Here is a 72,089-nt window from a genome sequence, read left to right as displayed (position 1 = left end):
CTATATCTAGATTGAGCCTTTGCATTTCCCTGTTCAGATTTTCTAGTTTCCCTACCACGTTCAATCTTCTGGCATTCCACGCCCCGACTCGTAGAACGTTATTCTTTCGTTGATTATTCAATCTTTTTCTCATGGTAACCTCCTCCTTGGCAGTCCCCTCCCGGAGATCCGAATGGGGGACTATTCCGGAATCTTTTGCCAATGGAGAGATCATCATGACACTTCTTCAAATACGGGCCACATGTCCTGTGGATACACGTTACGTGTCTTTAATGCAGTGGTTTCCATTGCCTTCTGCATCCCCATGTCGTTGACCATTGCTGATTCTTCCGCCTGTAGGGGCGATTTCCCACCCCTAGGACAAGAGAGTGCCCTGAACCTCTATCCGCTCCTCCGCCCTCTTTGACAAGGCCGTTGGCAGAATGAGGTTGACTTCTTATGCCGGAAGTCTTCGGCCGCCAATGCTGATTATTTATCAAAATCAAGGCAGTGGCGGGGATCGAACCCGGGACCGAAGACGTTTTGATTATGAATCAAAGACGCTACCCCTAGACCACGGGTACGAATTTTAGCCTCTCTAAAATAGGGTGACCAAATTATTTTCGGTGAAAACCGGGTCACATTCACCTGGGTGCCAATGGACACCTCATTCCACATGTACCAAGGTTTCTTAATTTTAAATATTGATGTTTTGTTGATACATTTTGTTAACCTGATTATTATAACTAATAAGAGGATACAAAAGATTGATATAATCTAGATTATCTGTATAATTAATGACATTTAATAACCGTATACAGTAATAAAGTAATGTATTACGATTTTACAAAATTTTACAGCCATTCAACTTTTAATCAATTAATATTAACATGAGCTTTAATCTTACTGAGCACTTGTAGATGGAATTGACTGTCCTTGGAGAAAAGGGTATTTTTCACTGCCTCCAGCCTTCTTGATCATGCCTTTGTTCTTTGAGACACAATGATAAAACTGCACAATCCATTTTGTAGTTGTACAGGATCTGCAGGATTGCTCCAAGAGAGTCCACCTCCATTCTGTTTCTTTCACCGGTCCACTGGATATTATGAACGAAAATATTCTTTCCACATTTGCATTATGAGCTGGGATTGCAAATAAATACCTTGCAGTTATTACCAACTCAGAGTAATGCTGAAGACAGTCACAGCTTTTAAGAAAACTCACCCACTTCTCATGACATTCCAATGGTGTTTTTTTTTTCCTTCATCATTTCACTTGTGAAGACTTTCTTCAACAAAATTTGTCTGTATGCAGAACTGATCAAAGAGAATGGAACCATCGATTTCAATCTCTTTACTCTTCAAATAAGAAACTGTCTCTTCAACACTTTCCCATTTTGGCACTCTCTTCAGTAGCATCCAATCAAACACCGGCGATGAGGGTAAATATGAGGCGCTCCACTTGCTGAGATATTCTACACAAGTGTCATAAAACTTGTTAACTTATTCTCTAAAACTCCTTTCCGCTGCTTCTGATACTTGTGCTCTTTTAAGGACAGATTTAACAGTAAAAGAAATGAACTGCTGTTCTCTCTTCTTAGTAACAGTTTCCAGAGTATTTTTCAAAACATCATTTACCGCTATTACACTTTTCGTGCTTCCCTCAATTTCCTTTATCCAACGCTGCAAAGTGCTAAGCTGACTGTGTACGAACCGTAAGTAGGCTTCACTTAAAGGGTTACTGAAAAACTGAACCAATATTTTGGGGGCTTTGTCTTCATTTAGGAAAAAATCTTTTAACGGTTCAAACAGGCGGATTACTCTTTCATCTGCTGGAAACAGTGATAACCAGCAAGTTTTCGAGTGACACATTACATTCATATATTCAGTTCTCACATAATCACACAACTCCTTAAGCCTCTCTGTTCTAACAGTATATATGTAAAAGTGTGAGAATACCTTCATGACGATAGTTTCAACATCACAGTTTAAACTGTCAGCAGATGTCTGCACGCTATTGTTTAAAACATGTGCAGGGCACCCTATGCCTTCAATGTTTTCATGCAGTGTTGCCTTTAATTTGGTAAATACGTTGCATTTGCCTTGTCTTTTTAAACCACCAAAGTTTGTGTTGGTGTTGTCTCCACAAAATGCCACACATTTATTTTTCTCAAGATCAAACATTTCGATAGTATTCATACGAAATCTTGAAATTTCGTCAGATGTTTCATTAGGTAGGGAACTCACCTTCAAAAGTTTGGTCTGAATTCCCTGATTAATATCGAAAAACTGAACAACAAACGGAAATATTTTAGTGGCCTTATGATTGCTGGCATCAGTGCATATCCCGTAGAAAGAAGACTTTTTTATGTATTCAAGGCTTTCCTTTACACACTGGGGAGCAATAACTCGTTTCACTAAGGCTGACACTTTAGTTCTTGCTGAACTAAACTTTTTTGCAATGGAAGAATCATCAAACATAATACTGTTAAGCTTATGAGTACAATCACTAGATCTATAAGTTTGGAGATGTTTTACCGTATGGTAGCTATTGTAAGCTCGGCTGCTCGAACTTTCGTCTCTTCACTTGACTGATGTTTCACAAAATAATTTTGCAGAGTTTTACTGCAGCTCGGTGAACTGTATCTGTTAATGTGTTTCTTTGACCTGATGTGATCAACTATGTCGGAACGTCCACCATGACTTATTCTAATAAAACATTTACATACGGAACACTCTGCTTCGTAATCAAAACGACCTTTCTTAATGAAATTCCATTCCTTGGAATAACAGTCACTGAACTTGCAGGCACGTTTCGGCATTGCGTTTCACAGTGCTGCAGCAATAATACCACTGATATGAGAAAAACTATTGCAGTTTGTCTGACAAAACATCAACTACTACACTGTTCTGACAATGAGTGTGTGAGTAAGTGGCGTGACAATCGGACGATTTCATAGCTCTGTTACAATAATACAACTTACTACTTGTTGGCCAAAGTACCGCTCAAAGTAAATTATTGCCTGAGTGTATCAATACTGATACTGTGATTACTAGTATGGGACAGTGGAGGTTTTAGACAAATAAGCTAAAATATATTAATTTCTTGTGTTGTATTTCCTTTAATATAGCGAAATCCCAAAAATTTGGGAAAGTTTCACGAAATGTGTTTAAAAACTGAATCCAGGGACTTTTGAGCGTCCTGAAACAAATTATCGGGACACCGGAACACAGTGATGAAAACCGGGACAATCCCGGTTTTCGGGACGCTTAGTCACGCTACTCTAAAAGAACGCAAAATCCATAAGATTGGCGAAGTTTTACAGAGGCTAGAAATTTAGCGCTACCTTCAATGCGAAATGCTTTTAATGGTTGTTACAATGAAACTCTGTCTCGAAGTCTGGCAGAAAACCCAAAGAGATGCTAGTCAAACGTAAAGTACACCAGCGGCAAGACGCAATCAATACTTTTCACTGTAGGCTACTAAAGCCGCTACTAAAGCACAGTTCCTAAACATGGTTTTCCGAAATTCCTTGACAAAAGAAGAAGGAAATAGTCCAGAATTAGAATCAAGAACAACTGTCAGCATTAGTAACTTAAAAGTGAATATCCTTAATGTAGCGAAATAGCTTAAAACACTTAAGAAAGACAAGGCTTCAGGTCCAGATTGTATACCAGTCAGGTTCCTTTCAGAGTATGCTGATACAATAGCTCCATTCTTAGCACACGCTCTAGAGAGATCCGTACCCAGAGACTAGAAACTTGCACAAATGACATCAATACCCAAGCGAGGAAATAGAAGCAATCCGCTGAATTACAGACCCATATCGCTAATGTCGATTTGCAGTAGGATTCTGGAATGTGTACTGTGCTCGAACATTATGAATCACCTCGAAGATAACGACGTATTGAAAAATAGCCAAGATGGATTCACAAAATACCGTTCTTGTGAAACACAACTGGCTGTTTGTTTTCGCGAAGTAATGAGTGCTATCGGTAGGGTACGTCAAATTGATTCAGTATTTTTAGATGTCCAGAAGACTTTTGAGACAGTTTCTCACAAGCGACTTGTAATTGAATTGCGTGCCTATCGAGTATTGTCTCAGCTGTGTGACTGGATCCGTGATTTCCTGTCCGAAGGATCACAGTTCATAATAATTCACGGAAAGTCGTCGAGTAAAACAGAGGTAAGGTCCAGCGTTCCCCAAGGAAGGGTTATAGGCTCGCTGTTATTCCTCTTAGATTGTTTGCAAGTGATACTGTCTTATACCACCATGTAATGTCATCAAATGATCAAAACAAATTGCAAAATGATTTAGACAAGATGTCGATATGGTACAAAAAGTGGCAATAGACTTTAAGTCATGAAGTGTGAAGTCACTCATATCATCACAAAAAAAGGATTGACGGAACACATCGAAAAAGTTCAGAGAAGGGGAGTTATTTCTGTTTTATCGTGAAATAGAACAGATAGCCACGGATGTGGTGCACTAACTGGTGTGGTAGGGATTAAAACAAAGGCATTTTTCGCTGCGGCAGGACCTTGTCACGAAAGTTCAATCAACAACTTTCTCCGCAGAGCTTGAAAATATTTTGTAGGCGCCCACCTACATAGGGAGAAATGATTATCATAATAAAGTGGGAGAAATCAGAGCTTGCACAGAAAGATTTAAATGTTCGTTCTTTCGGAACGCTGTTCGAGAGTGGAACTGCAGAGAGTTAGCTTAAATGTTGTTCGATGAACACTCTGCCAGGCTTTTAATTGTGAATTGCAGAGTAATCATGTAGAAGTAGTTCCATCTGAATAGAACTCATTTTAAGACACAAGGGAATTAAAGACATTAACTGCCAGTGGGTATTGGCTTATATCAATTTTGCAAATTGGAAACTTGCGCTGGGTCGGGATTCGAACCCAGGCCTCCCGCTTACTATGCCATCCAGTCACAGTGGTCTCCACAACCGCACGGACTGCCCTAGTACTCGTCCCATCACACCCATGTTCACAGCTTATACCACACACTACTGATGGCATGTCCAAAAGAACACACACCAATTAAGGCGATACTGGCGGATTATTCCTCCATAACAGATGCACACCAAGCTTGAACTCCTCCGAGAATGAGCGAGATGCTGAGAGTAATGAGGCTAATTAGCAGTGGCATTACACCAGTATTGCGTGGGGTAAGTTCAGGAGTGGGGAAGGCGTGCTAGGGTAGACAATGCGATTGTAGAGATCACTGTGACCGAATGACATAATTGTCAGTAAATCTGCCTAGTAAGCCGGAGACCTGGATTCGAGACCTGGTCTGCCACAAATTTTCAACTTTCCCCAGTGATATAAATCAACGCCACTGGCAGCTAATGTCTTCACAATGGCTACGGCATGATATGAACTCATATTATTGCACTGAAGGATTCATGAAGTTAAAGATACTTTTTTGTTATTGAGACTATTTCAAGCAATCTGTCCACTTCGGTAATTTCTACTTTTTGTCCAGAGAAAGAGATACATTTTCACATGTTTGTATGGATGTATGGACGTGGTTTCAGACTATTTGAAGTCCAGAGATTGTCTTCCGCGTTGCTTCTTTCAGCATTTGCTAATTAAACGGCAATATCAGGCAGCTTGGAGTCGTAGGAAGCAGCACTGTTACACCAATTGCAGTCGTTAATTAGTTGAGAATAGTAAACAATTGTTTGGTTAGCTATTCCCTTCTATTGCGTGACGTTTCGCATTTTCGCAGGAAACACGTTATGAAGGCAAGACCGCCGCCCTTAGAGAAAGTGAAAAGGTATGTGGAGTAAGGGACCGAAGACGATCCACAACATTCCGCTTGGAGGGCAGCTGCGTCAGTGAGCTACCGACGGGCCAAAACATCGACGGCCTTGTGACAGCCGCAGATGTGATCGTAGACACGCGAACAGGGTCGAATAGAAACGCTAATGCCATTAAACTTTTGATCCCACATCATTTACAGAAACGATGGTCTTCATTTACGAGAGACGTTAAATAAGTAATACAACACTTTTTTTCTCGGCCAATTTCCTTTGAAAACGTAAGGAATTTGTTGTTGGACATCGTACAATATTTACCCTTCAGCCACTATAGTTTCACCAAGTTCAGTTGGTAGCGGCACAATACATACTTTGCAAAATGGTGTCTGTAACAGAGACGCGTTCGAAGCAAGAGCATCGCAGATCTTCGTAGGCACTTGAAGAATGACTTACAGAGATGTGGCAGTGAACAAAAGCACGGTGAGTCGTTGAGCGAGGCATCTGTCATCACCACCACCACCACCAGGTCGCGTGAACCTGTCCGATCTCCCCCGTGCCGACCGGCCGCACACACTGTGACTCCTGCGCTGTTGGAACGTGCGGACACTCTCATTCACGGTGATGGATGGGTCACAATCAAACACCTCGTTGCTCAACTGGACGTCTCCGTTGGTAGTGCTGACACACTCGTCCACCAATTGGTGTACTCAAATCTGTGTACCCACTGGGTTCGTCGTCGCCTAACAGTAGACCATGAAGTGCAACGCAGGACAATCTGTGCGGAATTTGTTGATAATTGCGTGGCTGATTGTGACAATTTTTTGTCGATCACCATCACACGAGATAAAACATTGGTTCATCTCTTGAAACCGGAAACAAAATAGGAATCCATGGATTGGTACCACACCACCTCTCCTCTGAAGAGAAAGTTCAAAGGCGCGACCACAGCCCTTATAGTCATGGCGACGGTCTTCTGGGACTCTCAGGGGGTTACTGTCCTCCCTCACGGTGCAACGATCAGCTCTGAAGTGTATTGCGATGCCCTCAGAAAACTGATGAAACGACTTGAGCATGTCTGTCGCCACAAACATGCAAACAAAACTTCTCCTCCATGACAACGTAAGATCTCGCTCAAGAGAACCTCACAAACCTTCTCTGCACTGTTCTTCCTCATCCACCTTACAGTCGGGGTCTCGCACCCACGGACTTCCATCGATTGGACCCAATGAAGGATGCATTCTGCGGAAAGCAGTACGTGGCAGATGGAGAGGTTATTGGTGCAGCAAGGCGTTGACGTCGATCAGCAGAGTGCCATTATGCGGCCATACAGACCCTTCCAGTAAGGTGGCGTAAGGCCACCACAATCAGCTGAGACTATGTTGAAAAATAGGGTTTTGTAGACCAAAGAGTGGGGACTACTATGATCTACTGGAATCCTGAATAAAACCTACATGCTTTCTGAGATAAATGTGTTGTATTACTTGTTGAACGTCGCTCGTAGATCACAGCACAGCTCATAACTATGCACGATATATAAGTGGAATGAGTGACGGAATTTCGGCTCAGTAATAGAAAGTTAATCAGATTCGAAGCGCCATTAGCCATGAAAGAGCAGTCGGGACAAAATGTTACAACATGAAAGATGCACACTTATTTACACTCCTGGAAATGGAAAAAAGAACACATTGACACCGGTGTGTCAGACCCACCATACTTGCTCCGGACACGGCGAGAGGGCTGTACAAGCAATGATCACACGCACGGCACAGGGGACACACCAGGAACCGCGGTGTTGGCCGTCGAATGGCGCTAGCTGCGCAGCATTTGTGCACCGCCGCCGTCAGTGTCAGCCAGTTTGCCGTGGCATACGGAGCTCCATCGCAGTCTTTAACACTGGTAGCATGCCGCGACAGCGTGGACGTGAACCGTATGTGCAGTTGACGGACTTTGAGCGAGGGCGTATAGTGGGCATGCGGGAGGTCGGGTGGACGTACCGCCGAATTGCTCAACACGTGGGGCGTGAGGTCTCCACAGTACATCGATGTTGTCGCCAGTGGTCGGCGGAAGGTGCACGTGCCCGTCGACCTGGGACCGGACCGCAGCGACGCACGGATGCACGCCAAGACCGTAGGATCCTACGCAGTGCCGTAGGGGACCGCACCGCCACTTCCCAGCAAATTAGGGACACTGTTGCTCCTGAGGTATCGGCGAGGGCCATTCGCAACCGTCTCCATGAAGCTGGGCTACGGTCCCGCACACCGTTAGGCCGTCTTCCGCTCACGCCCCAACATCGTGCAGCCCGCCTCCAGTGGTGTCGCGACAGGCGTGAATGGAGGGACGAATGGAGACGTGTCGTCTTCAGCGATGAGAGTCGCTTCTGCCTTGGTGCCAATGATGGTCGTATGCGTGTTTGGCGCCGTGCAGGTGAGCGCCACAATCAGGACTGCATACGACCGAGGCACACAGGGCCAACACCCGGCATCATGGTGTGGGGAGCGATCTCCTACACTGGCCGTACACCACTGGTGATCGTCGAGGGGACACTGAATAGTGCACGGTACATCCAAACCGTCATCGAACCCATCGTTCTACCATTCCTAGACCGGCAAGGGAACTTGCTGTTCCAACACGACAATGCACGTCCGCATGTATCCCGTGCCACCCAACGTGCTCTAGAAGGTGTAAGTCAACTACCCTGGCCAGCAAGATCTCCGGATCTGTCCCCCATTGAGCATGTTTGGGACTGGATGAAGCGTCGTCTCACGCGGTCTGCACGTCCAGCACGAACGCTGGTCCAACTGAGGCGCCAGGTGGAAATGGCATGGCAAGCCGTTCCACAGGACTACATCCAGCATCTCTACGATCGTCTCCATGGGAGAATAGCAGCCTGCATTGCTGCGAAAGGTGGATATACACTGTACTAGTGCCGACATTGTGCATGCTCTGTTGCCTGTGTCTATGTGCCTGTGGTTCTGTCAGTGTGATCATGTGATGTATCTGACCCCAGGAATGTGTCAATAAAGTTTCCCCTTCCTGGGACAATGAATTCACGGTGTTCTTATTTCAATTTCCAGGAGTGTATTTGGCATTACTGCGATCTTTGACGTATAAGATGTAGAAAGTGCATGTCTAACAAAATTTGAAACTTTCGTTTGTTTGCATCAAGTGGTAGGTGGAGTGTAGCTCTACGTTATGTCCAGAAAAGTCATACATATACCCTCTGGAACATGATTCGCTGGCTGTTGATTATCATGAAAGACGGAAAATGGGCATATTAAGAACTACTGTTCCCTTTCTGCGGAGTAGAGACTGTAAGTATTACTTGTTCATAAAGGGCGGACACGAAAATATTACTCTAAGCCACTGTAATTGAAAATGAGTGTTCAGAAAAACCCAGAATCTGCCAATCATACCTTAGTACTGTGTTTCGACTTTATGCACGACCTTCCTCTGCCGAACATTAAATGCAAGATGTATTTTATGTAAGACAGATGACAGTGCCCCCTTCTTTATACGCAACATACAGACTGGCCATGTTACACTGTATGTTTACCATGAACAAGTTGTCACTAGAACTCCTGACAAAGACTGTAGCTTTTTGTTGGACTACATTCAACAAAATAATAAAGACCAAGATGTACAGCATCTAAAATTGTTCAGTGGCGCATGCCCTCGAGAAAATAAAAAATCACGCGCTGGTTCGGTTTCTGCTTAATATAGTTGATAACCATATATTGAAAATTGTAGCATGCTATTTCCCTATACGAGGACATCCCATACTGCCTACTGGCAGGGCCTCTGGTGTTATTAAACTGCTAATCGGGAGTAGTGACAAAACACACACGTGGAAGAATATTTGAGCTTTTGAAAAAGAGCAGTGAGTCTGGACGTTACTCCGTGGAAGTGGTGAATTCAGTTGATATTCTTTCAAGAAATGGTAGCCCAGGCACTATAAATAGATGTGTCTGTCAGATGAGACAGCAGAAGGAGGCTGTCCCAAGGAAAATCAAGCTACTTTTCAGTTGCCCAAGTTGAAATATAAATAAGATATGAGAGAGAATGTTGCTTTGAGTTTATTGATGGACTAGCCAAACACACATTTTCTCTTAAATGCTGCAATATCCCTCCGAGTCTATCTTACGAGAAAGCATGCTTCACTTGCAGTGTTCCAATATTGAGAAAAATGAAAGGATCTACAAAAACGTGCACAACATAATACTACAGAATACAACGAGTTTTACGAGACACAACAAACACCTGAAGAAGAGGGCAAGATGAATGAGAAGAAGAACTCCTCATAATTACCCTATTAATGCGTTTTCTGGAGATTTTTAATAGTTTTGCTTTCTAACCAATTCTATAAGACGAAATAATATTATACAAGTTTTTTTCGGGTCGGAGGTCTGCAGGGCAACCATTTCAATACATTTTGACTTCAAGTTATAAGAAGCATCGGGTTGAAGTTTTATGACTTTATTTTGAAAACTTGTACCCGAAAAATTATTGAAATGGCTCTGAGCACTATGGGACTTAACTTCTGAGGTCATCAGTCCCCTAGAACTACTTAAACCTAACTAACCTAAGGACATCATACACATCCATGCCCGAGGCAGGATTCGAACCTGCGACCGTAGTGGTCGCGGGGTTCCAGACTGTAGCGCCTAGAACCGCTCAGGCTTGTACCCGACACAGTTGCAGATATTCCAGACGGGACACTACGGATTTTCCACCTCTTACCGGGATGTGAACGCATTGTTTTTGGCTGTGCGAATGCCTGTTTGACAGGTGTGCACATTTCGGTGTCTGGTTCACCCAGCTTCTGTTTGCCACAAACGGGGACACTCCTGTGTTTTTTACTGTGTGGAACGGGCAGGAAAGGGGATGTTTGCGTCGCGTACCATCTTTGGTTTGGTGCATATAGTTTCCGGCAAAGGGGTCTGGAATGAGTCGGTCGGTTGTTGCCGACGAGGGAAGTTATCTCCGCGCGGTGCAGTCGGCTGGGGCTGCTGGCAGTCCCTGCGCAGTGTCAGAGCATGTGTGGAGCTGTCCAATTGCTACGAGCTTCGTGGTTCGCCAACCCAGGACGTCAAAGTTGAATAGTGGTTTCAACTACCCAAGCCACATCTATTCGTGTTGTGGTGGTTCGCTCCAGTGGTTTGCTGTTGGGGAGGTTTTCCGGTGAGCAACACCGAGTGGCTCTACTGCTGAGATTTAGCCGCCATGCGGTGCAATTAACTATATTGGTCGATACGATTTGAGTGCACCAGTGGAATTTTCTGTCTTGTGGCCGTTAGTGTTCTAGATACCTGCCTGGGCACTGACGTAAATTCACGCAGTGTTCTTTTGGGTGAAGTTAACTATTACTGTGTTTCAAATCCAAGTGTACCAGGGGAATTTTCTGCCTAGTGGCCGTTAGTGTTTCGGTTACCTGCCCTGGCCACTAACGTGATTTCAGGCAGCGTCCTTTCCTCAGTTGTCGCTGTCCAACATGGTGTGTAATTTTGACAGCTAATGCGTACTCCATTGTGGGTTATCACGTTTGTAACATTGCTGGTTGGGGTTCTCATGTACTGATTGACTTGAAGCAAGTTGTTGGGAGGAAAGGGCAAATAAGCACTGTGCTTACGCGGATGCGGATAGAAATGCTCACGTTGCCAGGATTGTCAGACGTTCCAGTTTTCAGGGGCAGTTCCGGTTTTGGATTAAAAAAAATGAGCGCCCCGAAAACTGCTTCCGGGACGCCAGTTTAGCCGCGGTTTTGTAATGCCAAAGAAGTACTCTCATATCGTCTACTTATTCCCAAATGCTGGCGTGGATTTGTGTTTTAACTGTCACTGTTACGCAAAATAATGACTTTTGTTTCATTGTTGTACCTGCCAGCGTCTATGAAGGACCTTTATTGCGCTTAACGCTTCTGTCTATTATTAACTCTTGTCTTTGAATTCATTTCAGCTAAGACGTTGCAGCTACGTGCTTCTCTGTCCGATGCTTATTGTGCTTGGTTCACATTTGCGTGTCTGTGAAGTGAGTTCCAAATGCCAAAGCGGAAGAGTTCCTTTCAACAGAAATATACAGAAGGATGCTTTTTCATCAAACGGGAAAGATATGACTGTGAAGCGGAATGTGGAATATATAAATGTTATGTTTCCACTTCACATGAAGGAAGGGCAGATTTACATACCATTTAAGCAGCCAAAAGCACAAATCAAATAAGTGCTCTGCTAGCACTTAAAAAAAAAGGACAGCTTTTTTATTTCAAACTCATCAAAACACCTGATCTGCCAAACAAATATGCGACCTTTCACTGGCCCGCTGTTATTCAATAGCTACAGATGCGAGTAATCACAAGGCTGAAAAAATATTTCTACTCGTATTACTTGTTCAATATTTTACACCTCAGATTCGTATTCAAGTGAAATTGCTTAAATTAGTTTCGCTGCCACATGAAACCGCCTCTACAATAAGTTCTTACGGCATTACTACATTACAGGAAAATAAAATTTATAAGAGTAAGTGAATTGCATTTTGCGGTGACAGTGCTAACACTAATTTTGGAGGGGTCCAACGAGCAGGTACAAACGATATATTTTCTAGACTGAAAAGTGAAGGAAACGAAAATCTTTTAGGTATTGGCTGCCCTACTCACATACTACACAATGCTGCCAAGAAAGGCGCTGACGTAATGAGTGTTGACATAGAAACCTTTATAAATCAAACTTTTCAATTACTTCTCCATATACACAGTGCGAACGGAGCGTTTAAAGGAGTTTTGTGAATTTGTGGACATAGATTGTGATGCATTGTTGTCACACTCAAAAACAAGGTGGTTATCTTTGTTTGCTGCTGTAGAGAGAGTACTGAAGTTATATGATGCTCTTAATCATTCTTACTTTTAGAAGAAAAGGCACCTAAATTTCTGATAAGCCTATTCCAGAATCCGTTAACTGAAACATATCTGTGGTTCCAGCATAGTCAGTTCGGCATGTTTCAGAGACAAATACTTAAACTTGAAAAAACAGACAGCAGTGTTATAGAAGGAGCTGCGATTTTGGAAAATACTAGTAGAATCATAGAACGTCGTAAAGAATGAAGTTTTATTCAACTCAAAGTGACATCTATCTTGCAAAATAACGATAGGTTGCATTAACTAGTGAAATTCAAAAATTTCATGTTTAGGTAGAACAGTCTTATGAAGTGTGTGCACCTTATTTAGAAAAATGTTCAACAAATCTCAACGATTTTTCCATTTTCAAATAGAGGTTGCTGGATGCAGAACCTGAGTGGAGCAATGTCACAAGGACAATAACATTTGTCCAAGGTAGAGGATTGTCAGTAGATCATAGTTTATTGTTTGACCAGTTTTCTTTACTCAAGCTGTTCACTGAATCAGAAATCAAGAAGAATAGCGATAACTGGGATAGTAAATCATGTCCGGAGAAATGGACATATTTCTTTCGACAGATTGTATGCAAAGAACTGTATTCTCAGTTGCTGATTCTGTGGGAATTTGTCTTCAGTATTCCAGGGCATAATGCAAACGTGGAACGAGTTATTTTCTCTCATGAATGTGCAATGGTCAGAGGAACGTAACAGATTACAAGTACCAACAGCCAAAGCAATAAGTAAATGTGTTTTTAATTATCAAATGAGTTGCTCTAAGTTTTATGAATACATCACACAGCGCCAAAATCTTCTGTCCATAGCTCAAAATTCAGATAAATGTGAGGCGTAGGATAACAAATTATGTGAACTTTGCACTGCAACATACAGTGTTTCAGTAGACAATTTTGTATCTCGTATTAATGTTTCAAAATAAAAAATTGTTGTGGTACCAGTACTTATATTGTAAAATAATGTTGTCATTTGATTGCTCCCGCGCCCCTTGGGTTTTATTAAATTAATTACAGTATAAAGTGTTCATTTGTTTATTTATTTTACTAAATCAATTGACTACAACAGTAATTTGCACAAATATTTCACTTTTTTAACGTTAACCCTTTCAGACCCTCTGGCTACAATTGTGTACATTAACTTTCACTGTGTCTTAGCTGTAGCAGTAGTATTTTTTCCCAATGGAAACTTGAGATACACGTTTGTGCATGTTCAGCCTTTCCATCATGCTCAAGAGCTGCCAACTGTTGGGCATCACTATGAAAATACCAGCAAGTGAATGTAGCTCATGCAGCAGCTCATGACCACCAGAATACATGGAGGTGGTTGGTTCGCTGTATTCCACTGTGTAACTGAATATTGTTGTTGTTATTTTGTAATTAGCTATTTTAGTAAATAAAACGAAGCAAATTGTATAAAGTATGTTTTGGAAGCAGGCACCTACTTTTTTATAAATCTTTCACCTAAAATCATTACAAAATTTTTGGTTAATTTTAGAGAAACGTCCCGGTTTGCTAGCAACAAATTCTGGCAACCCTACACGCTGCTAATTGTTTGTACGTTCACCGGTTTCAGAATCGTCGAATGCCAGAACCATGCATATTTACTGCCATCCACAGGTCCCTAAGAGAGGCAGCTTCACCTGAGGTTACGTTTTCCACTGACACGTACTCATAACGCCAGATGTGCGTTTAAGGCCTACTTCGAAAGCCAATGTATTTATTTTGTGTCGCAGGTGTGAAGGGATGAAGGACGTGGTCGCCAACGCACATTGGATACACCAGAGCTTGAAGAGGAGGGGTTAGCACCGTTGTAATACACACCCTCAAGAAATTCTCAGCGTGTTGCACGTGAAATGGATGTAAGCCATTCCACTATTTAGTTTGTCTGGCATTAAGATTATTTGGATTCTCACCGCCTTCAGAAGCTTCACCCCCTTAACAGAGACTTTTTCCAAATAGAATTCTCCCAGTGGTTTTCGTAAAGGTATGACATTCGACCTGACTATGGGGACAGTGAACTTTTTATGGATAAGGCATTCTTTACTTAAGAGGGTGTGTACAACAACTACAATCAACACGTGTGGGCACCCCGCACGCCGCCTTCGTTCGTTGTCACCAAAATCGCTTCTCTGTAAGTATTTGGGCCGTCTTGGTAGGCGATAGCTTGATTAGTCCAAACATTTTTCCTCAGCAATTGAATACCAACAGATATTTAATGTATTTGCGTGAAATCCTTCCAGAGTTGTTGGAACATGTTCCACTCAATGTGCTACAGCAAATGCGGTACCACACGATGGTGTACCTGCACACTCGCACATGCAGTGCGAATGTCCACACACAAAAAACAGTTTTGCATCGCCTCAGTTCCGAGGGTTCCAGAACCTGTACAGAAAACTGGACTAGAGATAAACATAAAAATCATTTCCGACTTTTTTATTGCTTATGAAAACCACACATTGTATGTTGTACCACCACACAGCGAGACCTTCAGAAGTTGAGGTTCAGATTGCTGTACAAACCGGTACTTCTAGTATCCAATAGTGCGTCCTCTTGCATTGATGCATGCCTGTATTCGTCCTGGCATACTACCTGTAAGTTCATCAAGGCTCTGTTGGTACAGATTGTCCCACTCCGCAACGGCGGTTCGGCGTAGATCCTTCAGAGTGGTCGGTGGGTCAAGTCGTCCATAAACAGCCCTTTTCAATCTATCCCAGGCATGTTCGATAGGGTTCATGTCTGTAGAACATGCTGGCCACTCTAGTCTAGCGATGTCGTTATCCTGAATGAAGTCATTCGCAAGACGTGCAGGATGGGGGCGCGAATGTCGTCAATGAAGACGAATTCCCCGCCAGTATGCGGCCCATATGGTTGCACTATCGGTAGGAGGATGGTTTTCACGTATGGTACAGCCATTACGGCGCCTTCCATGGCCACCAGTGGCTGGTGGCCAGGGGAGATACTACAATTCATTGTCGTGCTTACGAAACCAATCCGGGACGATACAACCTGTGGGAACATGGGCTCTTTCGGCTTGAAACACAGAATCGCCACCAGGGAACAAGTATTCTGCCAAATGAAGAACCTGATAGGCCAAAATTCTCAAATAATACGAGGCATTAATGCGATCTTGCAAAGTACCAGTGGGGTCAATGGAACTGCACTACATGGCTGCCCAAGTCATCTCCGATTCCCCGCCATGTCTCACTCTTGAGACGTAAGCTCGGCCAGAAGTTGGAAACATTTGAAACGAGACTCATCCGACCAAATTACTTTCTTCCACTGTTCCATAGCCTAGGTTTTATGGTTAGAAACCCAGTTTTACTGTTACAAGCATTTGCATGACTGATGAGTGGATTTGGAATTCGAATCGCCATACAGTTCCCCGATCGTGGAGCTCCGTTGGCTGTCACTTGTGTCATAAGTCTGTACGCGAGATTTCCACATTCCTAAACATCCCTAGGTCCACTGTTTTCCATGTGATAGTGAAGTGGAAACGTGAAGGAACACGTACAACACAAAAGCGTACAGGCCGACCTCGTCTGTTGACTGACAGAGACCGCCGACCGTTGAAGAGGGTCGTAATGTGTAATAGGCAGACATCTATCCAGACCATCTCACAGGAATTCCAAACTGAATCATGATCCACTGCAGGTACTATGACAGTTAGGCGGGAAGTGAGGCAACTTGGATTTCATGATCGAACGGCTGCTCATTAGCCACACATCACGCTGTTCAAAGAGATTTCGGGATTGCAGCCGGTCGTCGTAAACTTCATTCCACGATATTTCGGCTGGATAACTGCCAACCATCTTCAGGTGAGCCGAACGAGGACTGACGTTCTCCGCGCTGATGGTACTGCCGCGCATGCGTTGAAGTCGCGGAGACAGAAGGACCACGCCGCCCAGCGGCAGCGCCCTCGCTGGTGGAACTGCAAGATTCAGTTGCCGTCGGTATTGTCCTTGGCCGCAGCTATCGAAGTCTTCTGGCGTCTTCGTCTCAACCATTTCGGAGATGACGGGATTCCACGCGTTATTCAGTTGGTAACCACTGTCGCGGTTCATTAGATTTTCCGCAATGAATATTTCAACGGATTCTTTGTTAATGGAGTCCCAAAAGGTCGTTTCTGTGGCCAAAATCGAAGTTTTGTCATACTACAGGGTGATTCAAAAAGAATACCACAACTCTAAAAATGTGTATTTAATGAAAGAAACATAATATAACCTTCTGTTATACATCATTACAAAGAGTATTTAAAAAGGTTTTTTTTTCACTCAAAAACAAGTTCAGAGATGTTCAATATGGCCCCCTCCAGACACTCGAGCAATATCAACCCGATACTCCACCTCGTTCCACACTCTCTGTAGCATATCAGGCGTAACAGTTTGGATAGCTGCTGTTATTTCTCGTTTCAAATCATCAATGCTGGCTGGGAGAGGTGGCCGAAACACCATATCCTTAACATACCCCCATAAGAAAGAATCACAGGGGGTAAGATCAGGGCTTCTTGGAGGCCAGTGATGAAGTGCTCTGTCACGGGCTGCCTGGCGGCCGATCCATCGCCTCGGGTAGTTGACGTTCAGGTTTCATAACTAACCTTTTTCGTAGGACTCTCCATACAGTTGATTGTGGAATTTGCAGCTCTCTGCTAGCTCTGCGAGTCGATTTTCCTGGGCTGTGAACAAATGCTTGCTGGATACGTGCTACATTTTCATCACTCGTTCTCGGCCGTCCAGAACTTTTCCCTTTGCACAAACACCCATTCTCTGTAAACTGTTTATACCAACGTTTAATACACCACCTATCAGGAGGTTTAACACCATACTTCGTACGAAATGCACGCTGAACAACTGTCGTCGATTCATTTCTGCCGTACTCAATAACACAAAAAGCTTTCTGTTGAGCGGTCGCCATCTTAGCATCAACTGACGCTGACGCCTAGTCAACAGCGCCTCAAGCGAACAAATGTACAACTAAATGAAACTTTGTAGCTCCCTTAATTCGCCGACAGATAGTGCTTAGCTCTGCCTTTTGTCGTTGCAGAGTTTTAAATTCCTAAAGTTGTGGTATTCTTTTTGAATCACCCTGTATATGTCATACGACAAAACTATAACGCTGGTATCGTCTGCAGAAAGTACCAATTCTGCCTGATGAATATAAAGTTTAAGGTGAGTCACACACATAAGAAAGCGGAGCGGGCTCAAAACTGAACACTTGAGTGATCCCTTAGTAACTTCTCCCCACGTATTAACATTTTCTTATCTGCCAACATTATCTGAATTACTGTTTGAATAATTTATTGCACATATTAGTCATTGTTTCATATTATGATGGCCACTTGAAATACTGGCCAAAACCCTGAAATATCATTTTGCAACATGTCGTGGGCTCCAGCCAACAATTTGATAGAAATTGACTTCAGCCTCAAACACTGTGCATTTGAAGGGATAGCCTTTGTGACTGAGTTTAACGTCAAACACCGTTTCGCATTGTAGGAAAAGATTCCCACAAAGGAAATTGTCTAGTGGGTGGCAACTATTTAGAGTGATTCTTATTACTGTATAAGTCATCACTCGAATCAGGTATACTTTATTCATGATAATGTGATGTGTACAAAATGGCATGTAGAACAGTTCTTATTGGACGAGCCGCTCGTAGACAATCTCCTTGATCTTGTTGTTGTCGGCCATCCAGACAGACCCTGATTTGCCATCTCGGATGGCAGTCATCAAGCCTTCAGCGATGAAGTCAGGCCTGTGAAGATAACACACGCACTTTATTTACATTGTTCCAGAAGAACATAGCTCAATAAGTAACAAAATCTGTAATTCCAACTTCCACATGAAGTTAAGTACTAGCTGGGAATTACCGGAGAAATTATTTTATTGCTGTAGAGTGTATGCTTCAGAAGTGAGAGAGCAGTAATCAGCAATAGACGAAGGTTAACAATGTACCACCGCCAAGTGCAGTATAATTATATATAATGGACAAAGATGGCCAACAATCACAGCACAGCACCTGGCTTACTACTGCTTATAACAATTTATTTCATATCTTATGTATATAATTTCTGGAGTGAGTTTCTGGTTAGGGTCCATCAGGTTACATTTAGAGATGGGAAACTCACCATCTTCATGTGCACCACAAATTAACAGGACATGATGTTACTGCACATGTATCTCGATGTAGCTTAGTTTTAAAAAATCTAACTGGGGTGGACTAATGAAATAAACTGGATAAAATACAAATATAAAAAATAAACTTTGCATCACCTCGGTTCCGAGAGTTCCGGAACCTGTACAGAAAATTGGAATAGAGATCAACATAAACATCATTTTCTCCATTTGTATTGCTCATGAAAACCACACACTGCATTTTTTACCACCATGCAGCGAGTTCAGATTGTTGTACACACCGGTCCCTTCTGCATTGGTATGCATGTATTCGTCGTTGCATACTACCCATAAGTTCATCAAGGCACTGTTTGTCCAGATTGTCCCAGTCCACAATGGCGATTCGGCGCCGATTCCTCAAAGTGGTTGGTGGGTCAAGTCGTCCATAAACAGCCCTTTTCAATCTACCTCAGGCATGTTCGATAGGATTCATGTCTGGAGAACATGCTGGCCATTCTAGTCGAGCGATGTCGTTATCCTGAAGGAAGTCATTCACAAGAACTGATGACCATAGATGTTAAGTCCCATAGTGCTTAGAGCCATTTGAACCATTTGAACCATCCACAAGATGTGCACTATGGAGGTGCGAATTGTTGTACATGAAGACGAATGCCTCACCAGTATGCTGCCGATATGGTTGCACTATCGGTTGGAGGATGGCATTCACATATCGTACATCCGTTTCCGCGCCTTCCATGACCATCAGCGGAGTACGTCGGCCCCATATTATGCCACCCCAAAACAGCAGGGAATCTTCACCTTGTAGCACTCGCTAGACAGTCCATTCAGCATGTTGGTGGGTCCATCTGTACCTTGCTGCATGGTGTCGTGGTGGCAAAGATGCACCTCGCATGGACGTCGGGAGTGAAGATGCGTATCATGCATCCTATTGCGCACAGTTTGAGTCGTAACACTGCACGAAAAGCATTATTCAACATGGTGGCGTTGCTGTCAGTGTTCCTCCTAGCAATAATCCGTAGGTAGCGGTCATCCACTGCAGTAGTAGCCCACTGGACGGCCTGAGCGAGCCATGTCATAGACAGTTCCTGTCTCTCTCTATATCTCCTCTATGTCCGAACAATATCGCTTTGGTTCAGTCCGAGATGTCTGCACACTTCCCTTGTTGAGAGCCCTTCCTGGCACAAAGTAACAATGCGGACGCGATCGAACCGCGGTATGGTTGAACTGCAAACAACACCAGCCGAGCATCTCCGTCGTGGTGGAATGACTGGAACTGATCGGCTGTCGGACCCCCTCCGTCTAACAGGCGCTTCTCATGCATGGTTGTTTACATCTTTGGGTAGCTTTAGTGACATCTCTGAACAAAGGGACAGTGTCTGTGATACAATATCCAAAGTCAACATCTATCTTCAGGAGTTCTGGGAATCGGGGTGATACAAAACTTTTTTTGATGTGTGTATGTTAGTTCTTGTTTTAGTGCAAAACACAAAGGTAATAGTCCATGTACTGAAACCAATCGCCCAAGGAAGTTAATCGTTATTTACTTTTTCTATTTTATTTCCAAGGTAGCAGGAATCCTAAATGTGTGCAGACTGTGGTCCCCCGTTATGATGTTAGATTTATCGCCATTCATGTCCCTATTACTCCTCATTATTTTAGTCTTTCTTTAGTTTTCTCTCAATCCATATTCTGTGCTCAGCAGACTTGTCATCCCAATCAACAGGTCCTAAGTCTTACACACTTTCAGCGAATCTTATTGGTGGTCTCCCATGAAATGGTCCTGACATTCCTTTCTGTCATTGCTTCATCAACACTGAGGTTAAAGAGTAATGGAGAGAAGGCAAGGATGCAAATTTAGTCACTTTTTAAGCCAACCATTTCTTTGTTGGTCTTCTTATTGTCCCCCTTCAGTCTTGTACATGTTATACAGGGTGTCTGTAAAGTCTCATAGTTGTTGTTGTTGTTGTCTTCAGTCCAAAGACTGGTTTGATTCAGCTCTCCATCATACTCTATCCTGAGCAAGCCATTTCATCTTTGAGTAACTATGGCAACCTACATCCCCCTGAATCTGCTTACTGTATTCATCCCATGGTCTGCGATTTTTACCCACCACCCCCCTCCCCCCACTTCCCTCCAGCACTTAGTATGTGATCCCTTGATACCTCAGAATGTGTACTACCAACCGATCCCTTCTTTTAGTAAGGTTCTCTCACAAATTTCTCTTCTCCCCAATCGTATTCAGTACCTCCTCATTTGTTACATGATGGATACATATAATTGTCAGTATTCTTCTGTAGCACCATATTACAGAAGCTTCTGATCTCTTCTTGTCTAAACTGTTTATTGTCCATGTTTCTCTTCCATACGTGTCTACACTCCATACAAATATTTTCAGAAAGGACCTTCTGGCATTTAAATCTATTCTCCATGTTAAATAATTTTTCTTCTTCATATACGCTTTTCATGCCATTGCCAGTTTACATTTTATATCCTCCCTACTTCACCCATAATCCGCTATTTTTCTTCCCAAACAGCAAGACTCATCTATTACTTTAAGTGTCTCATTTCCTAATCTAGTTCCCACAGCATCACCTGATTTAATTCAACTACATTCTATTATCCTCGTTTTGCTTTTGTTGGTATTCATCTCATATCCTCCTTTCAACACTCTGTCTATTCCATTCAACAGCTCTTCCAAGTCCTTTGCTATCTGCGACAGAATTATAACGTCATCGGCAAACCTCAACACTTTTGTTTCTTCTCCTTGGACTTTAATTCCCGCTCAAAATTTTTCCTTTGTTTCCTTGCTCAATATACAGATTGAATAACATCGGGGATAGGCTAGACTCTTGTCTCACTTCCTTCTTAACCACTGCTTCCCTTTTGTGCCCATTGACTCTTATAACCGCCATCTGGTTTCTGTACAAACTGTAAATAGTCTTCTGCTCCCTTTATTTTACCGCAGCAAGCCTTAGAATTTGAAAGAGAGTGTTCTAGTCGACATTGTCAAAGGCTTTCTCTAAGTCCACAAATGCTGTAAACGTGGGTTTGCCTTTCCCTAACCTATCTTCTACGAGAAGAAACTTGTTCCTACATTTGTCCGTATTCGAAGCCGATCTTCCCCAATGTCGGCTTCCACCAGATTTTCCATTATTCTGTAAATAATACGTGTTAGTGTTTTGCAGCCGAAGCTTATTAAACTGATAGTTCGATAATTTTCACACCTGTCAGCAACTGCTTTCTGTGGAATTGGGATAATTTTATTCTTTAAGAAGTCTGAGGGTATGTCGACTGCCTCATATATCTTGCTCACGGATGTAAGAGTTTTGTCATGGCTGGCTCTCCCTAGGCTATCAATAGCTGTAATGGAATGCTGTCTACTACTGGGGTCTTGTTTCGACTTAAGTCATTCAGTGCTTTGTCAAATTCTTCACGCAGTATCATATCTCTCTTTTCATCTTCCTCTACGTCCTCTTCCATTTCCAAAATATTGCCCTCAAGTACACCTCCCTTGTATAGGCCCTCTATATACTCATTCCACCTTTCTGCTTTCCCTCCTCTGCTTAGGACTGGTTTCCCATCTGAGCTCTTAATATTCTTACAAGTGTTTCTCTTTTCTCCGAAGGCTCCTTAATTTTCATGTAGGCAGTATACATGCTTCTACATCCTTACATTTGACCTCTAGCCATTCCTACTTAGCCATTTTGTACTTCTGGTCGTTTTCATTTTTGAGATTTTTGTATTCCCTTCGCTCACTTCATTTATTACATTTTTATATTTTCTCCTTTCATCAATAAAATTCGATATCTCTTCCGTTACCCAAGGACTTCTACTAGCTCTCGTCTTTTTACCTACTTGATCCTCTGTTGCCTTCACTATTTCATTTCTCAAAGCTACGTACCCATTCTTCTTCTAGTCTATTCCTTTACTTTGTTCTTGTCAATCGTACCTTCAAAACCATCTAAAACCTTTTTCCTTTCAGTTTATCCATGGATCCATCCATGTCGTTAAATTTCTACGTTTTTGCAGGTTCATCAGTTTTAGTCTACAGTTCATAGCCAATAAATTGTGGTCAGAATCCACATCTGCCCTTGGAAACGTCTTACAATTTAAAATCTGGTTCCTAAATCTCTGACTAACCATTGTATAGTCAATCTGAAGTCTTCCGCTGTCTGCAGGTCTCTTCCATGTATACAACCTTCCCTGATGATTCTTAAAGAAAGTGTTACCTATGATTAAATTCTACCAGGCGGCTTCCTCTTTCATTCCTTTCCCTCAGTCCATATTCACCTAATAATTTTCCTTCTCTCCCTTTTCCTACCGTCGATTTCCAGTACCCAATGACTATTAAATTTTTAGCTCCCTTAACAACCTGAATAATTTCTTTTATTTCATCATACATTTTCCTCAATCTCCGCCTCATCTGCGGAGATAGTTGGCATATAAACTTGTACTACTTTGGTGGGTGTGGTCTTCGTGTCTATCTTGGCTACAATAATGCGTGCACGATGCTGTTCATAACAGATTGTCCGTGTTCCTGCGTTACCCGTATTTGATTTTATATTTATAGCCCTGTTTTCACCGGACCAGAAGTCCTGTTGCTCCTGCCACCGAACTTCACTAATTACCACTACATCTAACTTTAACCTATCCATTTCCCTTCTTGAGTTTTCTAATCTATCTGCCCGATTAAGTGACCTGATATTCCACGCTCCGATCTGTAGAGCGGCAGTTTTGTTTCTCCTGATAACGACGTCCTCCTGACTAATCTCCACTCGTAGATTCGAATGGGGGACTACTTTACCGAAGAAGATGTCATCATCATATAACCATACAGTAGAGCTGCATGCCGTTGGGAAAAATTACGGCTGTAGTTTCCCTTTCCTTTCAGCCAGTCACAGTACCAGCACAGCAAGGCCGTTTTGGTTATTGTTACAAGGCCAGGTCAGTCAATCATCCAGACTGTTGCCCCTGCAACTACTGAAAAGGCTGCTACCCCTCTTCAGGAACCACACGTTTGTCTGGCCTCTCAACAGATACCCCTCCGTTGTGGTTGCACCTACGGTATGGCCATCTGTATCGCTGACGCGTGTAAGTCTCCCCACCAACGGCAAGATCCATGGCTCATGGTGGGAGGGGGGGAGGTGGAACTGCCATTGCCATTTTTTAAAAAAATCATGCCTTGGAAACTATTAGAGACAGAGAAACGAGATTTGTTTTAAAACGTTTAGGAGCTATCAAAATTGTTTTCCTGTGCAATTTCTTGCAGATGTGACTTGGACTGCATCAAATAGGTGACAGACCAGGATAAGGTACATGTGTCATCCGGTGCGCCTAATCCATGTCTGTGAGTACGATACTACATAATTATCGACACCAGCATGGGAAGACACCATGGGCAGAAACAAGCATAATGAGATGGTTCAAGAACTTTAGACAGGTGTTGAACGCGATTTGCGGAAAGCACGATCAGTTGTCCGTAAAGTATTTTAAAAGCACTTACTTACAAAATCCAAATGCTCCAAGTGTAGCAGCCAAACGCTCGTTCTCTGCGGTACGCATTAGAGTGTTCCAGGCTGGTCCCTACAGAGGCTGACAATGAGTACCTGGAGAAGTGACTGTTCCCAAATGAAGCAACGTTACACATTTCTAAACAGCCTTAGGATTTGGGGCTCCGGAAACGCGCGCAACTCACGTGAACAGATCGGTTAGTGTTTGGTGTCTCCTAATTCATGGTAGGTTAGACCATTTTTCTTCACAGAGAAAAAGGTATTGGAAATGTTTACTTAGGCATGCTCCAATGGTTTTCGCTGCCAAAGGTCGATGAGCTGCGGCCATGTATCGTCTTCCCGTATGATGGCGCAACCCCGCATTGGAGATCCAAGGTGTGGGTGTGCTGAGTGACGCGTTTCCTGACAGCTGCCTGGGTCGTGATGGTCCCACCGCATATCCTCTGCGCCCTCCAGATGTGACGCTACAGACTTCTTTTCGTGGGATTACGTCAAGCCTCGCGTGTACACAACACTTGTCAGTGACACGGCTACTCTTCCTGCACGAATCTACATCTACATGACTACTCTGCAATTCACATTTAAGTGCTTGGCAGAGGGTTCATCGAACCACAGTCATACTATCTCTCTACCATTCTACTCCTGAACAGCGCGCGGGAAAAACGAACACCTAAACCTTTCTGTTCGAGCTCTGATTTCTCTTATTTTATTTTGATGATCATTCCTACCTATGTAGGTTGGGCTCAACAAAATATTTTCGCATTCGGAAGAGAACGTTGGTGACTGAAATTTCGTAAATAGATCTCGCCGCGACGAAAAGCGTCTTTGCTGTAATGACTTCCATCCCAATTCGCGTATCATATCTGCCACACTCTCTCCCCTATTACGTGATAATACAAAACGAGCTGCCCTTTTTTGCACCCTGTAGATGTCCTCCGTCAATCCCATCTGGTAAGGATCCCACACCGCGCAGCAATATTCTAACAGAGGACGAACGAGTGTACTGTAAGCTGTCTCTTTAGTGGACTTGTTGCATCTTCTAAGTGTCCTGCTAATGAAACGCAACCTTTAGCTCGCCTTCCCCACAATATTATCTATGTGGTCTTTCCAACTGAAGTAGTTCGTAATTTTAACACCCAGGTACTTAGTTGAATTGACAGCCTTGAGAATTGTACTATTTATCGAGTAATCGAATTCCAACGGATTTCTTTTGGAACTCATGTGGATCACCTCACACTTTTCGTTATTTAGCGTCAACTGCCACCTGCCACACCATACAGCAATCTTTTCTAAATCGCTTTGCAACTGATACTGGTCGTCGGATGACCTTACTAGACGGTAAATTACAGCATCATCTGCGAACAACCTAAGAGAGCTGCTCAGATTGTCACCCAGGTCATTTACATAGATCAGGAACAGCAGAGGTCCCAGGACGCTTCCCTGGGGAACACCAGATATCACTTCAGTTCTACTCGACGATTTGCCGTCTATTACTACGAACTACGACCTTCCTGACAGGAAATCACGAATCCAGTGGCACAACTGGGACGATACCCCATAGGCCCGCAGCTTGATTAGAAGTCGCTTGTGAGGAACGGTGTCAAAAGCTTTCCGGAAATCTAGAAATACGGAATCAACTTGAGATCTCCTGTCGATAGCGGCCATTACTTCGTGCGAATAAAGAGCTAGCTGCGTTGCACAAGAACGATGTTTTCTGAAACCATGCTGATTACGTATCAATAGATCGTTTCCTTCGAGGTGATTCATAATGTCTGAATACAGTATATGCTCCAAAACCCTACTGCAAACCCACATCAATGATTAGGTCTGTAGTTAGATGGATTACACCTACTACCCTTCTTAAACACCGGTGCGACCTGCGCAATTTTCCAATCTGTAGGTACAGATATATCGGTGAGCGAGCGGTTGTATATGATTGCTAAGTAGGGAGCATTCACAACTGTTGCCGCTGCAGTACTGACATGTACATTGCAAAGCTCTCATATCGCCTTAATGCTCTGTGAGTGACAGGTGGGACACACAGTGAAATCCTAGCATAGACGCAATTCCTCTAATATTTTCCAAGTTATGCTGCTTTCGGTGAGACGTTTGTTTCTTGACTTCTAGTCTAGTTTCCATTATCAGTCGCTATTTCAGAACTTCCTCCCTGGTGCCTGTATCTTCCTTAAGGACGAATTTATGTAACAAATCCTCAGCTTTTTCCTATCCGTCTGTGTATTATTCGAGTCAGCAACTTGGATGCATGAGATGTTATGCTGATTGTGCGACAGTTGTCGCATTTATCCGGTCTCGCTAGCAGTCAGTTTTTGTTGATGATATACTTCCCACAGCCTGATGGTATGTCTCCAGACTAATACTGTAGATTCTACATACCAACTTGAATATTCGTTTGGTTGCAGTCTCATAAATGCTGCGCACAAACTACAATACTCGTTTGCTTCCAATTTACTCCACTGATATTGTAAATTCCAAAGGAATGTTATCAATCTCTTCGCAATTCTTCCAAAGTTCTGTCACACTAACAGTTGATTCTCCAATGTCTTCCTAATCGACTTCAATTTCTTCTTCTATCACATCATCAAACAGCTCTTCTTTCTCTTCCTTGTAGGGGCCGTTGATGTGATCTACGATACATTCAACGGTAGAATTCCTTCAACATTCTTAATGCTGAAATACTTGACTTCAAATTCACCGAAAGTTTTCCTAAGCCTGGGCATTTCTTTTTCGATTTCTTAACATTTTTTCCGTTGCCATTTCGCTTTAGCTTCCTTTCGTTTCATATAACTTCATTCCTACGTGATTTGTGTTACTCTACTCCTTTCTCTCTCCTGAATGTTTTTGTGTTTCCTCCTTTAATCGATTAATTGAATTATTTCTTCAGTTGAAGGTTTCTTCGCACGTACCTTTCTTGTATCTATAGCTATCTCTCCACTTTCTGTGAGAGCCCTTTTGGAGATGTCAGTTCCTCTTCAGCTGAGCTACCCACTGGGGTATTCATTATTGCAGTATCTACAGCTTCAGAGAATTTCAAACTCACTGCATCGTTTCTCAGTACTAAAATATGCTACTTCTTTACATACTGATCCTTCCTGATCCTGTTACACTTCTTCATTACTAAAGTGTGGTTTGATCTATGTCTCCTCCATGGTACAATCTAACATCTGTTTTTAGAATTGCTGTCTCATCAGGAATTAACACAGCTCGTTTCTCCGTGTGCCTCGAGGCCTCTATAGCAAGGATACCTGCTTCTTTCATGTTTTTGAACAGTCTCTTTACTATTACTACCTGAAATTTATTTCAGATGTCATGGAGTTTTTCTCCTTCCTACTGCCAAGTCGATATTCCCCCAGAATTCTGTTTTTCATTGCTTCTCGTACTAGAGCGTCACAGTTCGCCACGACTATTAGATTTTCATCTTTCCTTAAATGCTGTGTTGCCCCATCACTGTCTCCGTATCATCTCTCTCTCTCTCTATTCAGTGTCTCCACATTATCTCTCACTCTATCTGTTCATCTTCTACTTCTGACGACGGCTTATATAGCTGAACTGTATTTGTAGGCATTGTTTTGCTGTTGATTCTGATAAGAATAATCCTGTCATTTAGCTGTTTACAACTACGCCCTCTCTGTCCTGCCTTCCTGTTCATAACAAATTGTACTCTTGTTATACCATTTTCCACCGTTGTTGATATTACCTTATATTTATCTGACCAGCAGGTGCTTAAGATATGAACATAACCGAACCATTAGTTTAGTAATGCATGGTTACTTAACACTAAGGCACATTTTGTACAGGAGAATGGAGCTGTTTGTAGAAGCAATCTTTTTTTATTGAGGACATATAATTTTGTATTCTGGAGAAATACAGGAAGAGTCCAATAAATATTTCCCTACATAATTTATTAAAAGGTAGACTGAAGAAAATCAAACCTAAATTTATAACAATTATACATTTTGGGGAAGCTTATGTCACTGTAGAGTGGAATACATAAATAATTTGGAATTCTGAAGGTAGCACGCGTAAAAGGGAGCTAAAAATTAACTGCAACTAGGACATAAACCAGACTAAAATTAAAAAAAAGTTGAAGGACACGAAAGCAATAATTGAGAAGGAAGTGAACAGCGTTGTAGCCTATCCCCAATTTTATCCAGGGTGTACACGGAGCATAAGGGAACCAGTAGAAATTCAGACAAAGAATCAGAGTTCACAGAAAAGGAGGTTTGTGATCACACTGGTTCTGTCACAGAAGGAAAACGATTTAGAAGGTGAGTTGAAGGGGACAGATAGTTTCTAATAAGGGGCTATAAAATGAATATCAACAAGAGTAAAACAAGTTGAAGGACACGAAAGCAATAATTGAGAAGGAAGTGAACAGCGTTGTGGCCTATCCCCAATGTTATCCAGGGTGAACACGGAGCATAAGGAAACCAGTAGAAATTCAGACAAAGAATCAGAGTTCACAGAAAAGGAGGTTTGTGATCGCACTGGTTCTGTCACAGAAGGAAAACGATTTATAAGGTGAGTTGAAGGGGACAGATAGTTTCTAATAAGGGGTTATAAAATGAATATCAACAAGAGTAAAACAAGGGTGAGAGACTTTAGTCCAATTAAGTCAGATGATGCTGTGGGAATTATATTAGGAAGTAGGTATTAGATGAGTTTTGTTACTTGGAAAGTGAAATAAGTGATAGCAGCGGAAGTAAAGAAGAAATAAAATACAGACTGGGAACGGCAAGGCAAATTTCTTAAAATCTAACACAAATTGAAGTGTTTGGAATACTTTTCCTGAAAGTTTTCGTTTAAAAAGCTGTTATAAGCAAGCGAAACGTGGACGATAAACAGTACTGACAAGACGAGTACAGAAGGCTGAGAAATGCAGTGTTCCAGAGGAATGCTTAAAGTTAGAAAGGCAAAGCGCATATCCAATGCAGAAGTACTGAATTGAATCGGTGAGTAAATTAAATGTGTGGTACAACTGGCCGGAAAGAAGAGACGATGATGGTGATGGTGTGGTAGTGTGGTCACACGATGGCAAGAAATTTAGCACCCACGCTAAAATTTAAAGAGACAACTTTGGATATCGGTCGAAAAATTATTAAAACGGAAATTGTCGTCCTAAAAATTTGCACACACACACACACACACACACACAGACACACACACACACGCACGCACACACACACACACACACACACACACACACACACACACACATTCACACAAAGCGCACATCACCCCAACACACGCCCACTTACACACAAAACAAATCATGTTGTCAGATACAAAACACAATAAAAAGAGAAAAAAGTAGTGGAAAGAATAGGGAAGAGCCAGCCACTGTGCAACAGGTTAAAATCTCGAGGCAGAAAGCTTAGGCCGGAGTCCAGGCACGTCACAAACTTTTAAAACCACCACACTCATCTCATCAACCAAAACAGAGGGCAGACCCCAATATAAAGTTACATCTTCCTGATTATCACAAAATAAAATAAACTCAGTTAAAATGTGGCGTACAGTGATTTGCACGCCACGTGCATCACACATTGGGGGCTCTCTCGCAAGTGTAAAAAGCCATGCATTAGAGGACAGTGCCGAATTGCCCAATTCAGAGGTGGGCAGCGACCGACGTGAGGAACGCAATGGCTAGATCATTGGTTTCAAGAACCGCGGCTCATTGTTCGCCTCTGACAGGCACTACTCCTCCCACAACTGCATGGATCTCCGAGCACCATCAGACGGACAGCTTGCAGGGGAATGGGGCACTGTGTAACGTCACATTCCCTGCAGGCCTCCTTAACGGTTTTGTCTGCGTATTCATTTCCCTGAATTTCCATGTGCCCCGGTGCTCAGCACTATTACATCTTACCCTGCCGCTGTAGGACGTACAGTTGGTCATGTATGAGATGGAGGATCTTCTCTGCTGGGTACGTGTGTTACAGCGATTGTAGAGCACTAAGGGAATAGGAGTAGATGAGAAATTGGTTGCCCTGAAAAAGCTTCATCAGCTATAGTGCCTTCACCGCCACCTGAACCTCTGTGAAAAATACAGTATAGTTACGAGGAAGGCGCGTCTTGAAGACTCGAATGGGAAATATGACCAAACAGCCAAGGGAGTTCCTTTGTTGCGAACCTTCTGTGTACACAACTTTAAAACCGTGATGCCTACCTAAAAAAAGAAAAGATATTAAAACTTAAAATCTGGAGTGTAATCTTTTTTAAAATGCGTCAAGTCTTAAATAATTCTGGTCCTGTGTAGGAGGCAATGTGCAAACCTGCTCCAATCTTGGCGTAAAACGTTAAAACCAGCAACACACATTTCCAAAAGGCAGTTAGCCATCCACGTGAATCCCATAGGGGCTCATTGCTCGGTGTCCAGCACGAAAGAGCCTTTCCATCAGTAACCGAGCAACGGTGTGGTATTCAGGTTTGTATGGCGTGAACTGTGTTTTATAGCCTGATGTGAAAGGGAGGAATGGGTGAAGGTGAATAACTGTTAGAGGGAGACCAAAGCTTAAGAACAGGAAACAGATACACTTGGATATCGGTTGCAGTAGTTAAAAATGGTTCAAATAGCTCTGAGCACTATGGGACTTAACTTCTGAGGTCATCAGTCCCCTAGAACTTAGAACTACTGAAACCTAACTAACCTAAGGACATCACACACATCCATGCCCGAGACAGGATTCAAACCTCCGACCGTAGCGGTCGCGTGATTCCAGACTGAAAAGCCTAGAACCGCTCGGTCACCACGGCCGGCTTGCAGCAGTTACTCACAGATGAAAAAGCTTAGTCTGGTAAAGTAACTAGGCGAGCTGCATCAAACCCGCAGGACTGGAGACCATATCAACAAGTACTTTTTACACGCTATCGTATGTTAAATGGCAATGTAACATGGCGCTGGCTTCGGGTAAGTACCACAAACGCCGACAAAATTGAATACCGAAGTGGTACGTACGTGCAGAGGGAACCCATGGCGGCTATGGCGTCGAGCAGCGGCTGCTTGATGTAGTCGTGCAGGCAGTAGAGGTGGACGTTTCTCGCCAGTGGTGTGTCCGTGGGCCCCGGGCACAGCGCCACCATCCTCACGCCCGTCTGATTCACGTGCAGCTCGTCCTGGAACACAACACAACATGCCACAGGCCCAACCTCCTGTGCAGTCATGCACACTGTCAGTGGTGATACAACTTCCAGAATTTTGTATCAAGTTGCACACCAAACATGCAACCTCACGAGTTGACATACAGGGGGGTGGGCAAAAGTGTGGGACCTCCAAAAACACGACACATTACGACACCTATTACATTGTACAAAAACTGTTGGCATTCAAAATAGCAATCAGTCGTCTCGGAATAGTTAAACACAGGTCCTGTACAGCTTTCAAGGGAATCTTATATCAGACGTGGATAGTCATGAGGCGTGCTTCTGTCCAAAGGAGGTCACAAAGGCTGAATAATATTGATATCTGGTGACTTTGGTGGCAGGAAGGATGCCACAATTCATGCTCATGCTCACAAAACCAGTCCTATACCATGTGAGCTGTTTGAACAGTGGCTTTGCCGTCTTCGAATACGCTGCCACCACTATTCAAGGTACAAACGCCAAGACTGCCCGTCCCGACAAGCTCAGTGTTACACTTGTGGCAAGAAAGGTCACGTACAATACGTATGTTTGCATCAGAACAAACATAAGAATTCTGCCCGCTCACGAAAATCTATTCACAAGGCCCATCTCATCAATGCAGTGTATTCAAAGCCTGCTGCAGGCACTAGCAAAATTAGCAAGCAAACAGTTCCTTCAGTGCTACGCCAGTGCAACTTGTTCATTTGCATCTTAAGAGAAAAAACGTGAGAAATTTCAGTTGAACATAGGTGCTTCTGTTGCAGTGCTGAATCGTCACACATATGAACTACTAGGCTCCCCATGCCTGTCCAAAACTAGCACGCAACTGACGGCATATAATGGACAAGACTTTCCCATTATCAAACGTCCCCTTAGAAAAATTGTACATGACTGTGCTTAAACTGACACACAATATTTTTAGCGCAACGCAATCTGACTTTCAAAAATCCCTACAAGAGAATGGCCCTGACTAACAATAACCTATACCTTTCATGAATCACTTACCTCACAAAAATCTTCGTTACTCAAACTACTGCAATACAGTGAGCGCCAATACTGCTAGTTAAATAAAAGATTCAAACTACTGAAGGCACTAACTACTGATAGTCATAGTTAGCAAATGGAAGATTTTGATAGACAACAAACAATGTATTTACCTTAAAAGTGTTCAAAAGTCATAATATATATAGCAGTTCATGACATCCATTCTTACAAATGTACTGTTTCTGATGGACACACGTCCAGATCATACGCTCTCAAAAATCCGCCATCTCACTTCCCCACATCCACCACTGCTGGCGGCTCACCTCCAGCTGCGCAACGCTACGCGCTGTTAACATCCAGCTGCCCAACACTACAATGGCAGACAACAATGCAAACTAGCCACAGACTGCACACAGCACAGCCAATGATTTTCATACAGAGCGCTACGTGGCGTTATCAATAAGAAAACCTAAACAGCCTACTTGCACCATTCTCGGAAAATGTACTTTGCCTGCCACGTATCGCTCGCATATGCGAAGAGTGACTTTCACTGTGCTACAATCACGCGATTGTAAGAACATATTTGGTCTTGATTCGTTTGCTTTGTTTGGCTTTAACATTCAGGACAATGTGTTGTCAGTGTCTGCATTCAATGCAAAAGACAGTGTAGCTAGCTTGCTGAAAGACTTCCCGGAACTCTTTTCTGAAGGTTTAGGCAAAGCTAACAATTTTGTTGCACATATTACGCTGACAGAAAATGTTCAGCCGAAATTTTGCCGAGCAACAACTGTTCCCATTGCATTACGGAACAAAGTCGCTGCTGAACTTTAAACAATTGCAACATAGCGCAGTTATTGCGCCCGTATCAGCTAGTCGGTGGCCAAGTCCACTGGTTTTGCTCCCCATACATTCAGGTCGCATTCGCCTCTCTGTTGACTTTAAGTCTACAGTCAACTCATAAACTGTAATTGATACTTATCCATTGCCACATACAGAAGCTTTTATGGACAAATTAAGAACTGGACGACCCTTTTCATAAACTGATTTGCGTGACGCATCTTCAAATACCGCTCGATGAAGAATCTCAAAAAGTGTGTGGCTTGTTCAAATATTTGCGTTGGCCTTTCGGCAGTTCTTTAGCAACCGCTATTTTCCAACGGTATTTGGAACAACTAACTGCACAACTGCCAAACTGTTCCAACTATTGTCTTAGCAGGCTGCACACCTGAAGAACATACTGAAAATTTACGTGCTTTGTTTCGAGTGTTATCTGAAGCAGGACTGAAGTGTAGACTGGACAAGTGTGATTTTTTTAAACCACAGTTGCAATGTCTTGGTCATTTCATAAACATTCAAGGTGTACATCCTCTGCAGTCGCATTTGATAGCCATTCGAGACTTGCCTGTTCCTCAAGATATCACAGAATTGCAGTTAGTTTTAAGGAAAATGAACTATTGTATTCGGTTCATACCGAATAATGCACAAATCGCGGATCCATTGCATCGCTTGGATCGAAAGAATGTCCTCTTTGTATGGAAAGATGAGTGCGAAGTAGCTTTTCAAAAACTTAAAGATGCTTTGCTCAGTGATCGATGCTTAGTACACTTTGATCCTGAAAAACCGGTAGTATTGCAAGTTGAAACTTCCTCTTACGGAGCCGGCCGGTGTGGCCGTGCGGTTCTAGGCGCTTCAGTTTGGAACCGCGTGACCGCTACGGTCGCAGGTTCGTATCCTGCCTCGGGCATGGATGTGATGTCCTTAGGTTAGTTAGGTTTAAGTAGTTCTAAGTTCTACGGGACTGATGATCTCAGCAGTTACGTCCCATAGTGCTCAGAGCCATTTGAACCATTTGAACCTCTTACGGAATCGATGTAGTGTTTACGCACAGAATTGGTGATGTCGACAGACCTATTGCTTTCGTATCAAAAGTGTTGTCCAAAGCTCAGTGAAACTATTCACGATTTGAAAAGGAGTCTTTGGCTATTATGTATGGTGTCACCAAATTCCACCACTCTTTGTATGGCACAAAATTCTACTTAGTAACGGATCACAAGCCACTCCAGTCCGCGTTTCATTCGATGAAGCCGGTTCCTGTACGAATCATTCAAAGGGAGTCTACATTCTGTATCGCAGAAGTACCCGGATCATGCTATATTAGTCGGAGGCGACTTCAACCTACCTAGTAGAGACTGGGATGTCTATGGATTCATTACAGGTGGTACAGACAAGCCGTCGTGTGAATTACTTTTGAACACATTATCCGAAAACTGTCTTGAGCAGCTAAATCCACAGCCAACGCGTAATGGAAATATTTTAGATCTGGTAGCCACGAACAGACCAGACCTCATCGACGATGTCAGTGTTGAGACAGGGATTAGTGATCATGATGTTGTCATTACGACTGTGGTTACGAAAGTTAAAAAGTCGGTCAAGAAGGCTAGGAGAGTATTCTCACTAGAAAGAGCAGATAAGCAGTTGTTAGCATCCTACTTGGTAAATGAATCGACTTCATTTACTTCCGATACGATTGGACGTGGAAGAATTATGGGCAAATTTTAAACACATTGTAAATCACACATTGGACAAGTAAGTGCCGAAAAAGTGGGTTACGGACGGAGAAGACCCAGCGTGGTTTAACAGCGCAATTCGGAGAATGCTCAGGAAGCAAAGGCAGTTCCATTCGCGGTACAAGAAAGATCGGGAGAATGAGGACAGGAAAAAGTAAGTAGAGATTCGTGCTGTTGTAAAAAGAGCGATGCGCGAAGCATTCAACCACTACCACCGTCATACCTTAGCAAAAGATCTTGCTGAAAACCCAAGGAAATTTTGGTCTTACGTAAAATCTGTAAGCGAGTCAAAGGCTTCCATGCAGTCACTCACTGATCAGTCTGGCCTGGCAACGGAAGACAGCAAAACTAAAGCTGAAATTTTAAATTTAGCATTTGAGAAATCTTTCACGTAGGAGGATCATACAAACATACCGCCGTTTGAGTCTCGTACAGATTCCCGTGTGGAAGACATAGTGATAGACATCCCTGGGGGTGTGAAGCAGCTGAATGGGTTGAAAATAAATAAATCGCCCGGTCCTGATGGGATTCCAATTCGGTTTTACAGAGAGTACTCTACTGCATTGGCTCCTTACTTAGCTTGCATTTTTTCTGAATCTCTTGCCCAACGTAAAGTCCCGAGCGACTGGAAAAAAACGCAGGTGACGCCTGTATATAAGAAGGGTAGAAAGACGAATCCTCAAAATTACAGACCGATATCCTTAACATCGGTTTGTTGCAGGATTCTCGAACATATTCTCAGTTCGAATATAATGAATTTCCTTGAGACAGAGAAGTTGCTGTCCATGCACCAGCACGGCTTTAGAAAGCATCGCTCCTGCGAAACGCAACTCGCCCTTTTTTCACATGATATCTTGCTAACCATGGATGAAGGGTATCAGACGGATGCCATATTCCTTGACTTACGGAAAGCGTTTGATTCGGTGCCCCACTGCAGACTCGTAACTAAGGTACGAGCATATGGGATTGGTTACCAAGTATGTGATTGGCTCGAAGGCTTCTTAAGTAACAGAACCCAGTACGTTGTCCTCGATGGTGAGTGTTCATCGTAGGTGCGGGTATCATCTGGAGTTCCCCAGTGAAGTGTGGTAGGTCCGCTGTTGTTTTCTATCTACATAAATGATCTTTTGGATAGGGTGGATAGCAATGTGCGGCTGTTTGCTGATGATGCTGTGGTGTACGGGAAGGCTTGATACAGTCACGTCGATTAAATATTTGGGCGTAACATTGTGGAGCGATAAGAAGTGGGACAAGCATGTAACGGGAGTTGTGGGGAAGGCGGATAGTCGTCTCGGTTCATTGGTAGAATTTTGGGAAGATGTGGTTCATCTGTAAAGGAGACCGCTTATAAAACACTAATACGACCTATTCTTGAGTACTGCTCGAGCGTTTGGGATCCCTATCAGGTCTGATTGAGGGAGGACATAGAAGCAATTCAGAGGCGGGCTGCTAGATTTGTTACTGATAGGTTTGATCATCACGCGAGTGTTGCGGAACTGCTTCAGGAACTCGGGTGGGAGTCTCTAGAAGAAAGGAGGCGTTGTTTTCGTGAATCGCTACTAATGTAGAGAACCAGCATTTGAGACTGACTGGAGTACAATTTTACTGCCGCCAAGTTACATTTCGCGGAAAGACCACAAAGATAAGATAAGAGACATTAGGGCTCGTACAGAGACATATAGGCAGTGATTTTTCCCTCGTTCTGTTTGGGAGTGGAACATGGAGAGAAGGTGCTAGTTGTGGTGCGAGGCACCCTCCGCCACGCACCTTATGGTGGATTGCGGAGTATGTATGTAGATGTAGATCTGCTCAAAAATTGCAAAGATGCGTTTTTTGCTGTCTCAATACCAGTACGAGATTGTGTATCGCCCGACAGCTCAACATGGTAAAGCGGACGCAGTTTCAGGTCTTCCGATTGGCCCTGATAACCGACTTTGACGCTTCTGCTGTATCTTGTCACATCGCTGCTCACGATTCTGAATTGCTCTCCTCTGAAGTATGGAAAACTGCACAGGCCACGGAAGCTGACTAAGATTTGAACATTTTGCTAAAATACATTCGCTCATCTTGGCCTCGTTCATTGCATAGTATAAAGAACTCTGTAGTGCGCAGATACTCTGCACGTCGACATAGACCCACTGCATAGCAAGGTGTGATTCTTCTTCAAAATGACAGAGGACAGTTGCGTGTGTTGATCACTAAAGTTTTGCAAAAAGAAGTGTTGCAGTTACTTCACCAAGGACACGGTGGGATTGTTCGTACGAAACACTTAGCGCGTTGCCACTGTACCTGGGAGGGTATGGATACCCTCAGATGACGCACATTGCCACGCATGTGCGGAAAATCAGTCCGCTCCGACGCAAAAATTCTCTGCTCGGCCTAAGTCGCAATCACCGTGGCAATGTGTGCTCATAGACTTTGCGGGTCCTTGTTGGAACATTCGTTGGTTGACTGCGGTACACGCTCATAGCAGGTTTCCTTTTGGTATGCTAATGAACTCGACGACGTCAATTAGCACTGTTCTGGCGTTGTCTATTTTTTGCCTCGAAGGTTTTCCTGAAGTAATAGTGTCGGACAACGGCCCCTAGCTCACGTCAAATAAATTTGAAACATTTTGTGAATGCAGTGCCATACAGCATCTAAGAAGTGAACCGTTCCATCCACAATCAAAGGGCGAAGAGAAACGTTATGACAGAACCTTCAAGCAGCAGATGGCCAAACTTGGCACCGCACACACAAGGGACCAAGCATTGCAACTAGTACTCGCCTCCTATCGTTCGCGTCCACGAGATGGACCATCGACGGCGGAATTGCTTCAGGGCCGCCGCCATTGGACACTGCTCCACCTGCTTCACCATCCTCAACAACCGGCGCCGAAGGAAGGCTGCAAGTATCGCTTCGAGCCGAATGATATTGTGTGTTTCAGGGTTTTTAGCGGCAGCAGACAGTGGGCACGAGACGAGATCGTCCGTCGACATGGTGCTTGCATGTATCTCATTTCAAGCCCAGACGGATTGCAGTGCCGAGATCACAATCAACTCGAGCCGTGCGTGGCTCGTGTTCCCGCCATCATGTATTTTACACCCTGTTTTTAACGTACTTCCACCTCACTACGTTAATTTAAGTTACTGCTGAGTTGCTGCTTTGCCTGACCGTGACCGGTGCTAGCAGAGCGTATCGATATTTCCCCTTTCGTAATATCTTTGCTCAACTGCTATTACTTCCCGGTCGTTGTCTGTCGTAGGCGAGTTCGGGTCTGCCAGTCAGTTGGAACGCGTGTGGAGCGCAGTCCTGACCTGCCAGTCGGGGAGTTGCAATGCGGCACTAGTGCAGTCGGGTTGGAGCAGTGATGTCTGCGTCGACATGGCTCGCCCGACCATTGCCGCCACGCATCACTTGAACGGGGCCACGGTCTTGGTGGATCGTCGGTCGGTCATCCTACCGGACGCCGCGTTTTGGCTCGCCGATCGTTCATGAGTCGGCTGTGTGTGTGTGTGTGTGTGTGTGTGTGTGTGTGTGTGTGTGTATGTGCGCGCGCGCGCGATCGACTCCCAATTTGTTTTCGTGCGTGCTTAATTACTGGCGGGTATCGTGTGTGTGTAGTTGGCGTGATTTCCTTTGAGAAGTTACTTAAATGTTGTCGGCGTACTGGCTCTGAGATGTCGGTTGTCTCATCGGGCGACGTGTAACTGGTTCTCCGAGCGCTTCTGGGCCCCTTCAATTACCATCTTGTGGAACTTAGTCCTTTCATGGTGCAGGGATGTTGTTTAGCCAGTGAGCGTGTTTCCTCTGCATGGTTGGGTCCGAGCCAGTATTTCCGCCATCGTGTGTCTGGATGTGAGTAGGAGACGCACCAGCAGTGCAGTCGCAACGGAGCAGCAGTCGCGGACGGACCAGCGGGCAGTCGGTCGGTTGCTGCGGACCAGGGAAGTTACCTCCGCGCGGTGCAGTCGGCTGGGGCCGCTGGCAGCCCCTGCGCAGTGTCGGAGCGTGTGTGGAGCTGTCCGACCGCTATGAGCTTCGTGGTTCACGACCCAGGACGTCAAAGTTGAGTAGTGGTTTCAACTACCCAAGCCATGTCCATTCGCGTTGTGGTGGTTCGCTTCGGTGGTTCGCTGTTGGGGAGGTTTTTCTGTAAGCAACACCGAGTGTTTGTATTGCTGAAATTTAGCCGCCATGCGGTGGACCTAACTATATTGGCTCACTACAATTCATGTGCACCAGCGGAATTTTCTGCCTTGTGGCCGTTAATGTTCTGGTTACCTGCTCTGGCCACTAATGTAATAGCAGGTAGTGTCCTTTCCTCTCCTCAAATGGCTCTGAGCACTATGGGACTTAACTGCTGAGGTCATCAGTCCCCTATAACTCAGAACTACTTAAACCTAACTAACCTAAGGACATCACACACATCCATGCCCGAGGCAGGATTCGAACCTGCGATCGTAGCGGTCACGCGCTTCCTGACTGTAGCGCCTAGAGCCTCTCGGCCACACCGGCCGACGTTGTCACTGTCCAACACGGTGTGTAGTTTTGACAGGTTAATACATATACATATTTGATTGTGGATAATCACGCCCATAAAATTTTGTGTTTGAATTCCCATGTACCGACTGATGGCAGCAAGTCGTTCGTCGGTCGGTCTGTGGCTGTCCCTTGGTTGGGTTCCGACGCATCAAGTGTAGTTGGGCTCACCACCTGTCTCACCTAAGTGAACGAGGGCAAACCGACCCCCTGGAGGCTTGTGAGTGCTGTTGTCTTTACTGTCTTTCTCACAGGTGTTTGTCTGTTTATAGTCATAACCAATGATAAAAGAAAAATTGTTGATTTTACTGTGTTTATGTAAGTAAGCTTCAATTCTGGCAAGTGGATATTTGCTAAAAGGTTATCGCCGTTGTGTTATCTTTTCTTTCAGTCCGGTTTCAGCTAGTTAAAATTTAAGGCTTATGGATATATTTTTTTTTTAAATTCTGGAAAATTGTGAGCCTTCAGCCTTGGAATCTTATTCTTAAAATTACCTTTCAAGCGTAAACACTGAGGCCTTCTCGTTTTAAAACATCATGGTAATATATTTTAAAATTTTGAAATTTAATTATGACTTTCAGCCGTTTGTATTGCACATTGCATACGTCTGTTCTATCTAACTTTGCCTTGAGGCTTTCCACCTAGCTGTGATATATATTTTTTAAATTATTTTATTAGCATTTAACAGTATTTTTATCTTATTGATTTTTAAGATTTCTTGTTTGAAAGCCCTCAGCCATGAAAGAGTTGCATTTTGAAAATCGTAGTTGTAGAGGTTCGGCTATGTGCCGCTTTGGTTATAAATGTATTATTAAATTACGATAAATTATAACTTTAAGGTGAAACTGATCCCAACCTTATTTGGCCCTTTCAACAATCCTGATCACCTGTTCTGCCCAGCGGGTTTCGCGGGCGTCTCACAACTTCGCCTCTGTCATGTGCACGGTGATCCTTCTGTATCTCTTCCTCCAGATTCACGGATCCTGAGGACAGCGCGACCACAGCAGCCGCCAGAGGGTGTCTTCACGACACCACGGGATGGCCCAATGGAGACGGAGCCTTCGCCTCCTCTCGTCCTACCATTGGAGCTGGACCCGCCCACGTCGCAGCTGCCGGCGCCTTCTACATCTGGTTATGGGCCTCAGGAGGAGGACGCGTATCCATTTTGTGGTTGTTCCAGGGGATGTTTCCACCAGAGCGTGGCGGGATGGCAGGGTACGACCGGAAGTCTGATTTTCCCTGCAGCCACAGCTTCCGGTCCATCACAGCATCCACGACTCATCCTCCCGCCCCTTCCCCGCCGTTATCGTGTTCCATATATGGCGACGATCCGTCGCTTTGGGGGTTTGGGGGAGGGGGTGGTTGTGGAGGAATGTTACAGTGTAAAGAAGTCAGCGCCAGCACGCCAGTCAAGAACGACAGGGAAAAGATGGCTGTGATCTGAGAGAAGAGGTCAGCCAATCGCATGCTGACCGACCTCCCTCCAGGACGACAACGCAGGAGCAGGGGCCCCTAGATAAAAAGAGCATAAGTGCCTCGACCAACTCGTTGCAACCCACTTCTGTAGCAGCTCCAACATTAGCCACTTCGTTAGCTGGTGCATCGTAGCCTGTTCATTAGAATCTCTACATAGCTCAGTTAGAGATCAGCAGTCCCTACAGTTGAGTAGACTAGACTTTCGTTAGTTGCAGCCGCTAGGACCAGAAGTATTACTTGTGTTTGTCTATTCTGAAGAAGACTGATTCAAAGTGAACTATTCGCTTATGTCTTGTCATAATAAAACTCATTTATACGAGTTGTTTGATTGTCTGGCGAACTGAGTATGCAGAATACCTAGACACAACACATGGCCACCTTAATTGCAAAATGTTTGAATGTGGCATGCTGAGCACACATAGTAGTACCGTGAATTTTCTTAACGGTGCCTTTGAGGTAGTTCAATCCTTGCAAAGTATATGTCAAAACTATTCACACTCGCAACTTGTACATATGCTGGACATTAGAAGTGCTGCAGGTACCGGTGCCAGAATCGGTACTCACCCCATAGGAGCGCGTCATGGCACACACGGCGTGCTTGGTGCCGCTGTAGATAGGCGTATGGGGGTAGGCGTCGAGGCCCGCCACGGAAGACACGTTGACCACCAGGCCGCCGGCGCCCCCGTTGTGCTTGCCCATGTACTTGTACGCCAGCAGGATGCCATACACCACGCCCTTCTGTAGGCACACACAAAGTACCAAACGTGTTCAACCACACAGGGCCTCTTCTGTCATTCTAAAACACTCAGGCAATATCGGAACAGCTTTACCCTAGAATCTTAGACAAGGTACCTATAAAATCATCATCCGCCATACCTGCCAGTACCCACAGAACTAATCCAAGGATAGTCACAAATATTTGCTACTATCTGTTAATCCCAGCTAACTCGTATGTCAGTCGTTTTGTTATGTTGAGTGATGCTGAGTAAGTAGACTATTGCGCCCGGTATAGCGTCAGCGGTTCTCCGTGTCTGCCAGTTCGGGTAAGCACAGCACGATGCGCCTGCCCCCTCTCCCCCCCCCCTTCCCCCTCCCCCCGGGCCCCCTCCAACGACCAGAATACACGACGGAGTGGCAGGGATACACAGCTGCTGACGAGCGGTGCGTGCAGACGTACGTGTGCAGACGCGCTCATCCATGCAGTGTGATATTGAACTAGCTAGACATTATACGGTGTGTACAGTATGAAAAAAATTTAACAACATTAACATGGTGTAAAGTCGTTCACTGATGTAAAAAACGTGTTTCATACCCTAAATCAAGCATTTAAGCGTCGAATTGTTCAGTTTTTTACTTTTTAAGGTAGTCTATGTTCTTCCTCAGGGTTCAAGATTTATCCATAACAAATTTCTTAAAAATCGGTTCAGCATTTTAGAAGCGAAATCGTGACCGATTTACTGTCGCATATACATTGACGGAAAAAAATTCGCAACGCTAAGAAGGAGTTCTGCGGCATAAACGAAAGTCTGTAGGAGTGTTTCTAAATCTGAAAGGCAATGCCCATTCAGATTTCTCGCCAGTGCCATAAGAGTGGCACTAGCAGCGCCACTACGAGGATGCAGTTCAGGTTTCGTTTAAATACGCGCCGGCCGCTGTGGCCGTGCGGTTCTAGGCGCTTCAGTCCGGAACCGCACTGCTGCTACGGTCGCAGGTTCGAGTCCTGCCTCGGGCATGGATGTGTGTGATGTCCTTAGGTTAGTTAGGGTTGGGTTGTTTGGGGAAGGAGACCAGACAGTGAGGTCATCGGTCTCATCGGATTTGGGAAGGATGGGGAAGAAGTCGGCCGTGCCCTTTCAAAGGAACCATCCCGGCATTTGCCTGGAGCGATTTAGAGAAATCACGGAAAACCTAAATCAGGATGGCCGGACGCGAGGGTTAGTTAGGTTTACATAGTTCTAAGTCTAGGGGAGTGATGACCTCAGATGTTAAGTCCCATAGTGCTCAGGGCCATTTGATCCATTTTTAAACCTCGTAACAGTTGTGTATCTTAGTTGCCTTTGGGATTCAACATGGGAGTTGATATTAGTCACAGTGCCTTTAAGGCGACAAACTAGCCACTGTCAACACCTCACTGAGTTTAAACGATGTCGTGTAATATAGCTACAAAAAGCTGGCTGTTCCTTCTGCGATACTGCACAAAGAATTGGCAGGAATCTAGCCACTGTACAGAATTGCTGGCAGCAGCTGTGACGTGAATGCACGGTCACATAAAGACCGTGCTCCATATGGCCACGTGGCACTAACGAGAGGTAAGACCATCGTTTTCAGCGTATGGCTCAGACGCATGGTACTGCTCCTGCACCAGCAATTTCAAGAGCACCAGAGTGACACAACAAACTGTTACAAATCGGTTACTTCTGGGACAGCTCCCAGCCAAACGTCCTGTAGCGTGCATTCAACAGACTCGAAACCACCGTCATTTGCGTGGTATCAAGCGAGACCTCATTGGAGGACAGCGCGTTTCTGATGAAAGCTGGTTCTGCCTCGGTCCCAGTGATGGTCGTGTGTTGGCTAACAGGAGGCCTGGAGCTATGGTCTGGGGTACGATATCATATCGCAGCAGGAGCACTCTTGTGGTTTTCCCATACACCCTACACCCTGATTGCAAATTTGTACGTCAGTCTGCTCATTCTGTCATGCTGCCTTCACGAACAGATTTCCATGGAGGATATCCAACAGGATGAAGCTCGCTCACATACCACTGTTGAACACGCAATGCTCTATACTGAGTCGACAGGTTGTCATGCCCTGCTCGATCACCAGTTCTCCAATCGAGCAAATATGCAACATCATGAGGTGACAACTCTACCATCATCCACAAACAGCATTAACAGTCCCTTGATTCATCCGAAAAAATGACGTTTCGCCATTCGTGCAGCCAGGTTCGTCGTCGAGTACACCATCGCAGGCGCTCCTGTCTGTGATGCAGCGTCTAGGGTAACCGCAGCTACAGTCTCCGAGCTGATAGTCCATGCTGCTGCAAACGTCGTCGAACTGTTCGCGCAGATGGTCGTTGTCTTGCGAACGTCCCCATCTGTTGACTCATGGATCGAGACGTGGCTGCACGATCCATTAGAGCCATGTGGATAAGATGCCTGTCATCTCTACTGCTATTGATACGAGGCCGTTGGGATCCAGCACGGCGTTCCGTATTACCCTCCCGAAGTCACCGACTCCATATTCTGCTAAAAGCCATTGGGTCTCGACCAACGCGAGCAGCAATGTGGCTATACGATAAACCGCAATCGCGATAGGCTACAATCCGACCTTTATCAAAGTCGGAAACGTGATGGTACGCATTTCTCCTCCTTACAAGAGGCTTCACAACAACGTTTCACCAAGCAACGCCGGTCAACTGCTGTTTGTGTATGAGAAATCGGTTGGAAACTTTCCTCATGTCAGCACGTTGTAGGTGTTGCCACCGGCGCCAACCTTGTGTGAATGCTCTGAAAAGCTAATCATTTGCATATCACAGCATCTTCTTCCTGTGGGTTAAATTTCACGTCTGTAGCACGTCATCTTCGTGGTGTAGCAATTTTAATGGCCACTAGTGCATGTTCCCTCGACAGATGTGTGCCAGATGTACGGGCTGGTCACATGTTCGATGTGTGTATCAGAAGAATATTTCGCATTTCATTTGTGATGTCTGTAAAACAATGACCTACACAATGGTAAACTGAGCTGAAATAATAACGATAAGTTCCCATGCTTATGTCTTATATCATTATTCAGTAAATACCATTACAGTGTATAATTAACCAGCGATACTCTCATACAAAAGACTATGGCTGATATTGTAAGATGCTTTCTACAAGCCTTCTATTTGTAGCTCTTTTACTACTGATGTAGTTAAGAACTATAAATAAAAAGTAAAAATCATTACACTATGCTATTCATAACACATGTTGTTAGGTAAGGCAAAAGTATATTAATACTACGATCAACCACCACAGTTACCCAGTAAAGTCAAAACCCGGACGATAATGCACCATCTCTCATCTACCACAAAAAAATATGTCGAGGAGTGCTGCTTTAGCGTCACGTGACTAGGCGGCCCTAGAGCATAAGTATGTGAATCAGCCTCGTGGGTCACGAAAAGTTGCCAATGGTTGGTACAGTGTATCATTATCTAAGAGAAACAGAGATACTCTGCGACAGTACCCTCCTAATAGCTATGTACGCTGATGAGGCTAAATATCATGACCACCGTCTAGTTGCGTTGCAGTCGCGTGAAGCGGCTACCACATTCCCCGTAATTGAACCCGATGAGATATATCTGGGACGCTATCAGTCGCCTACTCTGTGCTCATAAAACACTAGCCTGCAATTTATGGGATTCGTGTGACCTGTGAGCAGACATCACGTGCGATTACTTGCGGAAACCTGCTGACTGCATGCCGAATCGCTACTGTATTGCGATCCAAAGGTGAACCAGCATGCTGTAAAGAAATGAAACAGTCAGAAACCTTTTTCACATGTTCCTTAATGTCTGTTTTCCTGACGTGTGGTCACATAGTGTAGAAATCATACTCTTTACTGTCCACCACTTCTGCGTAGTGGTCCTTCTTCTTCAGTGTCTCTCACTTACCACGTTGATGTCGATTTCCTTCTCCCAAACTGCATCTCTCATGATGCCTGCATTGTTGATAACAATGTCCAGACGGTTGAATGTGGATTTGGCTGCCTTGAAGGCCTCTGAAACAACAATAAAGGGACACCATTAATAAAAGTCTCGGCATGTTTGCATACAAACACAACAGATATAGGCTTACTGCAAGAACAAGTTAAGTGCAGATTTAGTCAATTTTGGGTTATTGATCCATTCCGTATCATAAAATGAGTATGCTTCGTACGGAAAAAGCAGTTAAGTGCAGTTCTCACTCAGAGTTAAACAGACGTGGAAGAGATCAGATAAGCGCTTAGTTGATCATACTACACAGCAAAAATCGTTTAAGTTCAATTAAAAGATTTTTCCTGCACGTTGCCGATAGGTTTGATAAAAGAATAAATCATGAAGTGCACTTCATGGATACCAGCAAAAAAGATGCACGGTATACTGAAGATAAAGTTTATGAGTATACTAGAGTGAGCGAGTGTTTCTTAGCTACTAAACAGTGATCTGAAATTGGTGTACAATAATATTACACTACCTAAATGTGTGACATAATAATATTACACTATATAAACAGAGTGACACACATATTACTGTCTGGTCCGTTATTTGAAAGATATCGAAGACAGATTTTACACCGAAGCGGCAAAGAAACTGGTATAGGCACCCGTATTCAAATACAAAGAAGAATACAGCGCTGCGGTCGGCAACACCTATATAAGACGAAGTTTCTGGCGCAGTTGTTAGAGCTGTTACTGTTGCTACAATGACAGGTTCTGAAGATTAAAGTGAGTTTGAACGTGGTCTTATAGTCGGCGCACAAGCAATGGAACACAGCATCTCCGAGGTAGCGATGAAGTGTGGAATTCCCATACGACCATTTCACGAGTGTAGTGTGAACATCAGGAATCCGATAAAACATTAACTCTCCGACATCGCTGCGGCCGAGAAAAGGAATGGGACCAACGACAACTGAAGAGAATCGTTCAGCATGACAGAAGTGCAACCCTTCCGCAAATTGCTGCAGATTTCAATGCTGGGCCATCAACAAGTGTCAGCGCGCGAACCATTCAACGAAACGTCAATGATATAGGCTTTCGGAGCCCAAGGGCCACTCATGTACCCTTGATGACTGGATTACACAAAGCTTTACGTCTCGCGTGGGACCGTCAGCACTGACATTAGACTGTTGATGACAGAAAAAATGTTGCCTAGTCGGACGAGTCTCATTTCAAATTGTATCAAGCAGATGGACACACATGGGTGTGGAGACTACTCATGAATCCATGGACCCAGCATGTCAACAGAGGACTATTCAAGCTTGTGGAGGCTCTGTAATGGTGTGGGGCATGAGCAGATGGAGTTATATGGGATCACTGTCACGTCCAGATACGCCTCTGACAGGCAACACGTACGTAAGCATCCTATCTGATCACCTGTATCCATTCATGTCCATTGTGCATTCCAACGGACTTGGGCAATCCCAGCAGGACAATGTGACACCCAACGCGTCCAGAATAGCTATAGAGTGGCTACAGTGCACTCTTCTGAGTTTAAATACTTCCGCTGGCCACCAAACTCGTCAGCCATTGAGCAGATCTGGGATGCCTTGCAACGTGCCGTTCAGAAGAGATCTCCAGCCCATCGTGCTCTTACGGATTTATGGACAGCCCTGCAGGATTCGTGGTGTCAGTTCCCTCCAACACTGGTTAAGACATTAGTCGAGTCCATGCCACAAGGTGTTGCGGCACATCTGCGAGCTACACGATATTAGGCAGGTGTACCAGTTTCTTTGGCTCTTCAGTGTATTATATAAAACTAAAAAAAACTAAATTCCTCCAGAACAGGCCATGAAGTCCCAACGGTACCGACCGGCCGCCGTGTCGTCCTCAGGCCATAGGCGTCACTGGTTGCGGATATGGAAGGGCATGTGTCAGCACACCGCTCCCCCAGTCATATGTCAGTTTACGAGACCGGATCAGTGTATTATCACGCTTTGGTAACTCTGTGTTTCGTATTCTCAACAGCCGACAACAGTGCGGATGATTCAAAGTTAGCATGTAATAATGTCACATTAGTTAAACAATATTAGACCAGTATTACTGTCAATTATCTTATTATATGTCCACGAATGGCAGAATGCCCAGCGTATCAGACGCTGCTATGCGTTCAGTGAGTGCTGTAGCACCAAGCCTGTAGCTCACAGTGTATTTAACTGCGAAAAAGTTTTCAAGAGGCGTCCTGCATGTGTCATTGGCGATGAGAGTGATACCCACAAAAGATGAAACTGGTGGTAAGCAATAAAATTATACTCGAAACATGAACTGAATTCTTATGATACTTAGGTATTCTAAATGTGCATAAATTAATTTTTTTTCATATTTATATCTTAAGGAAATGAATGTGAATAATCAAGTGCGTTAGTTGGAAACGAAACAGATGATACACGCAGAGTATACGATTACGTCCCTCTACAACAGCAGAAGGAAAGCAGTAATTTTACCAACTGAGTGAGGGGGGGGGGGGGGGGGGAGACAGAGCAGGATGCTTTTAATGAAATGGTCAAGCACATTGCAGAAGAATAAATGCTGACTGATTACTCGACCAAGGAACTTGACTATAAACCAACCTGCAGTGATACAGATCTCCTGAATAAATAAATCAGGGCTGCAAAAGAGAATATCAGCGGTAAACGATCGAGATCGAAAAATGTGATGCCGAAAATTAGAAAAGAATTGCACCTTAGATTAAAAATCCAAAGCCAGTGAGCTGTGAAAGATGTAGACACAATTGCCACAAAAGTTTTTCGGATGAAATGAGGTATTCCTATTGTAGCAGCTTCTGCACATGTGATTACACAAGGCAGAAGGATTTTGTACTTGGTAACACAATGAGTGTACCGAAAATACAAACCAGGAATCAGTCATCATATCATAAATAAATACATACATTTCGTAAAGGACATTAAATATGACAAATATTGACTTTCAAAGTCCTCAACGTAAGATTCTGAGAAAAAGTCTCATGAGAAATAAGTGCCTGATACAGTTATTCAAAAGGGAGTCTTTCCTGAGGAATATCACTGTTAGTAGAAATCTCTTCCTACTTAATCAGCAGCCACCGACACAGTTCCTGCACAAAGTATAGAGAAAGAAATAACTTCGCCAGTATTTTATAATTATTTACTGATCTAAAAAGTGATTGGTTGTAGTGATTAAAATTACTTGGTGATGTGTTATTACAAAATATAATTTTGCTCGAATAGATAGTCAATTTCAGTGATGTCTGCCAAAACCATGTTAAGTGCAGCAACGTCCGTTTTTTCTGTTAATTACTTAAAAATAATAATTCATTAACTAGCCAATTATGCATTACGTTTTTCGAGACATCATCATTAGTTAATTATTGCAATGTAACAATTCCTTAGATGAGACAGTTATTTGTGTCTTAATAAAGACACTAAAAATTATTAGTTTACTCATCTGGAGTTGTCAGGAATGATTTGTGATAATTGCTTGAGAGAAGGTGAACTTAGCCGAGATCGCTTGTTAACAACCTTTATTGTTCCCAGAATGAGATTTTCACTCTGCAGTGGAGTGTGCGCTGATATGAAACTTCCTGGCAGATTAAAACTGTGTGCCGGACCGAGACTCGAACTCTGGATCTTTGCCTTTCGTGGGCAAGTGCTCTACCAACTGATCTACCGAAGCACGACTCACGCCCGGCCCTCACAGCTTTACTTCTGCCAGTACCTCGTCTCCTACCTTCCAAACTTTACAGAAGCTCTCCTGCGAACCTTGCAGAACTAGCACTCCTGAAAGAAAGGATATTGCGGAGACATGGCTTAGCCACAGCCTGGAGAATGTTTCCAGAATGAGATTTTCACTCTGCAGCGGAGTGTGCGCTGATATGAAACTTCCTGGCAGATTAAAACTGTGTGCCCGACCGAGACTCGAACTCGGGACCTTTGCCTTTCGCGGTAGAGCACTTGCCCGCGAAAGGCAAAGGTCCCGAGTTCGAGTCTCGGTCGGGCACACAGTTTTAATCTGCCAGGACGTTTCAACCTTTATGGTTGATTACCGGCTTGTGTAAGCATGGTTAACATCTTCACATCTCATTAAAAGGCTTTTACATGTCACCTACAGCAGCAAGTTGAACGATGCAGCTGCAAGTCAAGGCCACAATATACATAGCAATTCACCAAAAGCTCATGTCCCATACCACACACTACTGTGGACTTCATCCCAGCCAGTCTAGCGAGTCTAGCGGTGGCCTTGCGGGAATGGAGTGCACAGTGTAGTGTATGATATGGGGCACGAGCATTTAGTGAATTAGTCTGTTTATTGTGTGTTCAACCTTGACGTGCCGATGTATTGTTCATATCGTCCCTCACATACCTGACAATGTTTCATAAAGAGTACTTGAATAGCATCATGACTGGAGCACTCTTTTTGAAATTCTGAAGGTACCAGGGGTAAAATACAGAGAGTAGAAGGCTATTCACAACTTGTACAGAAAACAGACGGCAGTTATACGAATCGAGGGGCATGAAAGGCAACCTGTGGTTGAGAAGGGAGTGAGCCTCAGTTGAAGCCAATCCCCGACGTTCTGGTACAGTACATGCACTGCAGTGCATTAGGACTTTGATTTTATGAGACAGATCTGATGATGGCCATTAAAGACCGAGACCGGTAATCTGTTAAACAGAAAAGATTGTGACCATAGACTTAAATTAAAGGAAACTTATTACATATACGGGTCACTGTCGACGATGTCGCCGCTTGAGAAACTGAACAAGGAGTCGGTATTGAAAGGTATTATCCCCAACGACAAAGGCACATCCGACGCCAGCAGTAGTCTTGGAGCCATCTGTGTAAATAAAGACGTTATTAGCGAGCCTCGAACGAAGTTCGACAAACCTCGAGCGGTATATCGAATCCTCGGTCCTCTCCTTTGGGAGCGAGCTCAGTTCAAGGTGAACGCGAACCTGAGCCTGGAGCCTTTGTCTGGCTGTCACCCACTCGAAAAGTCGTAGGGAGGGTAAAATTAAGTTGCTGAAGCAGGCGACGAAAGCGAAATCCAGGAGGTAAGAGAGCAGAGACATACAACCCGTATTGGCGGTAAAGAGAGTTGTCAAAGAAGGAGAAATATGATGGGTGGTCGGGCATTGACATCAGTCGGCAGGCGTACCGACAAAGCAACATATCACGCCGGTAGTTTAGCGGTAATGCGGCAGCTTCGGCATACAGACTCTCAACAGGGATGGTGTAGAACGCTCCAGTCGCCAGATGTAACCCCCGATGGTGGATAGAGTTTAGACGGCGTAAGATGGACGACCAGGCAGAAGAGTAGACAAAGCTCCCATAATCCAGTTTTGATCGGACAATAGCCCGATATAAGCAGAAAACACGGAGAACATTTAGGGAACAGGTACAATCAGGAGCCAAGTAAGACACATGTGGAGACCAGCAAAGTTTCCTGTCAAATGTAAGACCTAAGAATTTTGCTGTCTCCACGAATGGGAGAGCAACAGGACCGAGATATGGCAGCAAGAGAGGGGAAGAAAACCAATGTGCACTCCGTGTGCATACCGGGGGGAGTCATTCCAGATGTGGAAAGGGTCCTTCCGGATGCCATGAAGGGTACAGGGTGCACCCATCTGCAGGTGGTCGCTCATGTCGGCACCAATGATGTGTGTCGCTATGGATTGGAGGAAATCCTCTCTGGCTTCCGGCGGCTATCTGATTTGGTGAAGACTGACAGTCTCGCTAGCGGGATGAAAGCAGAGCTCACCATCTGCAGCATCGTCGAAAGGACTGACTGCGGACCTTTGGTACAGAGCCGAGTGGAGGGTCTGAAGCAGAGGCTGAGACGGTTCTGCGACAGTGTGGGCTGCAGATTCCTCGACTTGCGCCATAGAGTGGTGGGGTTTCGGGTTCCGCTGGATAGGTCAGGAGCCCACTACACGCAGCAAGCGGATACACGGACAGCAGGGGCTGTGTGGCGTGGACTGGGCGGTTTTTTAGGTTAGATGGCCCCGGGCAAGTACAGAAAGGGCAGCAGCCTCAAAGGGTGCGGGGCAAAATCAGAACATGCCGGGACCAAGCAGCAATCGGTATTGTAATTTTAAACTGTCGAAGCTGCATTGGTAAAGTACCGGAACTTCAAGCGCTGATAGTAAGCACCGAAGCTGAAATCGTTGTAGGTACAGAAAGCTGGCTGAAACCAGAGATAAATTCTGACGAAATGTTTACAAAGGCACAAACGGTGTTTAGAAAGGATAGATTGCATACAACCGGTGGTGGCGTGTTTGTCGCTGTTAGTAATAGTTTATCCTGTAGTGAAGTAGAAGTGGATAGTTCCTGTGAATTATTGTGGGTGGAGGTTACACTCCACAACCGAGCTAGGTTAATAGTTGGCTCCTTTTACCGACCTCCCGACTCAGCAGCATTAGTGGCAGAACAACTGAGAGAAAATTTGGAATACATTTCACACAAATTTTCTCAGCATGTTATAGTCTCAGGTGGAGATTTCAATGTACCAGATATAGACTGGGACACTCAGATGTTTAGGACGGGTGGTAGGGACAGAGCATCGAGTGACATTATACTGAGTGCACTATCCGAAAATTACCTCGAGCAATTAAACAGAGAACCGACTCGTGGAGATAACATCTTGGACCCACTGATAACAAGCAGACCCGAACTTTTCGACCCTGCAAGCGCAGAACAGGGAATCAGTGATCATAAGGCCGTTGCAGCATCCCTGAATATGGAAGTTAATAGGAATATAAAAAAAGGGAGGAAGGTTTATCTGTTTAGCAAGAGTAATAGAAGGCAGATTTCAGACTACCTAACAGATCAAAACGAAAATTTCTGTTCCGACACTGACAATGTTGAGTGTTTATGGAAAAAGTTCAAGGCAATCGTAAAATGCGTTTTAGACAGGTACGTGCCGAGTAAAACTGTGAGGGACGGGAAAAACCCACCATGGTTCAACAACAAAGTTAGGGAATTACTGCGAAAGCAAAGAGAGTTTCACTCCAAGTGTAAACGCAGCCAAAACCTCTCAGACAAACAGAAGCTAAACGATGTCAAAGTTAGCGTAAGGAGGGCTATGCGTGAAGCGTTCAGTGAATTCGAAAGTAAAATTCTATGTACCGACTTGAAAGAAAATCCTAGGAAGCTCTGGTCTTACGTTAAATCAGTAAGTGGCTCGAAACAGCATATGCAGACACTCCGGGATGATGATGGCACTGAAACAGAGGATGACACGCGTGAAGCTGAAATACTAAACACCTTTTTCCAAAGCTGTTTCACAGAGGAAGACCGCACTGCAGTGCCTTCTCTAAATCCTCGCACAAACGAAAAAATGGCTGACATCGAAATAAGTGTCCAAGGAATAGAAAAGCAACTGGAACCACTCAACAGAGGAAAGTCCACTGGATCTGACGGGATACCAATTCGATTCTACACAGAGTACACGAAAGAACTTGCCCCCCCTTCTAACAGCCGTGTACCGCAAGTCTCTAGAGGAACGGAAGGTTCCAAATGATTGGAAAAGAGCACAGGTAGTCCCAGCCTTCAAGAAGGGTCGTCGAGCAGATGCGCAAAACTATAGACCTATATCTCTGACGTCGATCTGTTGTAGAATTTTAGAACATGTTTTTTGCTCGCGTATCTTGTCGTTTTTGGAAACCCAGAATCTACTCTGTAGGAATCAACATGGATTCCGGAAACAGGGATCGTGTGAGACCCAACCCGCTTTATTTGTTCATGAGACCCAGAAAATATTAGATACAGGCTCCCAGGTAGGTGCTATTTTCCTTGACTTCCGGAAGGCGTTAGATACAGTTCCGTACTGTCGCCTGATAAAGTAAGAGCCTACGGAATATGAGACCAGAGTTTTTAGCAAACAGAACACAGCATGTTGTTATCAATGGAGAGACGTCTACAGACGTTAAAGTAACCTCTGGCGGCCACAGGGGAGTGTTATGGGACCAATGCTTTTCACAATATGTATAAATGACCTAGTAGATAGTGTCGGAAGTTCCATGCGGCTTTTCGCGGATGATTCTGTAGTATACAGCGAAATGCAGGAAGATCTGCAGCGGATAGGCACTTGGTGCAGAGAGTGGCAACTGATCCTTAACATAGACAAATGTAATGTATTGCGAATACATAGAAAGAAGGATCCTTTATTGTATGATTATATGATAGCGGAACAAACACTGGTAGCAGTTACTTCTGTAAAATATCTGGGAGTATGCGTGCGGAACGATTTGAAGTGGAATAATCATATAAAATTAATTGTTGGTAAGGCGGGTACCAGGTTGAGATTCATTGGGAGAGTCCTTAGAAAATGTAGTCCATCAACAAAGGAGGTGGCTTACAAAACACTCGTTCGACCTATACTTGAGTATTGCTCATCAGTGTGGGATCCGTACCAGATCGGGTTGATGGAGGAGATAGAGAAGATCCAAAGAAGAGCGGCGCGTTTCGTCACAAGGTTATTTGGTAACCGTGATAGCGTTACGGAGATGTTTAACAAACTCAAGTGGCAGACTCTGCAAGAGAGGCGCTCTGCATCGCGGTGTAGCTTGCTCGCCAGGTTTCGAGAGGGTGCGTTTCTGGATGAGGCATCGAATATATTGCCTCCCCCTATTTATACCTCCCGAGGAGATCACGAATGTAAAATTAGAGAGATTAGAGCGCGCACGGAGGCTTTCAGACAGTCGTTCTTCCCGCGAACCATACGCGACTGGAACAGGAAAGGGAGGTAATGACAGTGGCACGTAAAGTGCCCTCCGCCACACACCGTTGGGTGGCTTACGGAGTATAAATGTAGATGTAGATGTAGATGTAAGGATGGTGGAAGAAACTGTTTATAACGCCAGAAGTTCATACAGACCGTTTTCTCACCAGAAAAACGGAAACTTTAGCGACACTCCAGGAATATAGACGGTCTAGACAACGCTGAAGACAGCGTTACCCCGTCACCAACTTCGCTTGCGAACGCGTGGGTCGGCCTTCAGACACGCACAGGGAGGAAAGAAGAGAGGAAAGAGAGAGACAGGGATAGAGGGACAGAAGAAAGAATCTCAAACGCCGAAGCGGAGAATAAGGCACGGAAAAGAAGACGAGGAGAATAGGGCAAAGAGAATGAGGCAGAGGTAGAAGCAAGGGCATGAAATCAAGGAGAAGAGGGAATGTAGGAAAAGACCAATAGAGGAAGAAAGCGTGAGGATGGAGAAAAACAAAGGGAACAAGATCCTGGAGCTTCCAAACGTCCGTATCCGGACGAAGGCTCGATACATTACTCCCAAGAAGAGGGAGTGTGAAGGGGAGGTAGGAGGGGGGGGAGAATTGGGGTCGAGGGGGGATGGGGAAGGGGGATAGGGAAGCCCGGAAAAGAAGGAGAACTGCACTAGCTCGGGGCCCCGTGCTCGCCACACACGTATCCACAAAAGAGTTGTGGACCCCCTGGGGGGCCTGATGAAATCACTGGAACTGATCGGCTGTCGGATCCCCTCTGTCTAATAGGCGCTGCTCATGCATGGTTGTTTACATCTTTGGGCAGGTTTAGTGACATCTCTGAACAAAGGGACTGTGTCAGTGATACAACATCCACAGTCAACGTCTATCATCAGGAGTTCTGGGGATTGGGATGATGCAAAACTTTTTTTGATGTGTGTACAATATGCGTAAACAAAGAGTTTCGCTGTCGTTTGGCTACACTATCTTCGATCATTTAGTAGAATCAGTGACAGCTATCAAGTATCTGGGAATTTGTAACCAGAGCAGTTATATTGAGTGTGTAATGTAACAGACTTAACAGACTGAGACTCACATATTGTAGTACATGATACACTGGGCCAGAATACAACATGATACGTTTCAGTTCCACGACGTATATATGTACATTACATGGTCATAATGTTATTTTCAGCTGACACTTATTATTATTAATGGTATGTCATGCTATTCGTAGAAATGACTCTATTAGAATATATATATGCAATCTTTGTAACATCTTTGTAATTTTTCTCAAATGGCTGTATATTTGTTTTTAATGTAAACAAATGTCACATTTATAATCTCCAGTACAAATTGGAATATAGTAACTTGCATAAAATAATGTGAATAGTTAAAAAGAACTACCTGAACTGGAAGCAAGTGAAATTATAACTTAATTAAGTGTAAAAATTAAGATTTTGTAATATCACTTAATAAAACTACTCACGATGTTATTTTAGGAACATAAATGTATTTAATGAAACAAATCGTATGAACTATGTTTATGTATTATGACGTGCATAATGTTATACTTAAATAACTGTAAACTAATTAAAACATTGTTTCTAATAATGTCTAAGGCAGTTGGAATTATTATAAATTTATACAAATAATTTTCTGTTGAGGGCAACCGCTTCAGAAGAAACCCATGTTTCTGAAAGAAATCGCTTTCAGCTGTATATGAACTTTTACAGGAGCACGACCGGTTTCGTGATTTCAGATCACATCTTCGGGTTTACATCTGCAACGTAGGAAACGTACAGTCGACATTATGATAAAAAAACAGATACCTATCCTAATAATTTGTGCTTTATGACAAACAATGTGGAATACTCACATGCGCAGTGTGGCCCTGCAAGGCGAGTCGGTTGGAAGGGTTTCTTTCCGCCGCTTCCTGTTATGAAGTGAGTTTTCTTAATCATGGACTTTCAGTGTTGCTAGCTGAGGCTTTTATCTTTCCTTATTTTGGTGTCATTCGCTGTAGGTAAACCCGCTTTTAACATGTCAGTTTTGCAACTGGTCAGTTTGAATTATGACGCCTGTTTATTTCGGGTAACAGTATTTAATTTTGAAGAGGCTGAGTCGACCTCCTTCCCGTATCACGGCTTAAATGTTTTACTGATGCGAGAGTATTTCATATTGCTTGTCACAGAGCGCAGATTATGAAGTATTTGTTTTTTATCATAATGTCGATTGCACGTTTCCTATCTTGTAGATGTACAGCGGAAGATGTGAGCTGAAATAAAGAAACCGGTCGTGTTCCTGTAAAAGTTAATATACAGATGAAAGCGGTTTATTTCAGAAGCATATAATTTTATATATGCGATGACAGCTGGGAACGCGAATTTGTGGTTTCGCTGGGGGTAATAATGGTAGCAGTAGCAGCGTTCAACTTGCATCGACGTACTCACATGCAGATCTTTGAACACGGTATACTCGCTGGTCACAGTTATTGAGATACTGAATTCCTTCCCCGCGTACTTTTGGCAGGGGTGCATCATACTGCCCAGGTGGAGGAAGTCTTGGAACGAGAGGCTAATCGGCGAATGGACTGGCCTGCTCGTTCCCCCGACTTAAATCGCACCGAGTATGTGTGGGATGCGTTGCCGAGACGTGCTGCAGAACCTCCACGTGCACCAACGCCCTACAACAAGAAGTCTTCGCCAACCTCGTGGCCCACGCAGGAGAACGTCGTAGAGCCGGCATTCCCGTCGGTGGTGATCACACAGCCCACTGAATACCATATCCCGCGGTTTATGAGGCCCATCAAACCGCCTTGAATTGCAGTGACCAGTGAAATTATTGTCTTTGAACAAAAATGTCACTTTCATTCGTCACATTCCTTATTTCTTTGAGTTACCTTCCGTGCTGTACCGTAGCAATTCTTCCTAACTATGTATAGTCCATATTTGATCGAGCTACATTACAGAGACACATCAAGCGAAAGTTACTTTTGTCATTAAGATTTGCACAACAGTGTGTTCATGCATCGTAAGGTAGCCAACATCACCTGCACGGAGGGCGGAAAATATGTTTGGCAGCTTTGTGAGCTGTGTTGCCCGCTTTAACGTGCCAAAAATATTTTCCAGGCCAGTTTTATTTTGACCACCCTGTACAAAGCAGAAGGCAGCGGAGTGAAGTCGCTCGACGAAGTAACCTTTGGTACTGGCACCCTGAAGTCCGGCAGACAGTCCTCGTCCCCAGGTCTCTATGGCGCCATTCTTCAATGGCAGAGTGAGTACCTTTTCGGTGTGGTAAACCGTAAGGTAGCTGCGAATTTTATGAGCTGTTTGGCATTGAGGAGAAATTTGCGTGTCGCTGAGGGACTGTTTTACCACTGTAATTAATGTACCAACAGCATCCCAAATTTGTATCGGAGTTCTCGCTTGCTCTTATCCGTCATTTACTTCAAAAAGAAATACGAGGTGCATTCAAGTTCTAAGGCCTCCGATTTTTTTTCTAATTAACTACTCACCCGAAATCGATGGAACTGGCGTTACTTCTCGACGTAATCGCCCTGCAGACGTACACATTTTTCACAACGCTGACGCCATGATTCCATGGCAGCGGCGAAGGCTTCTTTAGGACTCTGTTTTGACCACTGGAAAATCGCTGAGGCAATAGCAGCACGGCTGGTGAATGTGCGGCCACGGAGAGTGTCTTTCACTGTTGGAAACACCAAAAGTCACTAGGAGCCAGGTCAGGTGAGTAGGGAGCATGAGGAATCACTTCAAAGTTGTTATCACGAAGAAACTGTTGCGTAACGTTAGCTCGATGTGCGGGTGCGTTGTCTTGGTGAAACAGCACACGCGCAGCCCTTCCCGGACGTTTTTGTTGCAGTGCAGGAAGGAATTTGTTCTTCAAAACATTTTCGTAGGATGCACCTGTTACCGTAGTGCCCTTTGGAACGCAATGGGTAAGGATTACGCCCTCGCTGTCCCAGAACATGGACACCATCATTTTTTCAGCACTGGCGGTTACCCGAAATTTTTTTGGTGGCGGTGAATCTGTGTGCTTCCATTGAGCTGACTGGCGCTTTGTTTCTGGATTGAAAAATGGCATCAACGTCTCATCCATTGTCACAACCAACGAAAAGGAAGTCCCATTCATGCTGTCGTTGCGTGTCAACATTGTTTGGCAACATGCCACACGGGCAGCCATGTGGTCGTCCGTCAGCATTCGTGGCACCAACCTGGATGACACTTTTCGCATTTTCAGGTCGTCATGCAGGATTGTCTGCACAGAACCCACAGAAATGCCAACTCTGGAGGCGATCTGTTCATGTCATTCGGCTATCCCCCAAAACAGTTCTCTCCACTTTCTCGATCATGTCGTCAGACCGGCTTGTGCGAGCCCGAGGTTGTTTCGGTTTGTTGTCACATGTTGTTCTGCCTTCATTAAACTGTCGCACGCACGAAAGCACTTTCGACACATCCATAACTCCATCACCACATGTCTCCTTCAACTGTCGATGAATTTCAATTGGTTTCACACCACGCAAATTCAGAAAACGAATGATTGCACGCTGTTCAAGTAAGGAAAACGTCGCCATTTTAAGTGTTTAAAACAGTTCTCATTATCGCCACTGGTGGTAAAATTCCATCTACCGTACGGTGCTGCCATCTCTGGGACGTATTGACAATGAACGCGGCCTCATTTTAATACAATGCGCATGTTTCTATCTCTTTCCAGTCCGGAGAAAAAAAATCGGAGGCCTTAGAACTTGAATGCACCTCGTATTTATGAAACGTGAAATACAGTTTTCCAAGAAAACAGGGAAGAGATTGCGTTGGATCTGACGCTGATTCACGGCGCGTGTAAGTAGAATCACACGACGACAGAACAGTGTGCTTAGACATGAGTGGGAAGGGAGATCACACTAGTAATGGCTTACAGAATGGTAACTAGAACTAATCTAAAGAATTAGTTTAACACGTCTCTTTTCCAAAACACATTAAAATCTTATTTAGACCGAGCGAGGCGGCGCAGTGATTAGCACACTGGACTCGCATTCGGGAGGACGACGGTCTGATCCCACGTCCGCCCACCCTGATTTAGGTTTTCCGTAATTTCCCTAAATCGCTTCAGGCAAATGCCGGGATGGTACCTTTGAAAGGGTACTTCCGACTTCCTTCCCAATCCTTCTCTAAACCAATGAGGCTGATGACCTCGCTTTCAGGGCTCTTCCCCAAACAACCCAACCCTCAACCTCTTATTTAGCTACCAAACTGGAAGATACGACATTTTACTTTGCCAGCGTTGTGCAGAATGAGCAGTAGAATCAATAACATGAAGAGCCTTGGAGGCATCCTGGAAGACACCTTCAGTGGTTCCAGAGAGGGGGCGCTACCTTCCAGCGAGCTGCTGTTGGTGACGTCCGCTTTGACGAAGACGACCTTCCCCTTTCCGGACTGCTTCTCCAGCTCCTCCACGGCCTTCTTCCCTGCCGCCTCGTCAGCGTCCGACGCCACGACCTGGAAAAAAAAAATCTGCTGTACGCAAGCAGTCGGCTGAGTCATTAAGTCATGTGAGCGGGCCTCCAGACCTAACTGACTTTCATTGTTACTGATCTGCATCTACATCTGTTACAGTCCTTATGTAGAGCCTGTTTCCAAGGATGTGAAAGTCGTAGGAGACCCTGCTTAGCAGCACCAGTTGTGTTGATAGTTGGAGTGGAGTGGTCTATTGCCTGACGAACATCTGTAGCCCTTCCGAAGCGAATGCCATGAAGCGTTTCCTTCAGTTTAGGAATCAAGTTGAAGTCACAAGGACTTAAGTCCGGGGAGTGTGGTGGGTGCTACAGCACTTTCCACCCTCATCGAGAGAAGAAATCGTTCACAACCCAGCTCGTAGGCGTCCGAGCATTGTACTGTGCAATGCTGGGCGGCTTCTCTCTCCAAGCTCTTCATTTTTGGAACATAGCCTGTGTCCAACTAATAGAAAGAAGAGGCGACTCCTCCTGCCTGATCCGCACTTCATTTTATGTAGCGGAAGCTGTGATCGAGTTTTACGGTCCATGGTGCAGGGAAGCGCAGTACACCTGCCACATTCGCCACACATAAGCCCTTGTGACTTCAATTTGATTCCTAAATTGTAGGACGAACTTCACGACATTCGCTTCAGAACTGTTTCAGAGATTAGTCAGGCAGCAGACCGCTCCACTCGAACATCAGCACAGCTGGCGCTGTGACTCCTACGACTCCCATATCACTAAGCAACGGGTTACACGAAATTCTGATGACTACGGTGAAGGACAGTAAAACTTAAAAACATGTATCCGTTTTTGTGTAAGTTGTGAATAAATAGTTGCCTCTATTAATGTCCCGACACTCGCATATGCTCGGAAAACTTCTGTGAAGTGAATAGCAAGGATATTTCCCATAGCATCAGTTATTAGAGCCTCTTTTCGTTCCATTCAGGTACGGAGCGCGGTAAGAATGAGTGCTCAGACGCCTCTGTGAGAGCTGTAATTAGTCCCATCTTGTCTTCGTGGTCACCACGTAGGGCACTGTGGTATATGTCTATATTCATCACTTAAAGCTGGCTCTCGAAACTCTGTGAGTAGAGTGTCCCCGGTCTTGTGAAGCAGAAAATTTAAAGCATTGTTCTAATTTTGGAGAACTGTCTTCCTCGGATATATTTCTGGATCCTTACTCTGCAAGGCGGTGTCCTGCATGGTATTCCCGGGCGAGGTGGCGCAGTGGTTACCACACTGGACTCACATTCGGGATGACGACGGTTCAAAGCCGCATCCACCCATCCAGATTTAGGTTTTCCGCTTTTTCCCTAAACAACTTGAGGCGAGTGCCGAGATGATTCCTTTCAAAGGGCACAGCCAATTTCCTTCCCCATCGTTTCGTAATCCGAGCTTGTCGTCCGTCTCTAATCTGCTCCTCTCCTCCTCCTTAGCACGGTACTGCGTGTTTAAGTTTCTTCCCGTTCCATTCACGATATGGAGCGTGGGAAGAATGGCTCCTTAGATACCTCTGTGAGCGTTGTAAATACTCTAATCTTGTGTCCGCGATCAAGATACGCACAGGACTGATAATACAGCTAGACTCTTCACTTAATACTGCTTAATGAATGTTTGTAGATAGGCTTTCATGGAATGGTCAACGGTTCTGGCACATTTTTTGCATGGAAATTTTAAACCTGTGACCATTCGGACCACCCTTCTTCGTCTACGACCAGTGTCCGATGTCAGTATAATTAGGTACGCGGGTCCCATATTTTTTTACTAAAAAGGGGCACACAAACGATTTGTCAGAGGTCTTATTTGTTGATTGACCATATATTCCCACTATCCTGCCATTGAATATATTGTGAAAGTAATTCATGCACGCATCCGATAAGAAAATTCATCATATTTACTTCTCTTCCGTTTTTAACTGCTTCCCTTGACGCACCATAGCCTCCATGTGCTTTTCCATTATTTTCTTATTGTTCCGTACCTCAGTCGGTAAAAACAGAACCATTACAGAGTCATTTTGTTGGCCGTCCATCCATCCGTCTGTCTGCCTGTCTGTCCAACTGTTACAAACCCTTTCTCCCACGAACAGGCACACGTTATGAAGTTAAAATTTATGTCACTTGCTGACCTCTATGGTCCCTTGGCAGTGTAAAAAGGCAGCTTCTAAGTCAATGCAATCGAAAGATATGGCCATTTACGTCAGACATTGTGACAGTCGCAAAACGCCTCATTGGAAACTATAGGGTACTTGCCGTTGACTTAGAATCATTAAATTTGGCAGGAAGCAAGGTTTCGCAGGACAAGAAAGGGAAAAAATCAAGAAACTGTCGATTTGTAATAACAGCACAAAGAAAAAATTGTCATTTCTTATTTAATTGTGTGCCTGCCTGTGCGCCTGTTATGACCCCTTCTGTCAGGAACGGACTGACGTATGAAGTTGAAATTGATGCGTCATAGTGAGGTGTACGGACCATTGGTGGTGTAATAAATGTAAACTTCTAAGGCAACGCTATTCGCTATTTCGATACTCGGAAATTTACTCATCAAAACCTGTAGGGTTCTTCCCGTTGGTATAGAATCTTGATATTCGGTAAGAAGCGAAGCTTCGCAATACAAGCGAAGGAAAAGCACCCGAAAATTGTTGATTTAAAGTTATATTACACGTAAATTTTTTTTGTCATTGTTATGCGATCGTCTGCCTCTTCATATGTTTCGGCCCCTGTGGCCGAGCGGTTCTAGGCGCTTCAGTCCGGAACCGCGCTGCTGCTACGGTCGCAGGTTTGAATCCTGCCTCGGGCATGTATGTGTGTGATGTCCTTAGGTTAGTTAGGTTTAAGTAGTTCTAAGTCTAGGGGACTGATGACCTCAGATGTTAAGTCCCATAGTGGTTGGAGCCATTTGAACCATTTTATTCGTATGTTAAGACCTCATTTCCTCGGGAATGGGTACACGCACATCTTGCCTGTATCGATATCGATAATTGGCAAAAATCGTCGAGATTCTCCATTTGCGGGATGAATGAACCATTAGTATACGTAATTAAGTTTGAACGGAGCCCTCGGTGTGCGAGTACTACTCGGAACTATCTGACTCCTTTTTCTTTATGAATGCGGTGATTTCATGTGACAAGATTAGCTGCTCCAAGCTCTCTCTTAATTCTAAGCAAGCTTTCTGACAGATTTTCTTTGCCTTTGGAAAAAAGTAGTAATAATAAGAACAATAATAAAACTTGACAAAAGTGAAGTCTAAAAGGAGAAAGACACACAGTAGATTTGTACAACATGTTAGGGGTGGCGTTAGTCGTGTAATGCTCAGGCTGTTAGGCGTCGCATGTGCCGAGGCTGTAAATAAGGGATGAGCAGAAGCAGCGACTCACCTTGGCTCCTGCAGTCAGCAGCGCCCTGCTGAAGGCTCTGCCCAGACCGCCGGCAGCCCCCGTGATCAGCGCCACCTTGCCAGAGGGGTCCATCCTGCAACACGGGACACCGTCTCAGCAACATTCGGATGGCTAAGCGTTCTCAGTTCGTCTTATTTGCCGCGCGAGTGCATAACTGGTTTTGGTTATGAAGACCACTTTGAGTAGCTCTGCAGCAACAACTGCTAGGTGCCTGCGTTCTATTTCATTTATCAAGATTTTCCGTTCTGATAACAATACAATGATGAATCGAAGTGAAATGAATCGCAAGACAGCTGCAATTGGTGATATATTTATTGCCAGAACGGACTTCGCCGCATTAAAACAGAATCCTCAAGTGAACTGTATAAGAAAGAAAAGATCCCATGAAGTATATATGATCGAAATGCTACACCAACGTCCCAAATTTTTTTTAAAACTTTTTAAAATTTTTTCGAGATTTCTTATATTTTTTTGATATTTTAATACATCTTATGTAAAGTACCGGGTGATCAAAAAGTCAGTATAAATTTGAAAACTTAATAAATCACGGAATAATGTAGATAGAGAGGTACAAATTGACACACATGCTTGTTATGACATGGAGTTTTATTAGAGCCAAAAAAATACAAAAGTTCAAAAAATGTCCGACAGATGGCGCTTCATCTGATCAGAATAGCAGTAATTAGCATAACAAAGTAAGACAAAGCAAAGATGATGTTTTTTACAGGAAATGCACAATATGTCCACCATCATTCCTCAGCAATAGCTGTAGTCGAGAAATAATGTTGTGAACAGCACTGTAAAGCATGTCCGGAGTTATGGTGAGGCATTGGCGTCGGATGTTGTCTTTCAGCATCCCTAGAGATGTCGGTCGATCACGATACACTTACGACTTCAGGTAACCCCAAAGCCAATAATCGCACGGACTGAGGTCCGAGGACCTGGGAGGCCAAGCATGACGAAAGTGGCGGATGAGCACACGATCATCACCAAACGACGGGCGCAAGAGATCTTTCACGCATCTAGCAATATGGGGTGGAGCGCCATCCTGCATAAACATCGTATGTTCCAGCAGGTGTTTATCGGCCAGGCTGGGGATGATGCGATTCTGTAACATATCGGTGTACCTCTCACCCGTCACGGTAGCAGTTACAAAACGAGAATCACGCATTTCCTCGAAGAAATAAGGCCCGATAACGGTAGATGTGGTAAATCCAACCCATACCGTGACTTTCTCGTCGTGCAATGGAGTTTGCACGACAGTTCTAGGATCTTTGGTAGCCCAAATTCTAGAGTTGTGAGCGTTGACAGACCCACGGAGCGTGAAATGAGCTTTGTCGGTCCACAACACGTTACTCAACCAATCGTCATCTTCCGCCACTTTTGAAACGCCCACACCACAAACGCCCTCTACTTCACTAAATCGCCAGGTAACAGTTCATGATGCCGATGGATTTTGTACAGATAGCATCGGAGGGTACGCCTAAGTGCCAACCAAACATTAGTGTATGGAATGCCGGTGCGACGTGCGACTGCACGAGCGCTGACTTCCCCATGCATAGACGAACCCGCTACAGTCTCCATTTCTTCCTGAACTGTCTCAGCAGCATTACGTCTTGTGCTCGGTCGGCCACTACGGCGTCTATCGTCTAAACAACCCGTGGCTTCGAACTTCGAAATCATTCTCTTCACAGCTGCATTTGTCAACGGACCTTTACCCATTCGAATCCCCTTCCAATGGCGATAGGATCGTAACGCTGAACTAGCACTTTCACCATTCTGATAATACAGCTTCACTAAAAGCGCCTTTTCAGGTAACGTCAACATGCTGCGACTGCTGGCGCATCTGATTCTGTCCCTCATTACAGTTCCTTTTATACACGATTGTCATGCGTAGTCACTGACGTTTTGCTGTCCAGCGCCATCTGTCGGACATTTTGTGATCTTTGTTTGTTTTTTTGTTTTAATAAAACCCCATGTCATTCCAAGATTGTGTGTCAATATTTCCCCCCTTATCTACATTATTCCGTGGTTTATTAAGTTTTCAAATTTATACTGACTTTTTGATCACCCGGTATTTAACCTGACAGATATATCAGAATTAAAACGTACTTACCAACAGTCACACAATTGCGCACCAAGATACCCCCAACGTTCGTAGTCAAAAATCAAATCCCTCAAGAGGGTTAAGTCGTCAAAATAAATAAAACAGGACATCGAGGCGAATAGTGCGGTGGCACTCCACGAGAAAAAAAAAAGCTATATATAAATACGATCACTTAAAATGAGACATATAAATAAGGAATGATCAAATTTGGGGCATTCTACGAGCTAAATAGCTAACCCCACCCACCGACGCTTTCTCAAACCCTTCCCCCTTCACTCACCCGTACACCGTTATGAATAAATGTCAAGCCGATAAGCGTATCCGTGTGGAATTCATGAAATGGAGGACACACAAGTTAAAATCGCAACTTACTGACATTGTTATTGAGAGGTTAAATTTTTTTTTAAAAGTTGTTATAGTATTTTGATCACACGTATTACGTCGGAACTTTTCCTTCTTATGTAATTCACCTGAATATGCTGTTTTAATTCAGTGAAACCGGTTGTGACAACAAAGAAATCGCCAATTACAACTGTCTTGCAGTTCGTTTTACTTCCGTTCATTATGCAGTTTAACGGCTGCTCGCATTACAATATTCTAAAGAACTAAGTCATGGCTTCTCGATGTATGTAAAATGAAATGCCGAAAAACTGGGCAACTTTCTGACTGAAGTGTTACTTCATGACAACAGCATACTTTAGCTTTTTTTCCCCCTTAGACTAGCTGACACACACCGCATTCCTCGTGTATTCATTGCGTCAGTTTTCTGTTATAGACGAAAACAGAAAATGAACTGTGTTCATAGTGTAACATCGGAAAAATTCTATGTATTAGTGAAATGACTTTTTAAATTACGAAACAGTTTCTGTACAATGGGCGGCAGCTACTTTGCCTGTCTACAACGCGATTTTGTGAACGTCTCTATGGCTACACATATTCATAGCTCTAGAGACGGTCATTGTTTTCGTCTACAGCCCGTTGCGCTTGGTAGTAGTTGAATGCTGTCAAAAGAGCAACCGATGTCAGGGATTTCCATAACTTGATTCGATTCTAAGAGAATCCCTGTAGTAAAGAATAAATGTATTAAAGCTTCTCGGGTGATACAGTATTTTTTGGCGCATCTCGTTGCTTGTGCCGCCATATCTCCTAAACTATGATAGGCAGGTAGTTCTTACACCCACAGCAATTGTTGCCTGACAGAAAGGCACATGCGTACCACGTTTTTTGAAATCGGTCCAGTGATTTAGGAGGAGATGTTGAACATACGCACATACATACGAGGTGCGGCTAGAAAAAAACCGGACTGATGCTGGAAAAAAACATTTATTTACAATTATTTACAATTTCATGTTATCGCCTTCAATGTACTCTCCTCCTCGGTCTCTACACCGCTCCATACGAATTTTCCACTGTTCATAGCAATGCTGCAGATCATTTTCGGTAAGTCCATACATTACTTCCGTCGCTTTTTCTTTTACTGCTTCAACAGTCTCAAATCTAGTTCCTTTCAAAGCTGACTTGACTTTAGGGAAAAGAAAAAAGTCACAGGGGGCCAAATCAGGTGAGTAGGGTGGATGATCTAAGATGGGAATGTTGTGTTTTGCCAAAAACGTCTTCACTGACAACGCACTGTGAGCTGGGGCATTGTCTTGGTGAAGGATCCATGACTTTCTTCTCCACAAATCGTTCCGTTTTCTCCGTACTCGCTCACGTAGGGTAGCCAGGACGCTAATGTAGTAATGCTGGTTCACTGTTTGTCCCTCTGGTACCCAATCAATGTGCACAATCCCTTTGACGTCAAAAAAAACAATCATCATTGCCTTGAATTTCGATTTTGACATTCGTGCTTTTTTTTGTCGTGGAGAACCAGGAGTTTTCCAATGCATCGATTGGCGTTTAGTTTCGGGATCGTAAGTAAAAAACCACGATTCATCGCAAGTAATAACATTTTGTAAGAAGGTGGGATCACTTTCAATGTTTTCCAGGATGTCAGAACAAAACATTCTTCGGCGTTCCTTCTGTTCAATTGTGAGACACTTTGGAACCATTTTTGAACACACTTTGTTCATGTTGAAACTTTCATGAAGAATCTGCCTAACACTTTCCTTGTCAACTCCTGTTAACTCAGACACTGCTCTGATTGTTAAACGGCGATCTTGTCGAACAAGTTTACCGATTTTTTCAATGTTTGGATCAGTTTTTGCTGACAATGGTCTGCCAGTGCGAGTGTCATCACCGGTGTCTTCGCGGGCATCTTTAAATCGTTTAAACCACTCAAACACTTGTGTTCGCGATAAACAATCATCGCCGTACACTTGTTGTAACATTACAAACGTTTCACTTGCAGATTTTCCTAGTTTGAAACAAAATTTGATGTTAACACGCTGTTCTTTCTGTACACTCAACATTTTCCGACGCACAGACAAAACGTCAACTACTTAAAACAGACGCCACGGGCAGACTGAGTGCAGGAGGCAGATGAAACTCGAGCAGTAGGCGGAGCGAGAGTCACGTGACAGGCCACGCGACTTTCAGCATTATTGCATTCGTTTCATTGTTTCACCAGTACTAGTCCGGTTTTTTTCTAGCCACACCTCGTACATACATATTTATAATATTTGTGGGTAGTCTGGTCAACACCCAGAGTACTGGTCAGCTACACTGTGTTCTCGCATAGTACTGCCATTAGTAATGGAAGCTACAAGTACGTTAATTGTACCTGAACTGGCCACAAAATCATTTTGTTTACAAGTGGAGAAATGTGTTTGTAGATTTCGTGGAAAATTTTTGCTGCTGCCGATAAGTCTGGAGACCTGATTAAGTATGGGTAAAGTGGTATAAATAAGTTACACGGGTAGACTATTCGGTATGACAGTTAAATTCTACACAAATTATCTTCAGCTGCTGGAAATTCCATAGATGACAGGGGTAACTTTGTGAAAGCAAACAGCAGAAACAAGTATTACATTTGAAATTGTAGCCGGCCGGATGACCGTCCGGTTCTAGGCGCTACAGTCTGGAACCGCGCGACCGCTACAATCGCTAGTTCGAATCCTGCCTCGGGCATGGATGTGTGTGATGTCCTTAGGTTAGTTAGGTTTAAGTAGTTCTAAGTTATAGGGGACTGATGACCTCAGATGTTAAGTACCATAGTGCTCAGAGCCATTTGAACCATTTTGAAATTGTAGAAAACAAGTCTCATTAATGAAGAAAATGTTCAAATGTGTGTAAAATATTATAGGACTTAACTGCTAAGGTCATCAGTCCCTAAGCTTACGCACTACTTAACCTAAATTATCCTAAGGACAAACACACACACCCATGCCCGAGGGAGGGCTCGAACCTCCGCCGGGACCAGCCGACCCAAGTTGTGAACAAGGTACTGTGCAAACTGGACGTGGCTCCATAATGGTATGGGCTATGCTTACATGGAATGGACTGGGTCCTCTAGCCCAGCTAAGCCAACTGAGACCATTTACAGCCATTCAGGGACTTCTTGTTCCCAAATAACGATGCACTCTTTATGGATGACAATGTGCCATGACACTGGGCCACATATCATCAACATTGTTTCAGCACAGAGGTTCATTTAGATTCTCATAACTGTGATAGCCTCTAATACAGGCTGTCAGCAACAAACAGTTAACCCTATGGCTACCAAATAAATGGAAATGATCTTATGGCATTGTTGGCCGGGAGGGAGTTCGTCCGCCGTATTGCAAGTCCTTTTCAGTTGACGCCATTTCGGCGACTTGCTAGTCAATGATGATGAAAATAACACAAAATCCAGTTCCCTGCCGGGAATCGAACCCAGTCCCCCTGCGTGATTGGCGGTAAAGCTACCGCTACGCTACGGAGGCGGACTATGACTACTAACAACATGAAGAAACACAATTTTAAAATTTTTCGCATAATTAACGTTTATTATCATAGCAAGCAATGACTATGGGTAAGCACTGGAGAAAAGCAAACAGTCAATTTTTTTTAAGAGATGGTTTCGCTTTTCAACCTTTCATTCATCATTTTATGTGATGTATTTCAAAGCAATTTGGCATTTTTGCTAAAAAAAATCCCCACATCTCGAAGCTTCCATGAAGTCATAATGCGGACCCTTCCGCCGCAGGTTTGAGTCCTCCCTTGGGAATGTGTGTGTGTGTGTGTGTGTGTGTGTGTTGTTCTTAGTATAAGTTAGTTTAAGTAGTATGTAAGTCTATCGGACCGATGACCTCAGCAGTGGAATTTCACACACATTTATTTGATGTCATAATACTTAAAACAAACTATAGTTGTAAATAACAATCAAAAATCGGCCTAAAATTTAATAAATTATCTTTCACAACTATATACTATCGCAGTGTTTTCATTTCGATAATACTCATAAAACCCGTAGTAGAAAATCAAATTTATGTTGCAATAACTTACATATACTTACTTTCACTGTCAATGATCTCCCAATATGGCCACTATAAAATTTGTCAGAATTTCCTACACTCGCATAGCACAATCTCCACCACGACTGTTGCTCTGAACGCTATGAGTGATTTCTGCAGTGCACTACACTCACAGACGTACGTCAGTACTTTAGTCTACTACCATATGTAGCACCTGGGAGTGAGGGGTCTTCGGTTGGCTTACCACAGAGTTTTTATCGGGATATTTCACAAGGACTCGCTGAACCACTTGATAGTATATGCGCAACTGTCTTGAAATCATTCTCAGTTCAATGAGTTTTCCTTAGACACCGCTGTACTTGTTTACTTAACGTCACCGCGTGTTTCCAAAATGGTTCAAATGGCTCTGAGCACTATGGGACTTAACTGCTGTGGTCATCAGTCCCCTAGAACTTAGAACTACTTAAGCCTAACTAACCTAAGGACATCACACACATCCATGCCCGAGGCAGGATTCGAACCTGCGACCGTAGCGGTTGCGCGGTTCCAGACTGTAGCGCCTAGAACCGCTCGGCCACTCCGGCCGGCCCCGCGTGTTTCCGACATCGGCCACAGAAGGCCAAGTGCAGTGATGCCGTGGTCGGTCAATACCACTAGAAGTCTCTGTCTTGCAGTGTCATCAGTGATTTCATGGCAAAGTTACTGGTTCTTAAAAATATATATATAGATACAGGGTGAGTCACCTAACATTACCGCTGGATAAATTTCGTAAACCACATCAAATACTGACGAATCGATTCCACAGACCGAACGTGAGGAGAGGGGCTAGTGTAATTGGTTAATACAAACCAAAAACAATGCACGGAAGTATGTTTTTTAACACAAACCTACGTTTTTTTAAAAGCAACCCCGTTAGTTTTGTTAGCACACCTGAACATATAAACAAATACGTAATCAGTGTTGCATTGTAAAATGTTAATTACATCCGGAGATATTGTAACCTAAAGTAGACGTTTGAGTACCACTCCTCCGCTGTTCGATCGTGTGTATCGGAGAGCACCGATTTACATAGGGATCGAAAGGGAACGGTGATGGACCTTAGGTACAGAAGACTGCAACAGCACATTACGTCCACATGCTAACACCTTTTTATTGGTCTTTTTCACTGACGCACATGTACATTACCATGAGGGGTGAGGTACGCGTGCACACGTGGTTTCCGTTTTCAATTACGGAGTGGAATAGAGTGTGTACCGACATGTCAGGCCAATAGATGTTCAATGTGGTGGCCATCATTTGCTGCACACAATTGCAATCTCTGGCGTAATGAATGTCGTACACGCCGCAGTACATCTGGGTGTAATGTCGCCGCAGGCTGCCACAATACGTTGTTTCATACCCTCTGGGGTTGTAGGCACATCACGTTACACATTCTCCTTTAACGTACCCCACAGAAAGAAGTCCAGAGGTGTAAGATCAGGAGAACGGGCTGGCCAATTTATGCGTCCTCCACGTCCTATGAAACACCCGTCGAACATCCTCTCAAGGGTCAGCCTAGTGTTAATTGCGGAATGTGCAGGTGCACCATCATGCTGATACCACATACGTCGACGCGTTTCCAGTGGGACATTTTCGAGCAACGTTGGCAGATCATTCTGTAGAAACGCGATGTTTGTTGCAGCTGTTTGGGCCCCTGCAATGAAGTGAGGACCAATGAGGTGGTCGCCAATGATTCCGCACCATACATTTACAGTCCACGGTCGCTGTCGCTCTACCTGTCTGAGCCAGCGATGATTGTCCACGGCCCAGTAATGCATGTTCCGTAGATTTACTGCCCCGTGGTTTGTGAAACCCGCTTCAACGGTAAACAGGTAGAACTGCAACGCATTCTCTGTTGATGCCCATTGACAGAATTGCACTAGATGATTAAAGTCATCACCATGTAATTGCTGATGTAGCGACACATGAAACGGGTGAAAGCGGTGACGATGCAGTATGCGCGTGACACTACTTTGACTCAGTCCACCGGCTCTCGCAGTGTCACGTGTACTCATGTGTGGGTTCATGGCAACAGCAGCTAACACACCAACTGCACCCGCTCCTCCTGTGACGGGCCTGTTACGGACCCGTTTGCGTGCTACGACTATACCTGTTGCATACAGTTGGCGGTAGATGTTTTGCAATGTGCTGCACGTTGGATGCTCTCTGTCCGGGTACCGTTCTGCATACACCCTGCAGGCTTCAGCTGCATTTCGTCGACACTCGCCATATATGAGTATCAT

General features: G+C 44.1%; 1 protein-coding gene across 1 annotated transcript; it reads right to left on the bottom strand.

The window, feature by feature from the left end:
• Positions 1 to 18,216: 18,216 nt before the first annotated feature.
• Positions 18,217 to 71,572, bottom strand: LOC124607353 (15-hydroxyprostaglandin dehydrogenase [NAD(+)]-like). Its single transcript, XM_047139654.1, has 7 exons — positions 71,569 to 71,572; positions 63,289 to 63,386; positions 59,793 to 59,916; positions 45,624 to 45,730; positions 41,540 to 41,713; positions 31,264 to 31,421; positions 18,217 to 18,397 (listed from the first exon to the last, which is right to left on the bottom strand). The coding sequence occupies exons 2-7, from the start codon at positions 63,379 to 63,381 to the stop codon at positions 18,280 to 18,282; spliced, it is 774 nt and encodes a 257-aa protein (XP_046995610.1). The 5' UTR covers positions 63,382 to 63,386; positions 71,569 to 71,572; the 3' UTR covers positions 18,217 to 18,279.
• Positions 71,573 to 72,089: the final 517 nt, after the last annotated feature.

Source organism: Schistocerca americana, chromosome 3 (genome assembly GCF_021461395.2).
Source record: "Schistocerca americana isolate TAMUIC-IGC-003095 chromosome 3, iqSchAmer2.1, whole genome shotgun sequence".
In the NCBI taxonomy this organism is placed as follows: Eukaryota; Metazoa; Arthropoda; class Insecta; order Orthoptera; family Acrididae; genus Schistocerca; species Schistocerca americana.
Note: the sequence above shows the minus strand (reverse complement) of the source record. Positions and strands in the feature narration are given on the sequence as shown.

Coding starts and splice junctions, on each gene's coding strand:
- LOC124607353 (XM_047139654.1), bottom strand. CDS start 63,381: ATGGACCCCTCTGGCAAGGTGGCGCTGATCACGGGGGCTGCCGGCGGT. Junction 31,422..41,539: donor CCATGACGCGCTCCTATGGG/GTGAGTACCGAT, acceptor GTTGTGTTCCAG/GACGAGCTGCACGTGAATCA. Junction 18,398..31,263: donor GCCATGGGTTCCCTCTGCAC/GTACGTACCACT, acceptor TTATCTTCACAG/GCCTGACTTCATCGCTGAAG.